The sequence below is a fragment of the Scleropages formosus genome, chromosome 19, assembly GCF_900964775.1.
Source record: "Scleropages formosus chromosome 19, fSclFor1.1, whole genome shotgun sequence".
Taxonomy (NCBI): Eukaryota; Metazoa; Chordata; class Actinopteri; order Osteoglossiformes; family Osteoglossidae; genus Scleropages; species Scleropages formosus.
Genome location: NC_041824.1, coordinates 14,481,352 through 14,553,440, shown reverse-complemented (window position 1 = coordinate 14,553,440; position 72,089 = coordinate 14,481,352). Strand labels below are relative to the sequence as shown.

The window sequence follows — 72,089 nt, the reverse complement described above, 5'->3', positions numbered from 1 at the left end:
ATCACGTTTCTGGCAAAGGCAGCCGGGTGGTGAAACCCATAAAACCTTCAGAATCCAATTTAATTCAAGCAACAGTGTGAAAACTTGTACAAGGAAGCATTACAAAGGATTTAAATCTACTGTGTAATGGCAAGTAACCTGAAGGAATCTGGATCTTTTTGAACTGCAGGCGGAACTGAGGAATGTGTCCGGAGAAAAACAGGATTGATACTGGTGACAAATAAATACGCTTAAGGGACTGGACAGAGAAAAGTATGGAGTGAAACATCTCGGGGTAAAAGTGAGGCACTGAGCTCCAGGTGATGAGCATTGAACTTCTTCCATATGACCGCAGTAAAGAGTTGTGAATTTCCTGGAAAACTGTGTGATATATTTCATTTTTTAATGACATTTGCTGGGTTTTCTATTAGCTCACTTTCGAACACTAAATGCACAATTGCATGAAGTCACTTGTGTGGCGGCGGGCAGCACCACTGATGCTCGCTGCCACTTCAGTGTGGGAAAAGCTGGCACGGTGAGGGTGGGGCGGGAGCTCCATCTTCCTCCTCCAACTGGCAGCGCCAGCATTAATTGAGCATGAAAGGAGCTGCAGTTTGCTGCCGTCGGGTGTGTCTCAAACACCAGAACACTATGTCAGGCTGGTGAGGATTCATTAGTTAACATCTCCCCTCGGACTCTCGGTACCGCCGCTGCTGGCGTGGAACTGCACACAGTAAACAACGGCAAGACTTTATTTGTCAGCTTCACACTGAGAGTCATTAAATTATGCTTGTTTTCGACGGACCAATTGCCCTTTTCATTTCTGTTTAGCCTGCACCCCCATGCCCTGGACTGTGTCCTAATGGGGTGTGTTGAGGACACACGGCCTCATTATAAACCCATTTGACCATTTGGACATGCTTTAAACACTTGGCACGCATCTTTGGTCACAGTTAAACTGGGAAAGTGGCTGCCACATGCGGCCTGTGAGCACTGTGAAGAGTGGAATCTTTATCATCATCCTTGAGAAGCTCTGGGGGAGGAGGGTTACGAGCTCTCTTTGACCCCAGGGGTAAAAGTGCACGAAAGAAGTCATGACTTTCCATCGCTCTTGTAATAACGTTAAACTGGACCACATGTGCTCCTTTGCCTCCTTTCCCTCCGTAACACGTACTTAACAACTCTTCTTATAATATTAAGATGTTGTACAAAAAGACAGCTCACATCATTATTGCACCGATGGCTCTTCAGTTTACACACACAATTGGTACCAATATCTCTTGGAGTGGAACTGGCAGTTCCTTATGATACTATACAATGAATCAAAATCAAAAAACCCTGTATTACGTATTGGTGACTAAAGCCCAATGCCCTTTCAGGCATACTGAATGGAATTGAGGGTAAACCTTGGGAGCTGGAAATTAGAATTGGGAGCTCTGAGTTGGAATATGGAGCCATGAAGATAGGGGACGGAAGCAGGGAGATGGGACTTGGAGCTAGGAATTGGGAGATGAGGCTCCGAGCAGAGAGATAGAGCGAGGAAAATGGCTATGAGGTTAAAAGTTAGCAGTTGGAGTTATGATCCAGTTGTGTGTTGGTTGAGAGAATGCATCCCACCATGCTTTCTCTCCCTGGTCCAATAGCAGCCATAATAAAAAAAGCAAACAGCAGAGCAGAGATGGTAGAAAGTGATGAGGGTTACAAGAAGAGCGCTATGAAAAATTCCTAGATGACCCAATGGTTAGTGCATTTAGAGGAGGAGTTGGACCTTTGCTCCCTGCAGCTGTAGTCTGTCCATCAGAACCTCCCTCTTAGACCCCGCAAACCAAAAGCACACATGCCACACAGAAACACACAAACATACAGAGATATACTTAGACATGCATTCACGCACTCACTCGGACACAAACCCAGATGTGGACATTCAAATACACAAATACCCTGTCTCACATAGACATGAACCCACATGCACGCAAACCCGCCACACACACACATATCGCTACACATACAGAAGAACACACGCGCGCACCCGTATACGGTGCGTACGAGAATACTGGGAAACCCACAAGCCTAAGCGCACGCAGACGAAAACACGCATGCACACATAGTCACGGACACACGGAGCTACGTAAACGTCCCTCTCTTGCAGAAGCAAAGCCCTGAAGAATGTTGCGCTCTTAAGAGAAGGAACAGCTGTATGGATCCGGAGTGGAAAATGGGAGGGAAATAAGAATAAAGCCTGAAAGTGATCGGCTGGGTCAGGAAGTGCTTCGGATGAGAAATGCAGTCCGCACTATGGGGGTGGGGCGTTGGGGGGCCAGGATGAAGGGGGGGAACACCAGGTCATTCAAAAGGAGAGGCCCAGAAGCAGAGCCAGGGCAGCAGGGTAGATAGTATTAGCAGGCCAAAGCAGCGAGGGCGGGGCGGGGATTTACGGAAAGGGAGGCTTTCCCTTAGTGGTCCTCGACCGCTCCGGGAGAACAGCGGAGGATGAATGAACCAGTTCTGAGAGGCAGAAGAGGTCCCACACAGACTTGCGTCCAACAAATAAATCATTCCACCCGTTCAAAGGAGAAGCCGTAGTCGTTTTCCTTGTATACAAACCTAACATTTTGAGTTGCCTTGGAGAAGAAGGGGGTCAGTAAACGATGATACACTCACGTTAGCACAAATGCCCAAAGACTGGTCGATACAGACATTACGAAGCCTTGTGTGTGTCAAGACGTGCCAAAGTAGCGGTGGAGGAGAACACCCTCGGTGTTTCATCTACCGACACTCGAGCGTGCGCAGTATTCCTAGGCGCGATGATGCAACGTGAAGCTCGAGAGTTTTCTTCGCGGCACAGCGAACCTGTAAGAGCAGGTGTGGGGTGACAGCATCAGCGCGCGCATCCGCGCGTCGGAGTGCGAGAAACCCGCCTCGCTCGTGGCAAAGAGGTGCGCGTGAGTTTAAAAAACAAAAAAAAAGAAAACACAGAAAGTCTTTTTTGCTCCCTCTTCACTCTCTCTGCCCGGGTTCAAGGATCACTGTGCGAGGAGAGCGATCCGCGGAGCTTAGCAAAGATACTTCTCACAACAGGCCCTTGCTGCCAAAGACGCCAAACTCCCAGGTTTCGCTTCAGAGGGAAAACAAGAGCCGTTTTTGTGAAGAAGCATAACAGATAATGGGTGGTTTTCGATGTTTGCCTAACTGGATCTCTCAGCCTTCTGTAATTGACACGGCCCTCTGCAAATTACCCCGCTCGGGTCCCGCTCCGCAAACACGAGCTTCGCAACATGAACACGCTCATCGAGCAAAGGCAAGCAAGATGGCTTTGATTAAAAAACCCCAAACGTCCCACAGCTCAGTGGCAACCAACCCCATGACGTGTATTTGGAGCTCAGGGGCAATGAGAGACTCATTTAATGCCATCTCCCTTTTTTTCAGTTTACCTCCAGCCCAAACCCCATGAAGCACACAGCAAGTCAGCAGCCTGGATTTATGGCGCAAGCTCGCATGAGCTCTGCCGAGTCGATCGTACCCCGGGATTATGGAGTCATTACAGCGAAATCATATGTTTAACGATGATCTTATTTTGTAATAACATTTCTGTAACTCTGTTTACAGAGCTGACTCTCCCATCCCACCTTAATAAGCTTTAACTACCAGTTTGGCTCCCGCCCCTGCCCCCCTTCTCGAGCGGAGAGGAACTCAGCCCCGGGGGTGCTGCGGTGGATTGATGGGCGGGGGAGACCTAGTTATCTATGATCAGTGTGGTGGGAGCAGAGAGCACGGGTACGACACACACCTGTGCCCCTGCGAGAAGCCCACACAAACCTCCGCGGCCTCTCGGCATCACTTTCTCACAGCGACGATCTCCCGAGGGGCTTTCTCACCATCTTCTCATCGCGGCCCCCTTTCCGCTCACCTCCGTCCCCTCCCGCCCTGCCCTCCGTTCCGCTTTAACGTGCACGCGTCCTCGCAGGCGTAGTCACGCGCATGCTAAAACACATACGTAGGACCAACACTATTCATTTTTGAGGGATCTGAGGACGGGAGGTAGTGAGGGGGTAATCAAAACAGGAAATGTTCTATGTTGGTTAAACATTCCATTTTTAACTCTCGCAGGCAAACTAAAATAAATAGGGTACTTAAAGCAGCAGAAGGAGCCGGCATGGCAGGAACTCAAAGGCGGAGCGGTCCGGAGCCCCGGCGACTCGTGAATTCATTTCCTCCAAAACAGCTCTGTGACTCACACGCCCTTCGCCGGCTCCAAGCCCTGCCTGCAGTCCCTCGGGGCAGCTGGACAAAGTCTGCGATGCAGCCGAGCTCTCGCCGTCGGGATACGAGCGTGCGGAAGCCTTCCACTCCAACCTATACTTAGTCTTTTCTACATAAAGCTGACATAGTGCGACAACAAACCGTATCGTCTTCTTACACTGCATGGGACAAATTAGACACATGAACGCTCTCCGCTGACAGTAACCGAAACAAACACGCCCAGACACAAACGTACACACGTTCGCGCACACACGCCGCTTAGTCAAAAGCAAAGCGTCTGTCATTTGTTCCTGTCTGTGACCATCGGAGCGTTTGACAGTACACACTCCGCTAGCGAACGGCGGCTGTGGCCAACGTGCCAGAGCAGACAGCAGTGATTTTGACGTACGACCAGGCAACGTGGATCAAAGCCATTCGAGGCGCCTGGGATCGGGATCGGGCTCGCCCCCAGGTGCGGACTTAGCCCGACAGCCGAGCTCCACACCCTCGCCCGGATCGAACGGGTCCCGACTTCCACTACCTCACCTTTTCCAGTGACACAACACCAGCCCCGGAGTCTACAGATGGAGTCGGGGCTCGTGGAAAAAACAACAGCGGAATGACGGGCTGTGGCTGCAGCACCGACTACCCCGAAGGAACCTGGGGGTCACTGGGCTCTGGGGGTCTTTAAGGTCCTCCCTCTCACCGGAAACTCGTTTTCCACCTTAGCACCTACTTCACCCTCCCGCTGAAAGAGCCATTATTCCATGCCGACAGAAATATGGAACCGTATACTGAGTAGTTATCCAGTCCCAGCGGGTTGATGGTACCAAGATGAGCCAGCAATGGAACCAGGAAAGGATCTGATAGGAAACAGCTTTGGCAACAGGGGAGTTGGTCCAGGGGTTCTGACTCCGACTCTGCTCATACGCTGCCTCCAAGCACACCTTGATTCCAAAAAAAAACGCACCCTTCCCTCATACAAGGGGTCTCGTACAACGAAAAACCACAACCACCTTTAAAAATATCAAGTTTTTTTCCATGCAACAAGCTTATTATTCATTACATTGGCATTTCCCCCCCGTAACTCTGTACTTTCTACATCCAAAACAGGTATTTTGTTTAACGCCTAGAATGTGTTACACTCCGCAAAACACGTTGATCCCGTGCTTCTTCGGAAACAAAGCGAACTACTTTATATACTTCCTGTTTCAAACTTCCTACTTCCTGTCACACCGACCGTCTCAGCCAATGACAACACCAATTACTGCCTTTGATGTCCTTTGTTCAGTCAGGTGTCTTAATGTTCGCCTCTTTTTTTCACCCTGAGATCTTGAGCGACGTACGTACTAGTTGATCACATGCCATCGTATGCCGGTTATCTGTTTGTCTCACTAACGTCTGCACACCCCGGCCTGCGGCCGAAACCATTTCACCTGTAATGAACAAATTAAGTCGCTGGCCTATTACTACTTTATTTCCCCTTTGTTTCGGAGGGTTCAGCCTCCGTTGCGGTAAACTCTCTTGGACAATTGCGGTGAGCACGTACTCAATTTTCTAACTTTTGTCACAATTATTAGAAAATATCCCGTTGTTATTATTGTCTTGTACAAAAAATGCCTTTTGTTTCGGGTTAATTTTTTTGTTTCAGGAGTATCGTTAGCCTGGGATACTACCTTTTTTCCCATAAGAAGTGATGGTAATTTGATCCCCCAACAATGGGAAGGAGCCTAATGGGGTGATTTCAGCAGAATTAATGAATCCGTTGGGAGAGGTGAGTAGGGAACTGCCACGCCTTCCATACATGCCCCTGTCACTCCACAAGGTGGCTGCAGAGTTAGGCTGTCGCACTTTTCCAGTGCGTTCGGCATCACTAAGGAATCCGTGCTGCGGAATCCCTGTCCTCGGATGACCCTGGAGCCGTTTGCCGAATTCCCATTATCGGGGCTCAGCTTTCCCCTCCGCGGTTTATCATCCTGGACTCGGTAGCACCGGCCTTTGTTTTGGGACGCTCCAAAAATAGTTCTCCCCGCTCCTGTTTATTGTGCGGCGCGCTGACCCGAGCGCCGTTGTGTGCCGTGACGTGCCGAGTGGGAAAGAGCCCACGCTCTCCACTCTCGGGGAGAGGGTCTCGTGTCCGGCGTGTGTTTGCGTGCATGTTGCACGCGCTCCGCTCCGGAGGCTGTGAGTTTTATCCATGGAGCGAACAGGTCGTGTTCACCACCACGTGCCTTGTGCCTGCTGCATGTGAAATGAGTGCATGTCAACTCTTCTGTGTGATTTCCTATGCTGCTCTTTTTCTGCATGTGGAGAATTAAAGCACACTGTCTCATATGCTGTGAGATCTGGGTCAAGGTTTCTCTGCCGTGCGTGTAAGAAGGGTGTCTTTGGAGTAAACGTCTGGTCACTCGTGGCTGCGGAACACCTTCGCTGGGACTTTATAATAAAGTAAATTCTATAATAAAAGTTCTTATAGAATTGATAAATCTATAATAAATAAAGAATTCTCTGTCAGAATATCTCTTTTTTTTTAATTTCTAACATGGATTAATTTAAAATTACTGAAAAAAATCTGACATTTGCACAACCTCCTAAACAGTCTGATGGTTCACCAGTTCATCCATAAGCATGTGCAAAGTTGGTCATCTTCTGGCCACTTTCAGCTTTACATTTACATTTATTCATGATGCTTTTCTCTAAAGGGACTTTGGCTTGATTTCAGAAGACCGGAGAAAAGAGAGTTGCAATAATCCAGGTGTGAAAGCACAGTAGACTGGGTCAGGAGCTGTGCATAGCTTGTTGTGAGATACTCAATGATCCTACAACTGTTTCGCAGGAGGGATCCGTCAAAGCTTTTCTACAAAGTAAAGTAGGATAAGGTGGTTGATGGAGTCGAATGTTACTGAAAGGTCAAGGACAGCGAGGACCAAGGAAAGGGAGGCCAACTGGAGAGCTTCTGATTCTGTAAGGTGGTCTGTCTCAGAGCAATGGCCAATCTTGAATCCACACTGATATCCATAAAGGAGTTCATTCCATATAAGGAAAAAGATAATAAATATTACAGATTATAAATATTAAATATTAATATCTTTTTCAAAATTTTAACCTGAAAGCTTAATTGGGCCAGCGGGTTGCAGAGAGGATAAAGCCACTTTCTTGCACTTACAGCATTCAGGTTTAAATCCCCCTGCTGCTGTTATGCCCTTGAGCGCAGTACTTACCTTGAATTGCTTGAGTAAAAATTACTCAGCTGTATAAATGAGTAAATGATTGTAGTTTAATATACAAGCCTAACATTGTAAGTGACTCTGGAGAAAAAAGTCAGCTAAATTTAAAAAAAAACCATTAAATAACTGACTGTAATTCTCCAGCAGAAGCTCTAAGCAAATATGAATTCTTTCAGCAAACAATCCGACACGTGTCCTTAAAATTCTGAGACGGACAGTATGAAAAAATGCATTATATTTCCACACTATGCTGTTTGTCCCCTTCAAAATAGTCTCTCGCTTCATCGATGCTCTCTTGTTAGCTTGACTAAAGGTCACTGGAGCAGCTTTAGAAGGGACTTTATGGAATGCTGCTCCGTCACGGCTGTTTTAATGCCCTGAATGTCAGCGTAGCGCTGGCCTTTCATTGCTTCCATTTAAATTGTGGGAATGAAAAAGGTGATAAATATGGGCAATATGCTGCACGGAGCAGTACGGTCACTTAATGTTGTGCCAAAAGATTGTGTGCCAGCCAGTACCCTACCCCGCCATGCAGGAGAAACCACTTGCTGAGTTGACAGCTCGGGGCAATGAGGACAAACGCTCAGGCAAACGCTCGCCATGAAATTGCACCAGTGAAAAAAAATGACCCAGCTGTACAAATCATTGCAAGGAACTTAATGGCCGGTGTCGTAAGTCACTTTACAAAACGGCGTCTGCTAAATTAATAACTAAATAGCTAATTAAATAACTATAAGCCAAAATTACATAAACGGAAGTTACTCACCCAGTAACTTAGATCAACAACTCAAGCTCTTTTTGACTTCATAAACTTATTTGAATACATTTCTTTCTCATTTCCCTCACTTCTCCTACAACTGAATGATTTAGGGTGTCTGTCAAAGCAGGACAGAGCTCAGCAATAAACTGTGATTGATCTAGCCTACACAAGGACGAATAAATTCACAGAACACAGTCGACGGAAAGGAAGTGTGGCTATAGGTTCTGCTATAAAAAAAAAGATGTGATTGAATCCCAGCAGAAGTAGCCAGCTCGCACTGGGTGAAATTGATCATCGTTACAGGTTACAGCATTAAATGTAAAAAAAAAAAAAAAAAAAAAAAAATCTAAAGAAAGTGAAAGTGTGACCGAAACACGAGTACAAATGTGCTCAAGGTAAAATATAAATATAAAGCAAAACTGACAAAAGTCATTCAAAGTTCACATGACATAAGTTCAAGTGATGGCGTAAATGCGACCCGTTGCTACCAACTTCTAATGGCTTACTGGGTCGTAGGTGAATCAGGTTGTCCGTGACACTTGTGGCAGTGAGCCCCACAGCCGTATCGACGTAGGGGTCAGTGTGCATTTTTCTAGCGCCCAAGACATGCCAGAAAAGCCTTATTTCTGTGACATCTACAACACCTCCACACTGGCTTCAAAGAAAAGATCCACCGCTGGAGTCGGCGTGGAGTAACACACATCCCGCCTCCTCCATCCCGCTGCTGCGTAGTCCCGGACGACGGGCCCCGGAGAAAGCTGAATGACACGGTGCGAGAAAGAGTTGGAAAGACGTTAACTACACGGTGGGAGTCGAGACCTTGCTTCCTCCCGGGATGGAGATCTGTGTGCCGGTTCAGCTCAGACCGGGCACGCCCAGGCCTCGGCGAACACGGAGCCCCGTGTGCACGTGCGCGTGCGCGCGCGTACGCGTGTGTACGCGTACGCACGGTGTGGTGTATCGGAGGCTGTGATTGGGAGGCGGCGCAATTGTTTACGTGCTTGGGGACGGAGCGATCTGCTCGGCGGCATTACTCCGTGCCAGAGCGGAGCAGCCGGCGCAGGCCGACAAGGTTTTTCCTATTCCAGGATTCCTATCTCCCCCCACACACTTCCTCAGCTCTAACCGCCAACTGCTCTTCCTTTGGGAGCAGAGAGAAGGAGGAGGGAGACTGGGGGGGGGGGTTGAAGAGGGGATTGTGTAAACAACCAAAATTGATCCATTCAATCCATTACAAACACATTTTTATCAGTTCTCTACTATACCTATTAGCAGTCTAATTGTGATATGACTTTTAACTTCCTGTCCTATTTCTGAATTGAACTAAAGAGTTGGGATGGGGGTGGGGGTTGGGGTTGGGGTGGGGCAGCCTGTCTAACAAACACGCGACTGCATATTGGTATCATGTGGCATGTGGTCCTTCGTGCGAAAGCCCTGCGGAACACGTGAAAACGAAGCAAACTGCGCACATCCGGACGAGTCCAGAGTGAACTTAACTGGGTGTTTCGGGGTGCAAAAGAATGCAAGCTCAGTGAGAACACAATCGAGCCCTGGGGACAAACACTTTATTCAGACGGGCCCCTCGGTGCGGCCCGAAAACAGAGCTCTAATTTTAAACAGAGTCGTATTCTTCGGGGGGGGGCGACGCGCAGCCAGGCGCACGGGAGTCCGGCTTCTCGCTCTGAAATTCTGTCGTCCATCCAGATACAAAAATAAACAAACGCGCAGAAAACCACAAGGTTAAACTGAGCGACTCGCGTTAAAAGTATTTTTAAATCGCTCCGGCCCGATTGCGCTTCGAGCGTCTGTGCCTGAGAGAAAGGGGATTGGAGAGAGGAGGAGGAAGGAGAAGCATATCAGGGACAAGGGGGAATGGGTCAAATAAAGATAAGGAGAATATCAGGAGGAATAAAAAATAAAGAGAAAACCAAACAAACTTTATGACTTTTGACTGGAATTAGAGTTTTAAAAAAATACCTATATATATATATATATTTACCATGAAGTGTACACTGGCCATGTGTAGAAAAACAGACGTCATGACCATAAAGGGATGAGACACAAAACCAAAACCAAAATGAAATGAGCGAAAAAACGAAAATATCACAAAGATGAATGTAACTATAAAAAGCGAGGACCGCAACAAAACAAGCCCGGCCCATCCCGCCGCAACGTAAAGTTCGACCCGGAGCGAGCGGCGACGCGTTCGGCCGGGCCGCTTTCCGACCGCGTGAGCGGCCCGGAGCGCCGTCTGCGAGCGCAGCGAAGCCCACGCGTCTCCAGGTGCCTGTCCTCTTCCCTGGCGTTATGTCACAGCGCTGAGCAGCGGCTCGCTCCCCCCCCACGCTTGCATGTGGTCGCGAGACTCTCCCATATGGCCGCTCTCAGCAGCCCACGGCAATGACTGAGCTCACTCCATTGCCTTTTTTATCCCTTTCACAAACACGCAGTGGAAGTTCTACCCTGGGCAGTGGTTCCCGGAGCAACTCTTGGCCCTGAGGTCAGGATAATTAACCAGCCTCGGGGGGGGGGGGGGGGCTGCTACATCCCTGGTCCTACGGTCGACCTGCTGCGCTAAATTACCGCCACAGGTGGTCCTCGGCATATGACGGGGTTCTAGTGCGACGACCTCGTCGTAAATCGCGAATCCCCTTACGCTGTATTAAATGAACTATAAGGCTGTATAACCCAATTAAGATGCAAAAAATTCTGCAATATGTAACGGCTGTTTTTTCACTAATTTCACACATTATTCATCTTTAAATGATGCTAATTCAGAATAAAAAATATAAATACAGTGCAGTATTATAGTTATATTTTCACGCTGCATTATTATTTTCACCTTCGTTTCCAGTGTTTTCTTTTGCTTTTTCTTTTCTGCACCAACCAAACGCTCAGGCTGTCACTCGCAAGCCATTCTAAAGAAAAAGCTAACCTGAATGAAATCACAGACTAAGCATTCTGCAAATTAAATAATGTTTCTGAAAACAAAACAGTCACTGACAGACACACTGATTGAGTCGATTAGAAACGCAGTGCCTTGCAGCCACAGCCGGCTGATGTTATCGTGGAGAAGATGGAGCGGTCGTCATTAAGCGTTACGACCAAATGTCAAGACCAGAAAAAATAAGATGAGGTTGATTTGACAGCTGCTGTAGATTCGGCTCATCGAAAATCGAATAAGTTTCAGGTCAAGGACAACTTGTAGTTGAAAATAAAATATCTTCCACGATCACATGTATCACACCATATCAGTCATGCATCAAAACATAGGGAACCCTGGGGAACAGCTACTGTTAATAAGGTCATGAAGCTAATGTGATAGGGAATCACAAGCATCAGCTCTAACTAGTCGTTATTCAGATATTATGAGCTGCAGCCAACAAATATTGTGCACTATATTTTGCGTTGGAGGTCAGGTCCGTTGCTGCAGTTCGTGGCGTTTCGGGTAAGTGTAGTGTTGCTACCGCTTTTTCCCGACGTACATTCCTGTCGTGTAGCTGTGCGGATAGACAGACACAATCGGTTGTGTGTCTGTGTAGTCGTGGGTGGTATTTTTATTAATTTGTTTGTTAAATTGTATTTTGTGGTTTGTTAGGGCGCACGTTCACCTAAACAATTCTGCGTCCCATAGTGTGGAGAGGGTGTGACTCCGTCGATCGATTAATCGCTTCTGTTTGGTTGTTTGTTATGGTCGTCATCGTTGGAGTAGTTTTGGGATCAAAGGAGCGGCACTAAGATGGTTTGAGTCCTACCTATCTGACAGATTCTATCAAGTGGTATAGCAGAACTCTTGTTCTTCTCCGCTGCCTCTCTGAACCGGTGTCCCGCAGGGCTCGGTTCTGGGTCCTCTTCTCCTCTCGATCTACACCTTCTCCCTCGGCCCAGTCATAGCGTCCCATGGATTCAAATACCATGCTGATGATACCCAGCTCTTCCTCTCCTTTTCACCTGGAGCATCAGACATCTCCACACACATTGCTGTCTGCCTGTCAGAAATCTCTGCAAGGATGTCTGATCACCACCTCCAACTCAACCTCTCCAAAACAGAGATTCTTCACCTCGCAGTTGGCCTGTCCTCCTGTCATGATCTATCAAACTGAAAAACTCTCTTGTTTTGCCTACCTCCTCGGCTAAGAGTCTGAAAGTGACGATTGACTCAAGTCTGTCTTTTTCTCAGCACATCGAAGCCACAACCCTGTCCTGCAGATACATCCTGCATAATATTCGCAGGATCCGTCCTTACCTCACAACTGACTCTGCCCAACTACTCGTCCAGGCCATGGTGACATCCCGTCTGGATACTGCAACTCTGTCCTGTGTGACCTTCCCGCTACTGCTATCAAACCTCTACAGCTGATACAGAACGCTGCTGCACGAGTTGTGTTTGACTTGCCGAAGCGTTCCCATGTACCTCCTCTACTCATTTCTATGCACTGGCTTCCTATAGCTGCCCGGATCAAATTCAAGACCCCGGTTATTGCCTTCAAATGCATCAATAGAACTGCCCCCAGCTATTTACAAGACTTGATCAACCATTACACCACAACCAGACCTCTGCGTTCCTCTACTTCTGCTCGCTTGGTGATCTCACGCATGAAAAGTAAAGCATGGAGGTTCTCGGTTCTGGCTCCGTTGTGGAGGAATGACCTTCCTCTCTCACTCAGAACTGCTGAAACTCTGTCCACATTGAAGAAGGGTCTGAAAACTCACCTTTTCCGGACTCACTTCGCCCAAGATCTCTCCAGCTCATGTATGGTGTAAATGTTCATGCACCGTAACTTTATGATCATCCCCAGATAACACAGCCGCTGCTCCAGCATTGTATGTGAATGTATGTGTACTTTATTTAAAAAAAAAAAAAAAAAAAAAACTGTAGGAAGATTATCAGGATTCATCTATCCTGCATTTTATGCACTTACTCGAGCGATGAACATCGATGCATCAAGTGGAAACTAACACACTAGGTTTACTTAAGAATGACATGTCTGCAGCCATGTCTCTTTCTCTTAATGTAATGCACAAATTGTACTTTTGCTGAGATGTACGCCGCTTTGGAGAAAAGCGTCTGCTAAATGAATAAATGTAAATAGGAGCGACCATCCCAGTTACAGCTAGTAAAGAAGATTATCCGCAGCAACCTTAATAGATATGTGAACACTGAACTGCTGAATTTAATCCTTCTAGGCCACAAGGTTACCCTGGCAGATGCCTTTCAAAGAAAGTGGAGAAACACACTAATGCCTCCATGTCCTTGTTACACTCCAGCAGCACTATCAAAGTCTAGCTGGGTGCTGAGTGCTGCCCTGGGCTGATGGTCAAGAAGGACCAGGTTATGGAATATAGGACAGGCCCATAAACCATCCCCTGCTCATGGCCAATGTCATACAAGAAACAGGAACCCGAAAGCTGTGCCCTCAGCAAACATAAGGAAGGAAATAATGAACACTAATAATAACTCAAATGTCATTTGGTAATAGGGCCTCGTTTATCTAGACCAAATGTTATTAAGCCACAAGGTAGGTCATTCAAACCAAATCAAAAAAAACTGTTACCATAAACACTGCTGTCTGCGACCTCACGCTATACCTTCGCAGATTTTCCAGGGCAGTATGCAACAAATGCAAGACAGAGAGAGTCAGGGCTCTGAAACAGGATGGTTACATGAGATGTGGGGGTTTGGGCTGGAGATGTTGAAATTGTGGCTTTGAGCATCTCCGCTCACTGATGTGATAAAAGGGTGTTGGTGTGACCACAGGCCTCTGCGTGCCCCCTGCGCAGGTGTACCGTTCCACAGCTGTAAGCCGGCTCGGTGCGGGGAGCCGCTGCGGTTTTTCACAGAATCGAGCTCCTCGCTCCCAGGAACGAAAACAGACCTAACCCCTAACCTCCGGTGACCAGCACGTGTGGGACAAACAGAGACGGTGGGTGCGTCCTGCTGTCTCCCAAGCCCCATTTCTCCGAGCGGGTAAATCCCCTGCAGCGCTGTCTCGGATCAACAGCCCGGAGTACTAATTCCACCTGCAGTTGCACATGGCCCAGTATTGTGGAGAAGCCTCACCAAAAATAACCTGAAGCATCATATAAACGCCCATTGAAATGCCACAAACCACTGACCTTCAGGGCAACTGTGAGCAATTTCTCAGAGTAGGTCGCAGACTGCTCACCTCCCCCACCTTCTGCTGGTAGCCTCACCTGAGCCCAGCCATCTCTGGCTTCTTCTTGTTTTTTCCCTCCTCTTTTCCAGAAGTGATTCCACAAAACAAGGTAGGTGGGCAGCAGGCAGAAGAGAAGCGCACCAAGTTGATGACCCTGATTCTTCTGAAGCATATCTACTTTCCGCCCTCGGGGTTTTTCACCGGGGGTTTCCCAGATTAGACATCTCGCATTCATTAGTCCCCTTGTCGAGAACAAAAACAGAGCCCAGAGCTAAGAACTTCTTCAGAACTAAGAAAGACTTAATAACAGCAGCTGACAGCCACGTCACCCTGGCATCTATTAACGGGATCTTGCAGACGGCCTATTTCTTGCACATTCTAGAAACACGGACATGACTTAACATCTTCTAGTGTAGTCATCATTCAGACTACGAGCCCTGGGAGACCGATGCCGCACTCTCCTTTCCGCAGCTATCCCCAGTGTCTAGTCCGAAGCTGTGACTCCGCCGAGCCCTTCAAATTAAGCATAAACGAAAAGGCCTTTCTCACACACCTTGAACCTGCAGCTCGTGGTATTGGGCCTGTCTTATACGCTCAAAGCCCAGGCTATAGTTCAGAGCGCTAGGCCCGTCTCACACACTCGGATCCAAGGCTCCAGTTCTCAGCACCAGGCCCGGTCTTGGCTGCACACTCTGTGGACGCCCTGCCGCTGGCTCTGCCAGACATATGGAACCAATTACAAGGAGGGAAGAGGAAACATGGAGATGGTAGAGAAAAAAAAAAAAATGACATTACACTAAATTAAGTCCTCTGTTTTTTTAAAGTCTTATTAATAGTAAACACAGACATATATCAAGAAATGTAGCACCACAGATCCTGCAGAGCTAATATAAATAAAACTGAACATTTGTAATGGTGCAGCCAGATGTCAGGCATTAGCAGATGTAAAGCAGCTATCTGAGCGTTTCTGAGCAAAGTCCTCCACACCCATGGAAAGAGAGGAGCGCTGATTTTGTTGAACGCAACGACAAGGTAGCGCACAGTGAGTGCAGCCGCATATTCATCCGGAGAAATGTGTAAAGTGATGGATTATATGCAAACATGCAAAATGACCCAGGCGAGGCCCCGATGTCTCAGGATGCACTGGTGTTCTTACATATTCATGGCTTTTCATATCTTTGTCTGTTCCTAACATCGATGTGTGATCACCTTTAGAATGTGCACATTTAGCTCTCTCCAAAGTCTTTTTCTGCTAGACTTCTTCTAAGAAGCGGCTTTAGGGCACTTTACAGTGTATTTGAACATACAAACCGTCCCGTAAGTTAGGAATCATAGGAGAAATAATAAAATCTCACAATAGAAATGCTTCTGTTTAACAGTGACTCTGATTTCGCACGATGAGAAATATCTGGACTGGTGGACATTACGGACCTGCAGAACTAAAAGAAGAAGTCAATGTTTTCTCTTTGATTCCAGACTTACGGGGCACACCTAACCCTTTATATACAATATGCAACTGCAACGATTAATATGAGCATAAACAACCGAGCTGGACATGTGAGGATGAGTGAGAGAGATGAAACAGAGAAGAGACAATAGTCCAAGGCCAAGTGTGCTGCTCCACTTCAGGCTTCCTGCAGCCTGTCAGCATCACACCTCAAGCATGAGGTTGCTCAGGACAGCATCCAGGCATGAAATGATCAAATCGTCGTTTAGCGAAATGAGTCCAGCAGCATGTCTCAAGCGACCGAGCCAAAAGAGTGGACATCCAAAGGGCGGGTCTCCTCTGGTCTCCTCTTGCCTCCTGCGCCGAGGGCAACGCTAGGGACTCCCTCCCTCTGGAGACAGGGAACCCCTCCCCTTGGCAAGTTGCGCTGCTGGCGGATCCCGAAGCTGGAGACGAGGGCGGGGGCCGGGGGTTTGGTCACGGTCCCGTGTGGGAATATTTAATAACAAACATTAAAAATACCACAGAAATCCTTTACCACGTTCCCACGCTCCGACTACAGCCGGGGCTCCGACAGCGAGTTTATAAATACCAGGCCCTGGACCCACTCCAGAACTCAGCGTGAACAGCACAGGGACGCGCAGCGCAGCGCTACACACACACACACACACACACACACACACACACACACACACAGACAGACTCGCACAGGCTGCACTGATACTGATGACAGTGGTGGATTAAAATGTCCTCACACCCCCAGACCTTCTCCACGAGATGCTCCAGCCTCTGCTCCTGCTCCACCACTGCGGCAATGCTGCTGGACACCACTCCCCACCCTCTTTGGCCATCCCTTAACGGCTCCTACGGGAACACAGCACAGAGACCCCCCGGGGAGTGAGCGTGAGGAACCCATGAAGTCACCAATTAAGTATATAAACATGTTCCGAGACACAAAGCACAATGCACAATGTCCTTTTCTTGCAACATCGGTGTCACCATAATTACACTGAACCCACCCCCGTTCCCCGCGCTCACTTTCACCAGCGAAATCCGTGCTCCTTTGAACTCATCCAGGAGAGTAGAGGAAATTGACTGTGCCCCGTGCATCAAATGCCCACAAATGCCACCTTTCCTCTTTCACCCTCACCGCCAGGAAGCCTCCACACCAAAAAGAGCAGCCGCTGACAGTGTACCTGCAGCTGCGTCCCAATACCGTGTTTCTGTGACTCCTTTTACATTTATCCGTTTAGCTGACAAATGAATGCATTGACACATTACTGCGATTTTTCTACACCTTTTTGGATGATGGATGGACTTCTTGGACAATTTTACTTGATTGCACTTTTGAAATATTGGCATTTTTGCGCCTTGCTTTACATATGTTCATCATCCCTTTGTGTTGTCATGACACAGTGTTACCGCTGTTGCTAAAAATGGACCGTGTTTTGAGATCAACACAATTCTGCACCAGCTACCTTTATCCAGCAGTGAAGATGTGAGCAGCTCCTCAACACAGTTCAGGAACCAGCGGGAAGACAGAGAAGCCCCCTTGAACAAAAGCATATAAATGTGTGCGAAAACCTTTGCTGTAGCCAGTTGCAGGACATTCATTGCATATTTTGGATAGAAATTTCGACTCAAACATTTTCCAGTGCTGCTATGTACAGAACACACTTGAGGATGGAGATAATATTTCATGCATTACACTTCATTTAAGCCAACTGGACAGGGCTACCCAAGGAGCTCTGTCTGCGCTCACGCTACTTGTGCATTAGCCGACCGACCTGACCTTAATGATGGAAACCCGCCACACATATTCACACTAAAATGCCAGGAGGCCTGGGCAGCCTTTTGTACTTGGACCTCCAGAGGTGTATTTTCCTCCTTGTCTCTTGAACTGGGAGTTTATTTTGTTTTCCTTTCCTCAACTGCCAGGTGGTTCACCACCGGTACACTAGCAAACTCTCTCGTGTTATGAATTGTTCTTCTTTTATGCTCACTTTCTCCGTTGGAAAAAGAAAAACTACACGCGCACTCTTGCTCAGCACTTTGTGCCACCTTGCTTCCTGAAACTGAATCGTATGAAATCCATGTGATTTCATGTTTCATGTTCTTCTCTGCAAAGGGAGAAACATTTTGATCCCGAAATGATAAAATTTTGTCTAATACTACAACACTCAGGATCAGCAGGTGCTGTAGCAGTTAGAGCCCATGCCTTGCAACTGTAAAGCTATGGGCTTAAAGTCTTCCTCTTGCTGTAATACCCTCGAGCAACCTATTTACCTCGAATCGCTCCAGTAATAACACCATGGTGTATAAGTGGGTAAATCAGTCATATATAGACAAACTTAACAGGTCCTCTTGAACAAAGGAGGACAAAGTAAATGAACAGACCTCTAAATCTTGGTAAAGTGAGTGCTTTTGGTGTGAAGCTGGTCCTTAACATAACTACACACACACACACGCGCGCATTGACTGAAACTGCTTGTCCCATACGGGTAGCAGCGAGCCGGAGCCTAACCCGGCAACGCAGGGCGCAAGGCTGGAGGGGGAGAGGACACACCCAGGGCGGGACACCGGCCACAAGCCACCCCAAACGAGACTCGAACCCCAGACCCACCAGAGCGTAGGCACAGGACAAACCCGTTGTGCCCCGGCATCCCCTTTAACATAACTATTCCACTGTAATTTCCATGTTCTGTGTCTTAAGGTCCTCCCTGGGCTAACTTATGATTGTCTAGAAGTATCTCAATGACGCACGAGCTTAGCACGACGGTCCAAAAGTGCTCCACGACTATATATGAACTGGGGGTGGGGGGTTGAAAAAGCAAGAGAAAAGGAAGAGGTCAAACGAGAGGGCAGTAGCACAGTAAGCATCAGACAGAGAAAGAGGACGGAGGGAGACAGAAGTGGACTTGAACAGAGCTTATCAACTACCGTCATACATGAGTCCCAAACCCATTCCGCTACAGAATCAAGGTGAGACACTCATGCTGCATGAGAACAGAGGCCACCGGCAGAAGTAAGGACAGATGAGGTGTGGGAGGGGGACATCATTATGCTGAATAGCTTGCACGGCTACAAAAAATAGAGGTTTCCTCAAAGGAAATCTATTGTCCGAAGCGCCTGTCCTTCCGCTATCAGTTTCTCAAGGAGACGCAACCGCTGTCCATGCTGACCTCTCGTGCCGCTTGCGTGAAAGAAGGAAACAGGCAACCGCGTTCGTTTCCGCACTTCGTAGCTCTACGAGGTGCCGGAGAACATTACGCCTCTTTGGAGGGAATAAGGATGTGCAAATGTACTGGCACCGCTTAATAGTGAAGCACTAAAAGAGTGCAGCTGGGACAACAGGGTTTTGTGGTGGTCAGCACACCCTGCAGGCTTTGCGAGCTTAAGATCACAGTGTGATGTTAAGGATCATTAAAATGTAGGGAATCTATGCCAGGGTACACAAGGATGGTCGGCAGAACACCGAGGGAACCGGGGTGGAACTCCGTGTTTCGACTAAACTCAATCCGAACCTTTTTGTGCTCAAGGCCAAATATCACAGACTACGATGTACAAAGGGTATTAATTTCTACCCCGAGTAGCATCAGGGGTCGTAATGTGCAGCTTGGTCGTTGCTGTTCTGTCAGCTTGGTCCGCTTTTTCCGGCGCAGTCAGTGAAACGGAGAAGTCCACAGCAAAGGCGGTTCAGTTCTGCTTATTGCAGCTATGAAAGAAACAGCAGTCTGAATGAACCTCCTCTGGCCCGACCGCAACTGGAGCAATGAGCATCCCCTCCCTGATCAATGACCTCGCCCTGAGACAAAGCCCTAGCCAGCAGATCACCCGCCAGCAAATAATGAAAGCCTTACAGTCCCCTCACGTTTCAGTCATGCATCAATACCGTTACCACATCTCTCTAACCTCCTCACCTCCCCAGCTGTTCCAAAGACTACATTCCCCACACCCTACACACACACACACACACACACACACAAACGCACACGCCACACCCGTGCTTCAGAAGATCTCACTTGGGTCGCATCAGTCTGAGATCTGCCATTCCTGCAGCTTTGCAACATCAGCATTCCAAGCTCATCAAGCTTTTCCTTTCCGCGAGCGTTCCCCATGGCCATCCAAAGCAGGATAACAAGCCCAGCCTCTTAAGGACCATATCCAGTTCAGCCCGACAAAGTGCATAGCTGGAGCATCCTGGCTTCACAGGTTGTACAGTCCCCCCCCACCCCGACTAACAGGTGCTCATAGTACAAGAAGTTACATAACGAGCAAATGTAATTTGTACCTCGATATTTTCACATTAATTTACCAATTAATACAAGAAATGCCTTCTGAGAACAGGAATTCCAAATGCAAGCTTTGGTGACAGCAACACTTGACAAGGTGAGCAGCATTCCTGAGCCATGGTGAGGCGTCTCCTGCACATCTCAGTTGTGCCGTTGCCATGTCCTGGCTCACAGGCATCTATTTATCATGGCATAAAACCATCACCTATCAAAATAATGAGCCCTAAAGCAAAGAAATGCTGTAATGAAAGTGCTGAAAAAATATTGGAAAGGCCAAAAGGCAAGGGGAAGCCTTACCTTTCAGTTGAAAACTTGAAGCGCTCAAAGGTATTGAGGAGACTGAGAGCAACAAAGACATCTGCCAGGTTTGACAATTTGTTAGGCAGTGTTCTTGTATTTTGTATTTGGTTTTGGATGGATGGATGGTCTCCGTCTTTAAAAGGTAAGGCAGGACGTTTGATGGAAAAATATAACCTTTGCGCAGCAGATTACGTTATTTTCCTGATTTAAATTAATGGTCATTAACAGCCCATTTTGCAAGAATCCACCTTCCGAGCAGATCTTCAGGAAGGAATTACGCAAGAGAAGTCTATATATAAACCACTTTCAAAACATGCAGATATAACGCGGCTCTTGTACTTCCGTTTCCTTTCATCCTTTAAGTGAAAATCTTCAATGTCCATTACATCTATGCACCTGAGGTGTGAGGAGGTGTTGAGGGAATCATGAAGGTGCAGTTTAGCTGTGATTTAGTCTCAAGAGCTATGGGAGGTAAGGCTGCAGAGACAAGGACCAGACTGTTGGACTGGCCAACACCTCCATGGGGACCTTCATGCTATGGCACAAAACACACACACACACAGATGGAGTGGGGGGGTAGGTTTTTCCAGGTTGAATCAATGTGATGATGAGTTGTCTCCATTTGCGCCACATTACTATAAACAAAGGGAACTGGAGCAATGAACAAAAACCTGGACTACAGGATCAGATTGCTTCCACTGGACAGCTAGAGGTTCACTGTGAAAGCTTGACTTTTTTTTTTTTTTTTTTTATTTTTTAAACGAAGACCAGTCATTAAAAGCCAATTGTGCAGAGAGCCTCCAGCTCAACTTGACTCCCTCTCTGGTTTAGTGTTTACCTCTTCGCAACCTCACTGTGCCTTCCAGCAAACTCCAGACCCACATCCAGTTAAGATGTTCTCCAGCAGGTCACATGGCGGGACTGCAGTAATGATATCTGGATGACTTTCATCAGAGACGCCAAACGCTCGCCCCAGTGCCTCGTCCGTGAGAAGATCTGCTGAAGCACCGTCCAACCCCAAGCCCGGTTTCATCTGTGAGGAGCACAGAAACAGCAGACTGGCTTGAAAGAGGTGGAAAAGTGATGTAAAGAGTCACATGCGCTGAGGTTAGAAGGAGTCAAAAAGAAGAACACATTTACATTTACCCTTTTAACTACAAAAATTGCATTACACCAACAGGAGAGACTAGGATGTAGAGACTGGTTCTTGAGTTCAGTCAGTTTATCACGTAGCACTATATAAACCAGTATAAATTTCACGAGTAGCTGCATATACATTCTTCCATTATTGAAGAAATTGTTATTAAAAATGACAAAACAAACACATAGACATTTATTGAGCATTTATGAGATCAGGTGAGAAGCACAAACAAGAACACATGGTTAGCTGAGGACAATAGACCTATAGACATTTATTGTAATTAGTCATTATCATAATTATTGCAACAATGTTGCCAAAAGACACTTATTGAATCGATTTCGTTCCAGCACTTCAAGGGAAGACAGCGTTGGGTCGGATTACTACCCTAGGTGCTACAATCCCCTAAAACGCCTCCAGTTCCTGCTCTTCGAGTGACTTTTCAGCGACTCCCTCCAGTTCCCAGAAAATCAGTTAGTAATAGAGAATTCCCAGCAACCCCAGCTCCAGCTCCTACATGCAATTTGTCTGGCTGCTGAGCAACGGTCCAGTTAATCCCCCCCACCCCCCCACCCCATTTCCACCCACCTGTGAGCAAAAAACTTAGAAACCTGTGCAGTGTGGTGAGAATCCCAGGCCAGCGCACGGTGTACAAGCCACTTCCTTTCTTTCTCCATCTCTTTTTCACAGAAGTGTGTTTCTTGAGGAGGTGAGCGGTAAGAAAAAAATAGTATCTCACTCAAAGGGTGGCCTTGGGTCAGAAACCCGTCTCCTGAAGCGGTAGGGCCTCACCTACAGGCCAGATGCTGCTATGACAGCCCAGTGTGAGCACAATGGTGTTCCAGCAGCCCTGTAGCACCGGGGGTGGTGTACCGGTGGACCGTTCATCTGTGCAAAGGGAATTTTAACTCTTGGATCATATATAGTCAAGGAATTAGTGTTCGAAGTCCAGTTTTTTGATTTCTGACAATTATGTTAAATTAGGCAGTTACTCTTCTGCAGATAACTAAGCTGACCTTCTGCTGTCCTTAACACACACACACACACACACATTGACTGAAACCACTTGCCCCGAGCAGGGTCGTGACGAGCTGGAGCCTAACCCGGCAACACACAGGGCTCAGGGGTGGAAGGGGAGGGGAAACACCCAGGACGGGACGCCAGTCCATCACAAGGCACCCCAAGCGGGACTCGAACCCCAGACCCACCAGAGAGCAGGCACAGGCCAAACCCGCTGCACCTCCACACCTCCACTGTCCTTAAAGTGAACATCAGATTGTGAAACTGTCTGTTTGTGTGCAAGTACTGTACATATAGGCATATAGGTGTTCATATATTTATACCACACTGGTTAGAGCTGCCTACTGCTGTAGTACCCTTCAGCGAGGTACTTAGCCTATATTGCTCTGGTAAAATTGCCCAGCTGTATAAATTGGTAATTGTGAGTTGCTCTGGAGAAAAGGGTCAGCTAAATTAATAAATCTACACACATGCTCCTACATTATGTATAATAGAGCTGAAACCTTTGTCCTGTTTAACTTACAGTGTTAATTTTGTATGCTAAACTACGTAACTCGTTGTACTTATACATCGATATGCAGAACTGGGCATTTTACCGGAGTAAATTAAGAAAAAGTACTTTGCTCAAGTGAACTGTTAGGAGCAGGGATTCATAACCAGGGTCTTCGGATTACACGGAAAAGCTGTAACTGCTACGTAACCAACTATTTCATTGAAGAACTTGATGAAAATGATAATAAGAACTGATCTGCCGATCCCCTACAACCTGCACACCACGGCAGTCTGTGGGATCAGTCCACTGCGGCGTCTTTACCAGGACGCTCTGCTGTGAATCCTAACTGTCCTGAACCGTGGACAACCGTGACGCCCCCGGTCACTCATCAGACGACGATCTTGCCCGTAGGATGAATACACCTGGAAGATGCGCAGCTTCCCCGTTGCGCCTTTCAGACGTTCGCGTCGCCCGGATCACCAGCATCGCCCGGGCGCGCGTCCACCCGAGGAGCCGAGCGTCGTTCCTGCGCCGAAGCGTCACCGCACGCTCCACCTTGAAGAGACGGATGCACACCGAGGAGTCTTTTTCCTACTCAGAAACACAGAGGTGCCCTTCTTTATGCTGACAATACACATCTTTCTGCAGATGGATATATATGGCGCCTTTCAGGAATGAAGAAGTATCCTGAGACAGCTGTACAACATTACATAGGGTCACGTGCCATTTCCACTGTATGGTACTAGACCATAGAGTACAAATACAGTGTAATTCCTCACGCCAGGGTGGGCGCAAACATAGTCGCGTACTGTGCAGCGAGTGTCGGGCTGCAGCGCTGCGGGACTAGACGAGTCCACGGTCCCTCGGCGTGGTGCTAATGGGGAGCTGGCAGCACGCAACGCACTATTAGGTTGGTTATTCAGCCTATTGTTGGGAAGAATGACATAGCGGAATAAACACTTGCCGGAAAAACGGACATAAAAATGTGCAGACTTCGTAAGGAAAGTTTCTTGTTGAAAAGATGATTACTGCAAGCTGCGGGGTAAAAGTTTACTGCATTTGCAATCTTGAAGAAACAGACATTGGTTGGAATAAACCAGAGGAATACATATGTATCCACTAAAATATGAATTTTGTTTGTTGAAGAGGGTGGTTACTCTTCCACTAAACTCTCCGAATATTTGAATGCGGAGCTAATTGCGACGAGGTCCCCAGCTCCTAAATCACAGCGCAGGAATTTGAATTTCCCTGCACGTCCATCTCTTCAAAAGTGTAATGTTGTTATAGCTTCTCATAATACTTCTAAGCAATTCCAAATTAAATTGTATGCAAAGCGAAGGAGTGTGTCAATTCATTGGAATCATTCTTGAATTATTTAGCCTGATCACTTTTTTTTTTTTTTTTTTTTTTTTTTAAGGCCACACAAAAACTAACAATTACTCGCATTTCAAAGGCAGGGTACCTGAACAAGCATCTCAGGGGAGAACTTTTGCTACCAGACCAGACCCCAAGGGGCGTGGGTCCCACCTAGAGAAACAAGAGTGTGACACTGTGATTCCTTACCCAGAAGCCCCCAGGATCTCCAAACCACACAGGGCGTCACCTCTTGGATCTTCTACCATGTGCTGTGCGACACTTGATGCCATTCTTTGTCAGATGGCCTTTATGTTGAAACACTGTTATTCAGCGTGTTAAAACATGGCGATAGAGCGGAGGGCAAAAGACTAGAGGATGTACCATCTGTGCAAGTTATATACCCAAATCGTTATATTGACAAATATACATATATAACACACAAAATTAAAATATTCTACTGTTACAAAATGTGACAGAGGATACTGCAGTATGTATACTGTTGCAGCCTCAGGATTTGGGATTAATATGTACATATAATTAATAGAAGAGTTTTTAGTTTTTTTTTCTTCCCCTCTATCAAAAGCAGGGGATCTTAACCTGGGGTCCACGGGCTGATTTCAGGGGGTTTGTGAACTTGGATGAGGAAAGAAAAGAAAAAAAAAAAATCACATCTTTCTTTTCACTAATGTTCAACTGAAATCTAGCATTTTCTTTCAGTCATTAGCTTTTTAAATACTTTGATAACTATTTCAACATAGTTCATTATTCTACAGGGTCCAGAGGTTTCACCGGAATGCCAAAGGGGTCCATGGCCTAAAAAAAAAGTTAAGAACCACTCATCTAAAGCCAAAACACTCTAGTCTGATCATATACACGATAGGTTATAGGTGAATTTCCATTGTTAGGAGGTCCAATTACCATTCTAGATTTTCATGCAGAAAAAATTACTTCCCAGGCAAAAAAATGCCATATGAAATTAATTAAAATACCAGAATAAAATGCATAGTAATGAAAACACAAACATATTAAACAGTATTTGTAAAAAGATCCAAGTTCACAAGATCGCCGTGTGCCTTTCACTGTGCTAAGCACACCTACACCGTGACGTCAGAGGAACTGTAGAGGGCTAGCAGGTGGCACAGTGGTTACAGCTACAACCTTCCGTTTACAGTTTACAGGTCGCAGGATGAAATCTCTCTTTTGGTGCACTGCTGTTGTTCCCTTGAATAACTGCTCCAGTAAAAATTACCCTGCTGGGTAATTGTAAGTTGCTCGAGATAAAAGCAACAATAATAGATGTATGGAATCTATTCACTGGTGATACCAGATTTACATTAAACAGTGGCTGAGCTTATTGATGTGACTTCCATGTTGTCTTGTGTGAAGTAAAAGTTTCTGAACAGTTAAATAATTTGTAGTTTTCTTACCTTGTATTTTGCCTTGTTTTTATTCCACATTTACAGGTGGTCCCCGACTTACGATGGGGTTAACGTTCCGATAAACCCATCATAAATCGAATACACCTAACCTACCGAACATCATAGCCTAGCATACGTGCGATGGTCATCTTCCCACTAGTAGCAGTAGAGACAGATGGGTATTTCTGTGACATTATGGATGCACAAATCACAAGTGCGTGACAGACTGGGAAATGCGGATTGCTGTCGCTGATCAGCATCACAAGAGACCGCATTATCGGCTTCCCGGACGGGGGGGGAATCTAAATTCAAAGTACGGTTCCTGAATGTCTACCACCAGCTCACTATAATAAAGTCGAAAAAATCATAAGTCCAACCATTGTAAACCGGGGCGCACCTGTATTTTGTTGTTCTGCTGAATCACTGCTCCCTGAACTGATAACCTCTGATGGCAGATGTCAAGAGTCACCAGTTTACTGCGTGTGTGTGCAGTTGTAGTGTGTTGAGCCTTCCTCAACACTGTACAAAGGACACGTCTAGCACCTTTATAAAGAAGACCTTTTCACAAATAATCATTTTTAATTATACAGGACTCCATTATCTGATGGTTCAGGACATACCATTCTAATCATACTAATAAAAACTATTCAAATATTGCAACAACATGTACAGCGGTTTATTTAACATTTCACATTCTATTCATAGACACAATCAATTTACAAGTGATCAATTTTCATAATAAAAACAGGAAAACAGAAGAACCATAACTGAACAGAGAGGACTGCAACAATATTGTCAATTACTGTGAATACAATAAAGACAAAAAAAAAAACAAAAAAAAACAAGACCAAGAGTAATAACAATGGGCTTACAGAGACAACATGCAGAAGCCAGCACTGAATTAAAAATGAGGTCCATAATTTAGATACTTATCAGCATCTCCAGAACACAAACCCTCTCTGTGTCAAAACAAACCAAGTGTGAACAAGTGAATTTGCACGCTGTACATATGAGCTGCCAGGCACGGGCCCTACAGACTGGGCATTTTCTTTTATTGTTTGTGTTTGTGTGTGTGTTTGTGTGTGTGTGAAACTCGCGGCAGGCATCCCTGGAGAAGGCCTCTTCTGTCACAAGTATTTCAGTTAAGAGCCATTTTAGGCTCACAACAATCCCCGGTTGAGCAAGTCAGATTGTTACATTTTATTTTTTCCACTTTTTTCTTTGTTAAGGCATTTGCTTTTGATAATAGTCCACGTCTGGCCGACCTTTTCCGCTACATTCTGTACAAATGTCCATATCTTCTTGGCCCCAGTTTGAAACTGCAGCACTCAGATCACGTATCTGTCTGCAGCCTATTAAAAGGGTTTTTAGATATGCAACGGCAACTTAGTGATACACCAATGTCAAATCCCAGCATTTTCCAAAAATAAGGCTCCAGTTTTGAGGCACACAGGAGAACTTAAGCTACCAAATGTATTTAATATGTGTATGCAAAATAAACCCCTCCCACTTAACTGCAAGTCTCCTTTCTGCACACTAATACAGGTGTGGGGACAGTTATTCTTATCAAAAATACATTCTGGACAAAAGACAGCATAAAACATCTGCTGGTGGTTGAGTACAGGACCCCTGCATGAGTATGTGTTTCTGTACATCTGTTTGCATGTTCTTGCGTCTTTATAATCTTATGGACTGATAAAGAAACTGAGCTGTTTATAAAATCCGTAACAATGGTTTTTACGTACCAGGACATTATACACCTTTGCCCCACTAATTCTTCCAAGGGATCTCCGCTCTCCAAACCCACTTCTGACCACAGAGCGGTAAACCCACATTGAGAAGATCGACAAATGTTTATTTAAAAAAAAAAATAAAAAATTCCTTGCACTCTGAGGAATGTGATCTGGAACACACCCTCAAACCTGACCTCTCCTAGCTGGAATGCACACATCAGTAAGCCATATGTCTCACTTAGGCTTAGCAAAGAACACACAAGTGGTTCAGAATACCGAGATCCGGTCGTGAATATGATTCGCACGCGGAGGAGAGCATTTAAATTTGTTATTTCTACACTCACATGTGACTTCACACAAACATACACAACTTAAGATAGCAACTAAAGGGGACCACATGAATTTAGCGATTACCCATTGCTACATCAGCAAAGGGAGTGGGCAGCTTGGCTCGCTGGTCACTGACGACATCCATCTAAGACCCGCACCTCTATTTAACACAAAGTTTAAAGGTAGCTGTTCAGTGTTCTGTCATGACACTAAGACTTCTGATCTGCTGGCCACACTATGTCTAGTCTTTGAGATGCCTTGAGGTAATCATCCAGAATGTGAACGGAACAAAATAAATATTTTTTTATTATCGTAATAGATGCACACATGCAAAAAAAACGAGCACAGATCACAGAGGTAGTTCATTTAAAGTTCCAAAGTCTCTGCTGATCTTCTGTTTAAAACCAGTCTGTGACTGAAACACTGCAGCCAGCACTGGAACAGAAAAAAAAATCAACTGGAACAAAACACAAAGTGTACACTCAAACAGGGGCATTTCCTTGCTGTGGGGTTCCTATATTACAAACAAAGAATAAAAATCTGATTTTTTATTTTTTTATTTTTTTTTTTTTAAACTAGCTGCTTAGTTCCTGTACAAGTGAGGTGGTGACCAGTTGCTTCGTAAGTTTGAAGACAACCACACGGAAAAACCACAGGGCAGCTCAGATACTCGTCATGCTCTTTTAAGCAGCATGACTGAGCAGCAAAAGGCTGTACTTGTGCCCAAAAAGGCTGGTGGTTCAAATCCAAATTCAAGCCAGTTTAACCAGAACTGTACTAGCAAACATATTGAGCTATGTTATATTCATGAAAAAGAAAAAAACATCTGTAATAACTTTAAAGATGTATTTCTGTGAGCCACTTTGGATTACAGCCCTAGATAGGTAAATGAACACACTTGACCAGTAACTGTTGGCCACAACCAAGATCAGAGCTCCACTTTGGCACTTGGAGAGCTACAAAAAGAGCTCAGGATACCAGTTGTGGAAAGAGCAGGAAGAGCCACTGCTGGTTTTCCATTTTGCTAATCATGTACTGGCTGTTACTCTGCGTTCTCAAGAGCTTTTTGGTGCCACACTGTACATATGCGCACACACACGGGTGGGGGGTGGGGTTACCACATGCAGTTTCCATGTAAATCTGCACATATGCGCACACAGAGACTTTGATCTTCCACCCTGTGAAATGACTGCAACCAGCAGCACCACCTTGATGTTCACTGTACCAGTCCTCTGCGGGAAGCCTCACTGGTTACAAACGTAGTATTTCAGTTTTTTTTCCCACAGCATTCCCTGGTGAGCTTCATCAGTACGACACCCACACCGACACACAAAGATCAGGGCCACCGGGATGGAAAAACTCATTTAATGAGAAAGGGATTTATGGGACTGGCCAGTAGCACAACTGCGGTAGGCTGTCCTGTAGGACCTAGGACCACCGCAGTCTTCATTACATTAACACACACTGCTGTGACAAGGACAATCAACTAATCTGGTGACTTTTCATTTTGTCTCTGAGACAATACTACCAAGAAAGTACAGCGTGATTCTTTAATCTTCCATACGTACGTGTTTATGGCTTTCAGTACACAGCAGCAACAAGTTTAGTGTAAATTCCTCTCCTGTTTTCCAGTATAAACACACATTTAAAACATTTCTATGCACCCCACTGCTCTCGTCAGTTACAGAACCTCAAGAATAAACCATTCAAAACTATGCATTCACACCAAAAGGCATAGCCTGAAATACTCGAATAAGAAATGTTATAGCAAAAAGAGAAACTAAAAATATAATTGTTCATATATTTGCATATATTTTCAGAGCATATTAACATTTAATTACTTCAGTAATAGCTACTTTGCCATGGATATATACAAAAAAAGTGGTATTTACACAAAGTAAGCACAAGAGGGCAGGACTAACCAACACGAGGCAGAAAGGCTCGTTTCAAAACAAGTCCTCCGGCTCCGAAATTGATTAACACTGGAGTCTCACTAGGACAAGATTTAGAAAAATGTTCAACGCATCAGAGCAAAGCTGGCCTTCAAAACACTGTTGCACTGACAGAAAACACTGAATATTTTACGGGAAATAAGAAGGTACACTGGCAAAGCAGAACAGCACTGCTTTGGGTGCTCAAAGCATTATTATCGGTCTGAATTATTTAAGCTTACATAATGGACTGATACAATTTGCCTGTGATAAATTGCTCATTTATACTGAAACATAAGTGCATTATAGCAGCTGCATTCCTGTCCATGTCAAGCCCATGCTCCAGCTCAGTCAGTTGCTTTGCTGCCATGCACTTGTGTGTACTGTGAGAAACACCGTGCTGCCACCCTGTTCACACTGCCCCCCCAAAAGTCAGTCCTGACCACATCAGAACTCCTTGGTTGTAAGTCACAGCCTGGCATGAAGACGGCGCCTTCTGAAAAACACCAGAGCAACTGCACCAGTCACACCCGCGGGCTGGATCTCTTCCGACACAAACAGCCACCACACGGCTGGGACAGACCAGCTCCTCTGTCAGCCCATGCAATGCTGGCCAGTGTTCATTAAATATCCTCATATACAAACATCAAAAATAGAAGGCCACTCAGAACCCTATTTATAGCCAGCCGCACGTGCATTTATGCCAGCTCGCTCTGGGTCCTGCTCATAAATGCATCTCTTGTGAAGCACGCAAACACAAACGGACAGGGTAGGGTACGCTGAAAAACCCCACTATTGAGAGGGGACCAACTACTTCTTTATCTAAAACCCTTTCTTAAATATAAGTAGCAGTGTGGTATGTCATATGCGTGTATATATACTAAATATATACAAATAAAATATCTATATAAACTTTCAGCATTCCCTTTTCTTTGTATTTAATAATTCTGAAGCTTCTAAAACCCTAGCCTGACCTCTCGATCTACCTGGTCCCAAACATCTGTCCCTATCCTTACCCCCTCTGTTGAGACCTCTGAGGCCAGGGGTAGGACCACACCACTACAACACCACTCCGTCAGGCCTCCAACCCTTTCTAACCACAGGGTGCTAGGAGACCTCGCTGCCAAACACCTCCAGCACCAGTGGCGTGAGCTGCATGCTGTGCTCAGGCTGGAAGGACAGCGAGCGGTACTGCTTGGAGTGCTCCTCATTCAGGCTGCGCAGATCTGCTAGCTTTTGGATCATCTTGGCGTAGAGCAGCCGGCCACCTGGGTGGTGCACCCTGATATAGGCTTGCAACACCTCCGACATGCGGTCCTGCAAGGACTCCACGCGGGCATGGTCTTGCACTCCCGGTCGGTCTGTGTTTGAGGAGAGGAGGCAAGAATGTGCGAATGAAGAAGCAGGTCATATGGACAGACAGTGCGAGCAGCCCTAAGCAGGCAGGACGTAGCTTCGTACCAGGAGACAGGAGGCAGATAGCCATTAGTAGCACATGTTCCTCCTCATGGAGGTTCAGCTTCTTTAGTCCCACCTGGAACTTGACCAGTGGCTCCAACAGCTCAAGGGTGTGTCCAGCTATGGGAAAAGGGGGTTGCAGGGAGTCAGCAGGTGCAGGTGAGCAAAGAGGGTGAGCATAGGGGGCAGCAGGCATTTCCACATCCAGCCTCACCTTTGGTAACATCATTGATGCAGTATTTGAAGTCGGGAGCCCCACAACTCCAGGACATGTCCTCCAGGCTGAAAGACTGGTTGGAGCGTAACATGATGACTTCAATGGCACTGGACTTGAGCAGCGCAATCTGGTCCTCTGCGGTCAGATCTCTGTGGCACAGACAGAACATTAAAGGTTTGCCTCAACCCTTGCAACACAACACTCTGAAGCGTTATAGGCTTGCTGACTGCTACTGTGGCCGGCAGCAGGCTTCAGAAAATGCAAGGCATCTATCCCGACAATAAATCAGAATTTGGGGAGGGGGGGGACGACGACACACACGGACGGACACCCAAAAAAAAAAAAAAAAAAAGGTCACAGCCTTGGGTTTCTGGTTTGAAAAAGGAAGGGGGAAAACCCTAAGCCAAAATTAACTCTGCTTTTAACCTAGCCACAGTCCACACAGTAATAAAGAGAAATGGCTAACTATGAGTCCTGACCATGATTTACTGTGTGTACATAAATAAAATAAATAGAAATAAATTAAAAATAGACAGTTCCAGAATTAGTGGGCAGAGAAAGTCAACGAGTCTGGCAAGTTCAGCAAAAGGTACCTTCTGGCACTATTTTGATCTGTGTGTAGTGGCGGGCGGGGGTCGCTTGTTGCAGGCGGCAAATGAAACAAAGAACCATGTAAACAGGTTGATTGCATCAGCACCACTCATCTGAGCACTCTGGGGGAGTTGGATGGACAAGATGTGCCGACAGCTTAGAGCCATGTACTGTTTCCTGGACAACAAGAGTTCTGCAAATACATTCTGAATTCCTATTATAGAAAAGTGATGTTGCCAGTTCAATCCTCGTTGCATCAACTACCTTTTTGGATCGGATATCCAAAGAGCAGTGGAGAAAAAGCAGGAAAAAAGTAATAATGGCATTCACATTGCGCCAAAACGGAAAGAACCGTGTATCCACATTGAAAACTTTGTCATTTCAAAATTCTCTGCATTTTGTCTTGCCTTTTCGTAACAATTTATCCAGAAACACTAGGTCTAACCAAATGACAGATGAAGTAAATTTACATGACCCCTGTGAAGAATTTCAACCTAAATGAAAAAAATAACATACACCTACGCCCATACTGTAGAAGCACTTCATGTACTGCTGCATTATAAAAAAAAGTTCATTTTATAGATGTTTCTTTAGAACTGATTAAAAATAAATACATACAATGTCAGTCTAACAGTTCTCTTTAAACAATAGCCAACATATTCACCATGTGAGCCATACACCATTGGCCCAGTGCTGACTCCTCCCACCCACACAGGTATGGACAGACACAAACACAGACACTGAAAGCAGAGCCCAGGCTCTCACCTAAACCCTGGTATCATCTTGGCAAAGCCAATAACCTTCTGGATGCTGTAGCTGACTAAGTCAGCTAGATGTGGCAGCATGGAAAGGCGTGAACTACTATCCTCGCTGGACTCGGGGCTACCACTGCTGTCTTGATACATCATCAGGAGGCTGCTGAAATTTAGCTTTGTGTCAACAGACTCTGTAAAACAAAGGACAGAACATTAGAGGAACATCACCTCCAGAGAAGAAACTGTGATAAAGTACAAACAAGCTGGAATTATTTTTAAAAAATAAATAAATAAATAAATAAATAAATAAAAAAAAGGATTTTTCATGGAAAAATAGATGGCTCTTTTTCAAAAGATTTTATTCATAGGCTTCCCTCTCACAATAAGGAAAAAAAATGTGTTCTTGACTCACAAAAGATTATCCCATTTTTTCCCCCAAATAAGTAAACATTCAGAAATCTCACTCATGCAACCTATTCTAAACACCTTTAAATCTAAACTTGGGACCCACATGTTCAAAATCTCATGTAATACATTCACATTTGCACACTCTTTTTTCTAACCCCATTCCCTTTTTCATCATTCATCTTGCTATTGTTTCTTTTTATTTTGTTGTTCTTAGGTGGTATTGTGGGTGGCACAATTTGGACCGAAGTCTGTTCTAAACTCGACTTGTTAAAAAATCCAAAGTCACTTTTACCTCGAAAACAACCAATAAAAGCTGATGTTGCTCATTTTATTCAAAAGTTAGATCCTATTCAAAAAAATCAATTGAATCTAGAACAAACAATGAAGCAAACTTGCAACCTTTGGGTCCAAAGGCAGCAGCTCTAACGACTACTCTACTAGCTGTCCCTAATAAAATCTTAATTTTGATATACCTAAATTGATTTATATATTATACTTAAAAATCTTGAATATAATAAGTACTCAAGGAAATATGAATGCATGCTACATTTTACAATCACTGAAAATAAAAATACTGTTCCAGATCTTAATAGACTCTTATTCAGTGCCAATTCTGGACCAATTTACTCCATAAAAATGTACTGTATTCCTGATCTTGTTACTGATCACAAAACACGAACACCAGACAGGAGCTATAAATGTGAAAGTGAATTTAATGAATGTAGTTGTCATATATGCTTCAGTGTGCTCTGCTGCCAGCAAACAGCTGGGAGCAGAAAAACAGATCACTTTCTCTCTGCATAAATGCAGGCATTTTAGAGAACAGGTAAGTGCAGGAGGTGTAACTCAGAGGAGGCAGCATAATTCAAGGTACACATTCATCTGAAATCTATAAATCACAAAACAACATTTGTAACCTTTAAATACTAAGCACACCTCACCTGAACGCTGATCCATCCCTTAGTTACCTACCAACAGTACTGCTGTGAGAAATTCCCATCTACAGTCTTATGTAGAACTGCAGAAAGATCCCTGTAAGTCCTCAATGGTGCCTCTTGCCCACCTAACTTTAAAACTCACTAGCACTGCATTAATTTGTGTGCCATGGTTGCCAGCTAATTACTGGATTAATTACAAAAATCTTACTAATGAATGAACATCCCCAAAATCTTGAACCGTAACAGTCCACCATATGGATAAGCCCCTCTCAGACATGAGACTATTCAGACTCACCAGTAGGTGGTGCCCTAGTGAATGTGTCTTCACCCACTGAGTTCATATGTTCTAAGTCAAAACCTAAAACATAAACAGGCCTTCACTAATTGTTAATTAGCTTTTAAAACTTTATGTGTTGGAATGTTATGCTTGAGGGTTTTTAACTGCCTTTTCAGTCTGCCTACCCTATCTGCAACTTTGCTGTGGGCTGATTTTGTTGTTTGCTGTGTCCTTGGGTTTCTAAGAAGGCCCATCTAATATTATAACAGTAATAACAGCAGCAAGTGCTGTAACTGAACACAAATGCAAGCGCAAATTGCAGGGCGTATGACCATGACACGAAGGCCAAGACTCACCTGGCGAGTGGCTGAAGGAGTCGGAAGAGGCATCTGACAGTGAGTGGAGAGAGGCAGCACGGCTGGCACTGCGTGTTACCGGTCCATCTCGCACCGGGGGCTGCATTACCAACATGCAAACAAACACATTACAAACACACAGGGACACAAATAAAAAAAGAGAGCAAAAAAATGGTTGGTCAGATTGGTCACCATGACAATTTGGTTCTAAATCCCCCAACATCAATTTCAAAAGTCATTAAGTGTGCCAATTTGAATTCATCATTTCAATTCAACAGAAAAACATGTAACACGTGACATTTACGTATTTAATCAAGGAGAGCACGCTATTACTGAGATCTGAACCAGCACTGGTACAGACCCGGAATCGGGTGAAGTCAGAGTAGGAGTCATCGTAGGTCTTATGATGAGCTTCCACGAGGGTGGCAATGACCTGGCTCTGCTCTTCACTTAGCCTGGGCCGCTGTGCCTCCCTCAACGCCTCTTCCTCTTTACGTTTCATGATCAGCTCCTTCTTCCTCTGTACCTCCTCATCTGTCAAAATGACTGACAGAAAAATGAAGGACGGGGGGGTTGTTTAATGACTGTGTGGGTCAAGACAATTTCTTGATTCTTTCGTAAGCAGTTTTCCCACAAGCAGCTGTTTATCGCTAGAGGTAAACCTCAATACGCCACATAGCAACAGTGACACCTGAACTCTCGGAAAGAGATGATGTCTATGCATTTGGTCCTACTGGAAAATGGGATTGTCATCCTCTTTGTTTCATCAGTGCTGCCCTTCAGTCTCAAAATCACAAAATTGACGGTCAGCGAATTCATACCCAGATTCTTGGAGTAGTAGCTAAAATTAGGGCTGTACATTGCACTACAATCTAGACCCATGGGCCCCAATAGATTTTGCGTGTAGACGGAATGGGGGAAGAAAAAAGTTTGAAGGAGGATAACGGACGGTACTGTTCACGGCCTTTTTGTTCCTCAATTTACAGATGCCAACCCCTAACCCTGTAAACAACAGAAGTCCCCACAGCATCTTCAGGGGCTGCCAACTGGGCTGCCTTGCATTTTTTACATAGCTTGTGCCAGTGTGAAGCTAGAATCCAAATCTCCCACTGCTGCTTACTGATTGGATGATTCTAGACACACCTCTGACCTCTGGGTGATACTCTCCCCACCAGTGACCCAGCAAAGACAAAGAGACCCTTTTCCCATGTTTGCCTTCCTCTCCCCCAGTTACTTTCTTTACTGGGTGCCAGTGTGAGTAGTGATAGCACTTTGCCTTTCTCGTGCTCCACCTCCACTCTAGAATAAAATCTGGGTCAGGTTTCCGATTTTGTGGGAGACTTGATACGATTCCTGCCCTATTATTCCCTCTTCTTGACCATCACTCCACCTTTCTTTCCCTACTCATTACTGTTGTGCATTGCAAAAAAAAATCTGCCTTCTTACTGCTTCTTTGTTCATGTCTGGTTGCACTGCCACTTTTCATAAAATGATGAGGGAGTCATGAAGTGTTTTACTGTGAGAAAGAGAGCCAACTTACAGCCTATGATAAAGATGAGAAAATGACTATTACTTGCAGTATATAAAAGCTTTTGCATCACAGCAGCACTAGTTAGCAAATGCAGGAAGTGTTATCAATGATATCACCTTTTTATGCACAGTGCAAAGATATGCAATTCTTCAACTTGCTGTCAGCAAAATTCAGAAAGAACGAGTTGGGTGAGGACACACAATTAGCATATGTTCTGAGAGTCAAAGGGAAACAGAGCTGACTAAAAGGAACTCACACTCCTTCATCATGCCGATGTCTACGCAGCGCTTGAGCCGGCAGGCCTGACAGTGCCGTCGGTTGTCCTTGGTGATAGTGCAGCTGCCGTTGAAGGGGCACGTGAAGCTGGCCTTGCGCTTCATGCTGCGCCTACACAGCGCACAATGTACAGAACAGGAGGAAAGAGACAGTTTTAAAGAGGTCAAACTCAAATACATTATTTAACAGGCAGGATGCATCTGCTCAAGCAGAGAAACTTTGCAACCTCACACTTTCACCAATTTACACAGCTGGACTTTTTACAGGGGCAACAGACTATCTAGGTTAAGTGTCCTGCTAAAGGGTGGAAGAAGAGTTGATCCCTGGAGTAGCTCCGTCACAGTTTCAGTGACCAAAAGTCCAGATTCTCCACAACATCTGCTGTCTATCCCCCCCCCCCTCAGGAACATGGAACCGTACATCCTATTACTTCAGATAAACATCAATGTTCAAATAAACCTCTATTCCAGTTCACTCAGTCAAGAGATACCCAGATGGACTGTAGCCAGTCTGGGCAAAAGGAGAGAAGGAACAAAAAGCTTTCAACATCAGAATGTATCTCACAATGCAGCATCCTGCACAAAAGTAAATTAAACAAACCACCAATGTCCTCCCTCTTCAAGCTGGGTGAAAACAAGTAAAAAGTAACATTTCCTTTGTAGCTATGCCAGCTATGAGCACTCTTTACACAAAGACCTGCACAAGGTCAGTATTCACCTGAACAACACACACACACACACACACACACACACACACACACACAGGTGCGAGATGCCCGCTTCCTTAAATACCTGGAATACTGGAGGGAATGGCTGACAGAGGGCAAAGTTTTATGAGGTATGCAGGGAGTCAGAGATTGTGATCAAAAAAAAAAAAAAAAAAAAAAAAAAGCTCCACTCGTTTTCAGCTCTATCTGCAAAACTTTCACACAGAAACACGGCAAAAACGTGTCTTTCAGGAATCCAACACTTGCTATCTGATCACAGCAGACATGTCACAGGGCTGTTGTGTAGGTCCTGCATCCTATGAAATGTTTGGTAGATTGTGACCATATTCTGCGGACCCTTAAGTTTTTACTGTCATCACAGATACTATAAAGGTATTAAATTTACATTTATCTGACACTTTTCTAGAAAGCAACATGCAATTATTTACCCATTGATGCAGCTTCACAATTTTTACTGGAGCAATTTAGGGTAAGTATCCTGCTCAAGGGTACAACAGCTGAAGGTGGGAATGAAACCTGTGATCTCTGAGTCCAAAGGCAGCAGCTCAAACCACTACACTACCAGCTGTATTACAAATCGCACGCACGCACGCACGCACTATGAACAACAGCTGACTATATCGGTCATTTATCATCCCCTTCACAGCCACCACCAATCTTGCCCACCTGAAGAAGCCCTTGCAGCCCTCACAGGTCATGGCATTGAAGTGGAAGCCAGTGGCCTTGTCGCCACAGACCCCGCAGATACGTGGCACATTGCGGTCAAACTCATCCGGCCCTGCTGCTGAGGTGCTCACTGCTGTGGTCTCCATCACTGCGGGAGGTTGTGAAGAGACAGGCCATTAGAAAGCAAGCCATTAAAACAAGCAAACTGACCGCAGATATCTCTTCCTTCCTACGTGGTTGTGGAAGCAGTAGGCAAACATGTGACTGCCTTTCAGTATTTTCATACCATGGGAGTTTACAAAGATCTGTACACTGGTGTCATTCGCAAGTCCCCAGTTGAAGAGGCTCATACCTAGCACAGAGGTAATTTTGGTTGTAATAACCCAAATTGGTTACATTTTCGCCAAACCAAAACAACAAAAAATGTCACTGATGTGAACGAAGCATCACAAACATTACAATCTGGAGCTAAATGCGGTTATCAATCAGTACTCCAAAGTATCCATATACCAATTATTCTAAAGCATTATGATTATTTTTACTTCAATATAGATTTGTTTTTTGGATAATGTATGAACTACTCTTGCAGTGTTTTTGGAATGCATAAAGTGTTACCTTATTGTTTTAAATGTACGGTATTGAAAACCATACTTTTAAATTAAAATACTAAACCAAAATAAAGATTTTAAACTGAACAATATGTAAGTTTGTATCAAGCTATTCAGAACACTTCCGTAGCCCCATGTTCCAATCATCAACTGATTTATGCTCTGACTGGTGCCTAATGCCAATGAGTCCTCCTCCTCATATTATTATTATTATTATTATTATTATTATTATTTAAATCGGCATTTTTAAAAGGCCATTTCAAATAAGAAAAAACAATGTCTTTTGTAATACTGGATTTCAAATTCAAATGAGAAAATATTGTGAGACCAGAGGCATTAGGCTAGTCTGCACTCATATGTTGGAGGTTAAATAAAGTCCTATTGAGACATAGCGTCAAATATGAAGCATCCTATCTGTGAAACATTTTGCATCGGGGCTTCTTAAATTGGGGACTCCCTGTATTAAAATACTGAAAGGATAACAATCAAAAAAAGCAGTGAAAGAATATTCTAGCCCAATTTATGGAATACAAAAGGATAACGTTTAGTCCGGACCAGCGTTAATTAAAACATGTCAGTAAGTAGAAGGGCAAGAAACACACAGGTCCGCTGTCCAACACCGAGATGTTCACCCCCGGTCATGCACTTGTGCCCCTGGCTAGCATGACTCCCCTTTCAGAACAGCAGTGTATGAGCCTCAAGCCCACTAATGGTTGAGTCTGTGAGGAGTGTATTAGGAAAAATTTATGATTAATCATGTTACACTGCTACTTTATATTTTTTAAATCACTTTAAGTCTCAAAATTAGCTTCATATCAACATGATGGTTCAGCTTCATGTAGCTCATGTGTACATAAGACTACCTTAAACCTGCAACCATTCAGCACACTTCCTTCATTACTTGCAGCCCAAATACTCTATGAACCAGAAGTATGAGAGTGGCGATTCCAAGTGGTTTATTACAGAGTCTTTCCAGGGGGTTTGACAGGAAGCCTAAATATAAGCCCGTGGCTCCGTCACTGTGCTCTCTGCTGACTCTCCCAATACAGAATTCCAAGAACTATCCAATCTGTTCCTTCTCGGAGGGTAAATGTGCATTTCACTGATGTAAGCCCATACTTTCACTGTGCTTACTTGTTCTTCTACAACAATACTAATCCCCATCCTTAGAGAACATGTCCATGTATGCTTCTGGCAACAAGCAGCACAAAGACAGTATTCCTGAAACACATGGTGGAGTTGGAGAGACAGATACCAGAGGACCTGGAAAGCCCATTAATCCATGAACCTTCCACAGCTGGTGCCAGTGGGATTCGGTGGCGATGTGGGAACCAAACAATATTTGGAAATCATAACTGCAACATTTTGCAACAAACTGAATAATTTAAAATGTGATAATGGGTTTATTTATCATGCTGCTTCCAGGAAAATGGAGAGGAGAGGTGGTACTGTTACGCCCACATGCTGACCGCTGAAAAACAACAACCTCTCCTTCATTAAAATCAATGATAAGTGAACCTGTCGAGGCCACAGCAGAAGAATGATGCTGGGGGCCCTTCTCCTAGCCACAGCCGCGCTGTTTTTGTACTCACTGAACATAATGGACATTTAAAAACCTCATGTGTAAACACACACAACTACAGAATGATTGGGAATGACCTAGAGTATAGAACAGACCCACTGCATCCATGAATGGTACTTAAGTCAACGACCAACTAGTTGCTTGCGCATGTGTGCGAGCACACATACATACACTTTCTGAACCTTCAACGTTTTCCATTAAAAAGTTGACACAGGTATTGTGTCATCGCATAAAAATAGACTCCAGCAACACGTATATAAACTTCGTCAACACTGAGAATACTCACCTTTTTGTATATTTTTGAATTCTAACATTTGACCTTATTCACACCTTCACAACACGTGGAAAACTCCCCACTTAGGTTCCCACCTGTAATACTACAAAAGGCAAGTGGTGAAAACCCAGATGAACATCACTAGATCATCACTGTCTTTCTTTATCTTTCTTCCACCTTTTTCTCTCCCAGTACCACCATACTCACTTTGACTTACCTACAAGCACAACGTGCTCAGGCAGCCTGTGACTTGGCGATAAAGTCATGGAGCTTGAACAGACAAGCCTGCGCGTTTGTATCCATGCTAGCTACCAAAAGGGATCCGTAACCAGAAGATGAAATCATTAGAGACAATTGAAGCCAGGCTGTTTTGCCCACAAAGACTGCACTGGGAACTAATGGTGATGGTTGCTGCTTTTCATGCACGATTTAACCAGATGCCTGACCACGCAAGCACCCTCTTAGTTACACAAGCCACCTGCCGTAACAATACAGTCACTTAGAGGCAGAAGCAGGGATGCCATGTATGTACATGTTCTGAGGTACAGAAAGCAAAAGCACACATTCCCTCCATGGTGGTGTTTAAGGAGGCAAGGGCTGTTTGTGTTGGTGAGACCAGAGCCAAGGACAAGCAGGGACCAGTTACTCCCATCACTCCCTACAGTTCTCTCTCTCCAGCTCCCGTGTTTGGGTTGAAGTCACAACTTTCCAAATAGGTGGGCTGTCCTTTCCATTGACTCTGCCCCAGGAAAGTGCCCACCAAACCCAAGTTTTGGAGGAGAGGTGCCTAATTTTATGGCCAGCCTGGGACTTGTCCTGTGAACTTTGTACCTCATTCCTGTCCCAGCAGAAAACAAACAGGCAGCTAACACAACTGGCAGTGGGACAAATGGGGGGGGGAGAGAGAGAGAGTTTACAGATTACTGTGGCATGGGGAGCAACCATACAATGACTCACAAAATGGAGGAAACCAGGACATAAACACAGGGGGACAAGTGCACATCAGGACCAAGAAAATGAATTCCACTTTAAACAGATTACAGACCACCACCGTCCACAACACACAGACAGCTGACTGGTCAAAAAAAAAAAAAAAAAAAAAGCAGAGGTGCTGCTATCTGGCGCAATCATAGGCATTGCCTTTTTTCCTCAACCACTCTTAACAGTCTTCTTCAACCGTGAATCTGCACCCCCCACCTCACAAACACACACAGTACAGTGGTAAAACCCACCTGTGATGTCAGTGACTGTAGGCATACAGCCATTTCCACAGCCATTCTAGAGGAGACCTTTGAGAATGTTTAACCATGTTCTTCCTATCTGGGGAAATATGGGCAGTTCAGTCTCTGCGAGTAAACAGTCCTTTATCAGTCTCTGCACTGAGGGGGCGAGAACAAGGGGGTGACAATGCTTAAAGCATCCTCATCTGATTGGTCTGGAGGTTATACTACGCACCAGGTGGTGGCACTTGTAAGAGGCTTGGGCCCCTTCGGCATGGAACACCAACAGCCCTGGCTGGACAGGAAAAAATCCATAGGTCATGGCTGAGATCACCAAGAGAATTTAAATAAAATAAATAAATAAATGAATGAATGAATGAATGAAAAAAATACTACTAGCAGTTAGGTGCACACGGTAGGAAAAAATGGCTGGTGCCCTCTGAACCAGGATTCCATGGACTTACTGCATCTACAACAACACAGGTGTGGCACAAAGTTGTCAATAAATTTCATCATGAACACACACAGGCCATAAGGGACTTCAATCAAGGCGTCACCCTAACCTTGGCTCAGCCTAAAGTTCAGTCCTACCAATCACTCCAGGACAATGAATCAGCAAAGCAGGCCAAAAACAGACACTGGCATGACAGCAAAGTTCACAGCCTTGTACTGCATCTCAAGGCATTTTATCAGTATGGAACACAGTACCGGTATTTAGTCCTTTTTTCCTCTCTTTAAGTGTCAATCAACTCCACAGAGACGGAGACAATAAAAACTATACAGACATTACAGGGACTAAACGGATCCATACAGGGACACAGCAGGGTGCTTTACAATGCAATGTGTTATGAGTGCAAGCCTGCTGTGTAATGGATTCTCTGCCCACTGGGTACAAAGTAATATTATACCTTTTAGCTGAGTTCAGGTTGGTCCCAAGTGCTACACAAAAATGAACCCCTTGATGCTCAAACTCTTAATCATGTCAGAAAGAACTGATCTGGGTCCAGAGTGGTGCAGGTCAACCGAAGAAGTCTACCGACCTGGAAGTGTAACCACTACCTTCCTCTTCCTGACAGAGGACTTTCAATTTGGCTTAAAGTCAAAGGAAGTGACATGCCAAATGGCAAGATACACGAAAATCATTAACATACCGTAGTATGTATGTAACATAATAGTAGTAGTAACATAACTTAAAAATTCAAATCTATGGAATCAAGGACACAAGTTTACATTCCAAGAGGTTGGCTGAAAGTCAGCCCTAGATAAAATTTGACCACCCTTAGTAGTTAGGCACAGCAGGTATCAGATGGCAGACAGATATAAGATAATTTTACATCTTTCTCCTTTTGTTTTCCTCTGCAGATGTGTGTATGTGGGGCTCTGTGACGAAAGCACTGGAGCCCATTTCCTCAGCCTGTGGGATAAGGGCTAATAGAGGCCCCAGTGGATCAGCATTGCCTTGACAACGCCAGCTCACCTCTAGGTGAAAACAGTGCATCTCCCGCAGGAGCGACACACTTCACAGAAAAATTTATTTCTTGCATTCTGTTTTTTATTTCTTTTACATGGACTATGGTAACATAGTTCACCTATGAACACCCCTCACTCTAACAGCTGACATTACTTGCTATATGATGGAACGCCCAAGACAGAACTGCACCACACTGTTCACACCTACTATAAAGGACAGCATCAATTTGTGACCATTTATTTAAGTAGATACAGTTTTCATCTTACAAAGCCACTTCACAGACCGAGAATGTTAATATTGGGGTGGATGAAGCTAATCTCACACACACACACACACACACACACACACACACACACACACACACACACACACACATTTTCTGAACCACTCGTCCCATACAGGGTCGCAGGAAGCCGAAGCCTACCCGGCAACTCAGGGCATAAGGCCGGAGGAGGAGGGGACACACCCAGGACAGGACGCCAGTCCGCCACAAGGCACCCTAAGCGGGACTCGAACCCCAGACCCACCGGAGAGCAGGACCCGGTCCAACCCACTGCACCACCACGCCCCCTGAAGCTAATCAGACGTGCACATTAACCCAGACCCAGTGAGCTTAGGAGAAGTGTAAAAAGCTAACAGTCACACTTCAACCACTTATTTTTTAATACATCGGCTATACGATAAATGTAAGGTCTGCAACCAAAAAAAGTTGCCATTAATTTAGTGTAGAAGTATGAAGTAACATGATGTGTAAAAAAAACTAGACAAAGTCAAGAGCACAAGACAATGGGAAAAAGACACCATACTGGCATGCAGTGTATAATATGAAGTTATTTCTTTTAACTTAATGGACTTACTACTGACAAAACACAACATGCAAATCAATCCAAGCTACAAAGAGACTAAAAGCCAAAGATTGATTTAACCTGTTTTTATCAAAATTTATTATGTCAAAATGTTAAATACTCGGACAAATATATGCACATTGAAAATGGTTATTGTAGTAGAGAACACAAATGATTTTGCATTTCCTACTAGCTCACAAGTTATTCACAAAACTGAGAAATTAAAAATGCAAAAATTTTCTGTTTTGCAGTTAGATTCTCAGGTAATTTCTCAATCTTCCAACAAATGCCACTATAACTCAGAAGTTTTGACATTCAACTTTAGGTATCAGCAATTTCAATAAGTACATATTACAGGTCTAAAACTATACAAAGCAGCATCTCTTTCAAAAAAAAGTCCAGCATGGGTAACTGGTACCGCGTCCTCAGGCCCTTAGAGTGACACACTCCAAACACCCCCCTGTGAGAAGCATCCTTGCTTGCACTGATTCATGTTTCTACAACTTGATGCAGTGCTAACAGCCAATGGTTGTTTCCCAGAGTTCCGAGCCCTGGAGGGCACTGCAAAGGGCCCACGCTGCCTGTGACACATCTTTCCTCTGCTTGCTTCTGTGGCCTTGGCATTTCATTTTCCTTTTCTAAAGCAAAGAAGCTTGACAACTGATGTGAGCACACACTGTAGTCATTTACCACACTGCAGTCATCTCAATCAATTGTCAGTTCTATGTAATGCTCAGTGTATCTCCTACTATGGAAATCAGTTAACCTTTTCAGCTGTAGCCTTCAGTGCCTTATTCAAATTCCTATCTGATAAATGCTCCTGGCATTGAATAAAAAGCTAACAAAGAAGAAATGGCAAAGTCACTGATTTCAATAAAGTACTTTGTAATTGTCTTTATTTCCTGAATGGAACTGATTTAAATACCTCTAGTTCTGAGAAAATGCAACACACTTGTCCGGTAGAAAAATCGGAAGCGTTTAAAGGAATAAATTAGGTTTGTTCTTTAACGGAATCTTTTCTTCAAAGCAATATACAACCGAGATCATACAAAATTAATATCTAGTGTTTATGATACCTGATCAAAAAAAAAAAAAAAAAAAAAAATCACTAAACCATTCTCATTAATGAGATTCACACTGTATCATTCCACTGTATTTTGCAAAGAAGACAACCAGTGAGGAGCCTGGTGGGTCATTGCAGCAAACTAGCAGCAGTTATTAAGTGTGTGAAAATACTTCGCTAAAGATGAAGCCTGTGCTACCGTTGCTTGCAAAAAATGCAAGTCCATCCTGAAGTACAACAAAAGTACAAGTGCAATGCAAACAAAGGCATCCGCTAACACTAGCGGAACAATGATTCAAATCCTCTTGACAGCAGTCAATTAGCAGCTTCACCACATGCCCTGCTGTAACAAAGAAAAGATGGCTGCAAGTCACCAATTTGCTGGTGAATTTCATTGTCAAAGATATTAGACCTCCAGCTGCAGTACATAGATCGTGTGTGAGTTTTGTTTTCCTCCTCAAGTTGGTCCATGTACGATGCCGTCATACGTTTTTTGTTTTAATACTAAAGGGAGAAAAATAGCTTTTTATTGTCTCTGAGCGCACACACACAAATGAACTTGGTTATTAATTTTCTCTTTTTGTTTAATCAGGGCGTAGAGCAGGAGGGGGACACACCCAGGACAGGACGCCAGTCCGTCGCAAGGCACCCCGAGCAGGATTCAAACCCCAGACCCGCCACAGAGCAGGCCCTAGCCAAGCCTGCTGTACCACTGCACCCCCTGTGTAGAAATCAAAATCTCTCAAGATCAAATACAATGAATGCCCTAAAGTACACAATATTTCCAATCTAATGGCATAGTGGCACAGTGAGTAGTGCTGCTGTTTCACAGCACCTCAGGGGTGGCACAAGAGGACATGGGTTCAATCCCCACTCAGTCCATGTGAAGTTTGTATGTTCTCTGTGTGGGTTTCTACTGGGTGCTGCAGTTTCCTCCCACTCTCCAAAGACATGTTGTTTGGGTTCCCCTGTAGTATATGAGAGTGATTGTGTTCTGCTGATCTATGGATGAGTGATGCAGTGTAAGTCACCTTGGTGAATAAGGTGTGTGGGCTGATAACTACATAGAGCTTGTGGGAATTCGCTTTGGAGAAAAGCGTCAGCTAAACAAATAAATGTAAACTAGCACTTCGGTGCTTTTAACACCTGTGTTTAATAATTAGTAGTAAGATTCTTAAGAAGTAGCACCTCAAAAATACTGCCGATTTTATCAGTGAACATGTCATCATCCCTTACTGTCACTCTCTTGCTGCTTTTGAAAAGCAGCTAGTGATCCATATTAACTTATGATCAATAACTCAGAGCGAAACCAGCATGTTAGATGAAGCCACTGATGGATTATGTGCGGATTCAATTTGTTTACATGCGGTTTGTTCAAGAATACCACAAAACAAAAGAACTCAAAAGTCAAAAAACAAGACAGCAACAAACTATGAGGTATATTTTAAATTGAGCAAAAAATGGTTTTCAAACAGTTAATTCATAATTTGTTTTTTCATTTTAAAAACAAAAAAAAAAAAAAAAATTGAGGCATCGTAATTCGCATTTTGTTTTTCAATTTCGAATCAAAAAAAAAAAAAAAAACAAATGAACGCAACTTACACGGACCCAAGTTTTATACTGTTATTTATTTTGCATCAGTCATTTTTCTTTTGGACTTAAATGGGAGTTGTAGCATAAGCATACAAGTGTTATTGTTGCTGCCGAGCTGCAATCTTTTATATATATATTATGAGCTACCTTGTCAGCATACACATTCAGTTTGAGAATACAGATTGTCGGTTGTTGCAAAGCATTCCCTTCTCCTGTATTTTTATCCATGACATCATCAGCGATTAGTCAACGTCGACTCGACTTTCATCACATAACTGTCGACTTTTAAAAATCCGAAGTCATGCAACCCCTATTACACAGTGTCAAATACTCTCGCAAAGGGCCTCTCACTCTTGACACATGCATAGGCCTTCCAAGGTCACCAGAGAAAATGGCCATCTTCTCCCTCACTGTCTGCAATCTGCTTAAAACGAGAATGACACCGTGGACTGTCCATCTGCTCTCATCCAAAAGTGAGACAGTTTCCTTTGCTCAGTCTCATGTTCAGCGCAGTATTAACTGTGGTAACATTGATGGGCCTGCATTCATGCATGTATGCTCATCGCTACCCTAATACATGAACATTATGTTTATCATAGAAGCTAAAACAAATGCTAAGTGACTTCATTTTTAAGTTGCAAGTAACTGATAACAATCTTGACTCAAACTCTAACATCTGAAATTAGAGCTGTGGAGCTGTCCAGGCTGCTGTCATTTACATTTATTCATTCAGCAGTTGCTTTTCTACAAAGTAATATACAACTCTAACAAAAGTATATTTTACCAACACAGGAGAGAAACACAGATGAAGTTTTACGCAATTTTAGAAGTACGGCCAATTAGTCCAAAACCATGTACTTTCTATGAGACACAAGTCATTTTGGAGAAAAGCATCTGCTAAATGAATAAATGTAAACGACAGCTTTTGTCAGCATACATGACATGTTGCTGTATGCAGAGTTGATGACAATTCTCACCACCTCATGTCACATTATGCTCATGAACTTCAGTAACAAACCAATTCTCGGTGCCAATTATTTCTAAAACAAGGAGCCCAGACAGGTACTTAATCATTTCCTTACAGTACATAATTATACCAGTTCAAGTACTTCCCAGTTAATACAAAGAAGATGAAAATATGTAAGCGTAGTGGTATTTGACATAATAAAACATAACACATACCAAAAAGTCACCATTACTGATGTCCTCTACTTTTTATCTAGTGTTTGTGTCAGATGGTTAGAAAGCAGTTCTTCACTGAGGGCAGAAATCGAGAAAAACAGTTTCATGGTCCACTGTACAAGGGAAGAAAAACAGTGGGGGGGGGTTAGAAGCAGGGCCATGTCTTGATAACTGGGACAACATAGTCAGAAATCAGGAAGCAATCAACACATACCAACAACAGGGACACAAAGGACAAATGGAACAAAGGTGTGTCAGGACTGTGTAAATTGATCATTCATGAAATGTAGTGCTTGAACACTCAAATTGTTTGCACTTGCTGAGCCAAGTCTGCAATCAGGATGGATTTCAGAGTACATTCAGACATTTTGTGGTATTTGACAGGCCAATACAAAAACTGAAAACCGATATCCTGTCAATATGCTTTTACAACATCATCTCTAGTTCAGATCTTACTGTGCATTAAGCAACAATCCATTAACCATCAAATAAAAAATGCAATGTGGTCAAATTCTTAACATTCCAGTTTTATTACAAATGTGTTAAATCTCACTTCATTTTTCCCCCTATTAGAAAAATTATAAAGACTATTTAAGCTTAATGCTTAACAACAGAAAAAACATGTAGCTTTTAGACTCAAGGTTATCAAGACTTATCTGACTCCCAAAGCTTTAACCATTACCTCCTAACGCCATCAGCTTTATTTGCGGAGGAGAATACAGTAAGTTTTAATATCTTTGATCTGTTCAACAGCAAATGATTTTGCTTCATAACCAACTGCAGTCAGTCCAATAAACACAGTTGGACGTAACTGTTAATCACAGTCTAGCATCATTTATTCATTACAGCTGATGTTTTTCTCCCAAGCAAATTTCAAAGACAAACTTATATACAGTATTAAGCTACTTACAACTATTTGGGTCATTTTAACTGGGAAAATTCATAATTCCCATTTTTGAAGGTACTACTACAGGAAGGTACCTAGTGTAACCACTATTCTATCTACTGCCACAAGACTAGTGTTGCATGAGAATAATAGAAAATTAGTATCTCTGCACTAACAATAAATCATCACAAAAGAAAGAACAGACCAGCGTTATGGATCAACAAGCCCTGCCCTTTGACAAATGGCAGACTTCTAAAATTTTATTATAGGAGGAATAACAGTTTAATTAGTCTTAAGAAAAGATTTTACTTACACTATGACTGTGCTATGGTTGCCATCTCTGATGTCATTTTTCTTTTGGTTTATGTTTATAGGAACAGATGGTAGCCGTAGTGGTTAGAGCTACTGCCTTCGGACCCAAAGGTCACAGGTTCGATTCCCACTTCCAGTTGTAGGACCCACGAGCGATGTACTTACCCCATTACCCCAAATTGCTCCAGTAAAAATTACCCAGCTGTACAAATTTGTAAAGAAATTCTAAGTACCTTAACATTATAAGTCGCTTTGGAGAAAAGCATCAGCTAAATGAATATATGTAATGTTGCAAAAAAGGCAAAGCTAGTTAATTAATTGTGACCAAAAATAGTCACATGATTACAGTGCACACAAAGTGCCTTTCAAAGTTGAGGGTGTTTTATTTAATGTTGCTTTTTTATTTGATATATTTTAATGAGTCAGATAGTCTTGATACTCAAAACCCACTGGTATTATGGTTTTAATCAAGACAGTTATCACTTTACTACAACGTAAGACCAAGTCAATTAAGTTAGTTTTTAACTACAGTGACAAACAACTTGCTCATGTAACAGGGCAACTGTGAGCATGCATGCATGCCACTCAATTTTACTGCAGTTAACACTCCACTGAACACGAGACTGAGTAAAGAGCACTGGTGGCAGCTTCCGAGTGAAGCTTTTATGTTTGACCCCACAGCAGGGGATTAGGTGGAAATGGACCCACAGAGGCTAGTGAAGCAACTAATCAGTTGTCAGGAGGGTGTTCTGATCAGTGGCCTTCCTGTACAGGACATTCCCAAAATGATACAACGACTCGATGGCACACAGAGTTCTCTGCTGGCCACCCACAGGGACATTCTGCCCCAGGTAATGTCCTGTGTGCAATTCTAGGATCACCCGCTTTCACCTTCTTTGGCAGCACACTGAGTTTCCTTACTCCAAATCTCAGCTGGTCCTGCAAGTGCTGGTGGAAGAACAACTGTGAAACCTGATGTTTGCATGCTGATGGCAACTGAGGCCGGTAATAATGGAGAAGAACTATTACAATGATGAAAATAATGACAACACTGACTCCTATCTGGGCAGCTGAGCAAGCTAGTGCAGTGCTGCACTGCCCAAGCAGTAGCCTCAGGGGTTGGGGATGTTAGCAAACCAGGCCCTCATACTACTTCCATTCTTTAAGCTATTGCAAGACCTTCCTGTACTCAGACCAAGCACACTGCAGAAGCAGATAAAGGCCATCATGTTACCTACACATTACTGCTGTAAGCTCCAGTACATCACACACAAAATGTCTTAAGCCAGATGAAAATGGGAAAAATCAGCCCAGGTCAGCAGCCGGTACCTAGATATTTGCTACCAACATCTCAAACTTGAACTCATCAGGCATACAAACTACACACAAATTCAACAAAAAACAAATTATTAGCAAGTGGTTTTATGGGGCTGATATCTCCTTCAGCATTTAAATATTCATTACTACTACACTACAAAGTGCTTCACAACAAATGAAGCCGAATTCCCTATTTATAGCCTGATGTGCTTCAGTAGTTTAAGCAACAGTATTTAAGGTAACAGGCATCAGGCAGTCAAAAAGATTTCCAAGAACAAGGCATGTTACTGCACTGCTCTTTAGCATCTCGAATTGGCTATTAAAACTTTATCTGATCTGGGTTTCAACATTGCAAACTAATAGGTGTATTTAAAGCAGTCAGCTGTAGCCCAGCCATCAGATTAAATTGGGGCAAGAAACTGAGACCCCCCCCATTTCACAGGAGATTTTTTTAAAGCACAAAATGGTTAGGAATGCCTCACGAGGAAAAGAGGTTCACATTGTTTGAGCCAACACATCTAAATCAGATCAACAGATGCAAAAATGAAAGATGCACAAATCAAAGACCTCGGCCACACTATGCCACAGACAAGAGTGACAAGAAAGAAAAAAGATGCAGTGTTCAGGGGAAAAAAATTTTAAAAAAATTCCCCTTCAGTCTTCCCATCCCAACAGTACATCAAGTCAATTTCAGTAAAGCCTCCTGCTACTACTGCTGAAGTTCCCCTTTAGCCCACAACTCTGGTGTCAATTAAAGCTGTTTTTTTTTTTTTATTATTTTTAAAAAAAGGGAAAAACAACAGCCTCATATGCTAGGAAACCAGTGACTCATCCTCTCCTCTGCTAAATCATAGAAACCACTACAGCAACCACAGAAATCTTGTTTTAGGATCTGTCAAGCTTGAGTCTCCCAGTTAAGAGAGGGAATGATGACACGTTCATGCGCTGCACACCAGCAGGCCAGATCAGGGTGACAAAAATCAGTGACATCACAGCTGTGTCTTCTGACAAACAGGCCAGGAAAGGTGGTGAGCAGTCTGCAGAGTGAAGAAAGCCAGACTGGTCAGCCAATTAACTATGGATATAGCTGGCATTTGCCCCAGCTGCTGCCTCTGTTGCACATGTGCAAGAATACCTACGTCATGCGACCACCATCGGCAATGTTGGGGAATGGTCCAAGGTGGCAAACTTTATTTAAAAAAAAAAAAAAAATGTCCACGTGAAGATGAAAATACGTCAGCTGCTAAGCAAAGACTGTTGTGAGAAGATGATAGTGTATCATTCATGAAACACCTGCCGGTGTGTAATCAGATAACATGTCTGCCAGGCCAAATCCATTTACATTGTGCCAGATGCATTTGGATGTGCAAAACACTGACATGAAAACCAAGATGTCTGTTAGACAAGCTCTACAGTGACGAATGTTACCTCAGGTAACAGTTAATTTATGGTAAACTCCAGCAACTAGGTCATATGACAAGTTCCTTGTTTAATGCAACAAGAGAACTGATGCAAAATATTATGAAAAGGAAACACCAAGGAAATGTTTCCAAACATAAGCTCAGTACAATTACTTAATTCACATCAGCACTGTAGTGGAATATATCACCATTCTCATATGATACAACATACAAAGGCCAAGCATAAAATCACACCCCCTACAGGTTTAACAAATTATTCTGTAATTAAACTACTTACATCCAACTGAGATGAAGAAAGAATAAATGAAAACGCAGGCATTAAACAGAAATTCTGATTAAGAACAACAAGAAAAATGAGCTCCACACAAAGAGCGTGGCGATGCGCTTTGACTTCCGTAGACAAGCTCCTGCTCGCGCTCTTTGGAAATCAATGGCTACGCTGTATCTGTGGTAGGGTCATTTAAAGTCCTAGAGACCACCATTACCTAAACCTTGAAGTGGAACAAGCACATCACCTCTATTATCAGAAAGACCAGCTGAGGCTGTTCTTCCTACACCAACTCGAAGTTCAATATCTCAGAAAGCATCCTGATCAACTTTTACACATCCACCACTGAGTGTTTTGACCACCTCCATCACCATCTGGGAATGTCAGCTGCCATCAATAAAACACGATTTAGCACCAGGGTGAAGAGGAGAGCTTGCAAGATTGTTCTAGATCACAACAACCATTCCACTGATGATGCCATTGCCTTTACCCTACACACCGCTCTCTGCCACCTGGATAAAAAGAACACATATGTGAGAATGCTGTTTGTGGACTACAGTTCAGCATTCAATACCATTGTGCTCTCCAACCTTGACTTGAAACTCCGGGCTCTGGGCATGAACAGCTCCCTTTGCAGTTGGATCCTGGACTTCCTGTCAGGCAGATGCCAGGTGGTCAGAATTGGCAGCAGTATCTCCTCCCTGTTGACCCTCAACACTGAAACCCCCGCAGGTCTGTTCTCAGCCCTCTCCTGTTTTCCTTATACATCTATGGCTGAGTGGCCACACTCAGCTTCAATGTCATCAAATTTGTAGCTGACAACAGTGGTAGGTCTGATCGCTGATAACAATGAGACGGCTTAGAGAGAAGAGGTGCACACTCTAACACACTGGTGCTAGGAAAACAACTTCTCGCTCAACAGCCATATGAGCCCCAAAATCCTCAAATCATTCTACACCTGCACCGTGAAGAGCATCCTGACTGACTGCATCACCGCCTGGTATGGGGACAGCACCACCCTCAACCGCAAAGCTCTGCAGAGTGGTGTGTACAGCCCAGCACCATGTCAGAGGTGGGCTTCCCTCCCTCCAGAACATCTACACCCGTCGGTATGTGAGGAAAGCAAGAAGCATCAGAGATTCCAGCTACCTGAGCCATGGACTACTCTCGCTTCTACCATCAGGCAGACAGTATCGGAGCATCAGATCCCACACCAGCAGACTGCGAGACAGATTCTTCTTGCAGGCCATCAGACTGGTGAACTCTAAATGCCACCACACGCACAACCCACTCTACCTTCCATGTGTATTGCATCTGCACATCTTTGAGTCCTACATGTATATTGTAGTATGTGAACATTACATATTGTTCAGGTGTTTATTGTGTTTTATTTTTGTAGTCTGTGTATTTGTAACTTATGGTGAACAGCTATGGAAAGCGCACCAAAGGTCTTCACCACTTGGGGTTATGGTGAAGTGACAATAAAGTGATTTTATTTAGATACCAGCAGTCACCCCTTCACTAAACTGCCATCTCAGAAGCAGTATAAATGCACCGTTCCTTAGATTTAACATCATCTCTGGAGCTTCTTTTCTGAAGCTATCCAGCTCCTCAAAACCACTCATGTTCCCTCCCCTCAACTAACCATTTCTGCTCATATCCTATCCTAAGTCTTATTCGTCTTCGAACTACACCTCTTAATTGCACCCCTGTGTGCACACTAAGCATTTCCACACTGCTGCCCATTGCATTGGGTATTATTTGCAGTCCCGTTGTCTTATTTATTACTTGCACATGGTGACTGCATTTTGTTTTTGTCTTATATTTCATGTTTGGCACCAAACCACAACCAATTCCTGCATGTTACATACTGGAAATAAACAGTTCTGAAAAAACTGCAAGTAACATAGTAGGTTAATAAATCTGACGTAAAAGATCAGCAGCTTTCAACGTTTAATAACTCTGGAGTAAGTTTCCTTTTGGTTACAAAAATGTGATTAGCTGACCAGCAGTATTAAGACCAAAGATTAAGACTAGCCCACTGACAACCATCAGCACCCCTGGCAAAGAATTTCGAGTAAAAAGGACATGGAAAGGGACCCATGGGCACATGTTTTCTCAGCCTTCCAAGGGGAAGAGCTGAAGAAGCTAAACGTTTTTTGATGTGGGGCCAGCAGAGCTATCACAGGTAGTCCCTAGGCAACAGGAAGAGAAAAATCACAAGCAGAAGACAAGTGAGAAAGCTTTTAAAAAAAAAAAAAAAAACCCCACCACCCTCTCTATACCTCCCTATACCTACCAGATTCACAAACTACTAGAAAACTGACATCTGTCCAAGAAATACATGAGGGAAAAGACAGCTACCCTCTGTCAACATAGCTATGAATGCCTGAGAACTAGCATCAGGTGCTGAAGCTATGCAACATGGTCTGCTCCAAATCAGAAACAATCCTGCATCCAAAAAAAACTGTAAATGAAAAAACATTTTGAAAACTATGGTCTAAACACAGCACAAAAATAACAAAAAGTTTTACTGAACTGAATTTATGTGAACTGGGTTAAATAAGAAATATAAGATTCAGAGAGGACAGAAAGAGTGAAAAAGGACTAGGGAAGACAGAAAGGAGGGGGGGTGTACAGGAAGAGGGTTTTATACCCCCTTCTCATTCCCAGAAAAGGTGGTGGTGGAAGCAGTAGCAGCAGCGGGGGAGCTCTTGAGAGGCCTCTTTGAATAGACAAGCAGAAAGATACAAAATACAACATGAACAGCCCATCCTTGCACAGTCACAGATGAACACTCCGGGTGCAGTGGCCCAGATACAACTCCTCCACTTCTCAGTCCCCATTGGCCTCCTAGGGGAATGAACATCCACAATGAGCTAAAGAGAAGTTCACATTAATGCATTTCTTCTGTGTTCTTTTAACTCTGAATGATTTGGCCACATGGGGGGTAATCTGAGAAAGACAACTCACAATACACTGATACAGTGGTCAGCTAAAAATGGGCTCATACAATCAAATGTGAGATTGCTGACCTCGTATGATAAAGCAAACAACTGGTTAAACACAAAGAAGTGCAATCCCATGATGGCTGGGTAAATGCTTGTGAGAAGAGAACTTCCACAGGATATCCCCTTCTCGCCTGGTTGTGGTTCAGGCTGGCAGAAGTCAAGGCAGTCATGTGACTACTGCCTATACTGTTAACTTGTAGCTTCTACATGACCAGATCAACTGGAACAGCAGCATGAAGCACACACCACATGGGTCTGAAACCCTGGTAGATTTGAGTATAATTACAGAACAGTAAAATAACCATTCTTTGTCCAAATTGCTCATAAGATCATTTAATCTTGAATTACAAACATATGGAAACAATCAGTCCAGTTCAAAAAAAAAAAAAAAACCTTCAGGGTTACTGGAATACTGAGATTGCTAAAAAACACAACTCAAAGATTTTTCATAATATGTAAGCGTATTCCAGAAAATGTAGTGACACAATGGTGTTCTGGGATCAGTGGGATTTTTACATTCATTGCACTACTGCTGTAATGCACAATCGTTTGTGGCTGAGTTTCCAGATTTAGTTTCTGTTCTATGATACTGAAGTGGGTAATAATGACACAGCTATGCAACAGCACATTGGTTTATCAAATGGTAACAGCAGCAAATTCCAGAGCCCCCAAGTGACACAATGTGCAACTTGGTGTTAAATGGAGGATAAAAGGCTAGAAGTCTTGTTCCAGAGCCTTCGACCACGACGAGGGCGGATCTCAAAACTTCCAACTAACTCAGTCAACCCAAGCATCTCTCAAGTAAATTGCAATGTATGACCTTAAGGAAAAACCTCATCCCAAGGGCGTTCTTCTCCAAACTGTCCTCTCGCATGCAATGAGACACACCCTTATGGGAGATGCCTGAGGTGCTCAATTCAACCCCAATTTTTCCTTTTTGCTCACAAGCCAGCATGGGCTTCAAACAGTTGAGGTCCACCAAATATGTAGGGTTTCAGCCTACCTCAGCTTTTAATTGACTAATTGAAACCGTGTCATTGCAATACAAAGTGCCTCTGCACCGAGGTAAAATAATTATTATCCTTAAGTCAGACATGAGAACCCTGGGTCCTAGCAACCTTGGTCTAAATAACCGATTACACCACTGCTGTGTCAGCATGATGCATCCTGTGAATAGTGATGCGTCACTGTGTCAGAAGCCATCTGCATGGATCAGCACAAGTCTCCGAAAGGGTGTAGCTGCAAGTTGATCTGTGGGTTGTGCTACAGACGGCCATAAGTCCATGTTACAGCAATGCTTCACTTTCCCTTTAAAAGCAAATGCAATGTGAATACATATTCACGTATCATCAAAAATCCAGTTTTCTCTAAAAGCAGATAGTCACTGTGGCCTATCACCTAAGCACTGACTGTGAAAACTAGCCAGCCCATTCCCTTCTCACTCAAACAGGTAGCAAAACCCAAGTACATTTCTTAAAATAATGACAAGTGTACTCTGGAACAGAAACTGTAAACAAACTTAGCAATACAGCAGCTCATGTAACACCATGCTAGACTTTGTACCAGGTGAACTGTTGAGGGTCACAGAAACAAATGCAAAACAAATAAAAGCAGGGAATACAAAAATGAACAAAGTCCACAATGACAATTCGGCCAAGTGAATGAATACCTTGAAATGAGAGGCGCCTTTACAATTCACATTAACTGTAGCTCATGTTGAGCCTGGCTAACAATTAACTGTACTTAAGACTGTTTTTAAAGTTTCCATAAGCAACTATCCACTGATAAAGAATTCACTTTTTACACCAGGTCACCCACTTCCTGCCTTATCTCTGCTATCTCAATTGCAGTGGGAACATCATGACAGCACACAAATGAGTGAAGTGGAGCCCACCTTTATAAGGTTGTTTATAAGGGCACTCCTAAATGGTCCAATGCCTGAACCCTGCACTGCACAAGAGATCACAGTGGGTTATGCAACACCTCCACGGCTCTCCACTTCCATATCTCTCAACGAGGGCTCCCCGTGGCAAGGCAATGGGCCACCTGACAACATGCCCCACATGTAGCACAGGGACCACAGCACTACACAATGTACACAACAAGCTTTTCCCCCAACACTGCACACAGCACTTACACAACTATAAAATGTACTTATAATTTAGCTTGTCATTAAAACTGCTCAAGTATTATCCATATAATTGAACTAATAGATAAGGTATTTAAAAACTAAGTTTACATACATGGCACACACTGTCAGGAAATGTGGCTGGAAATGGCATGCACACATGAAAGGTATACCATTACAGCCAAATCATTTCAGTATGTAAGACTAAGGAAAAAAGATCTTTGTCAGCAAGACCCCCTCCTAAACTGTAACTGCACTATGTGAGATTTAATGCCAGGTCTGCATTAAAGAACCCATGGCCTGCAGCAGGAGGCTTTCTTACACCTCTTGTTCACCAAAAGCCACCTATAACTAGTAATCTCCATAAAGCCGGAATTTATTTATCATTCAGGCTGAACTCTAAGGCTGTACACAATTTTAAAAATGATGAGACTGATGTTATCATACTTTACACATCACAAAAACATTGGATTCTCATCAAGTGACAATAATACTTAAATTTAGATGGGTGGGGGGAGGAAGAGAATGAGCAGCAATCAAGCGGACTCAATCACAGTGACGCACACAAATTTCAAAACTAAGGACACACATGGAGGGAAGAACATTCTGGAGGAAATCTGTATGTGGTCACCTAGAACCAAAACTGACTCAACACCACTTAATGCTATTCTGACTTTGTGGGGGGTTCTTCCATGATGCATATACACAGAGATATAAGTAGTACTTGTATACAAGGCCACATAATAGTGACAATTATTATTATTATGTAAGAAAACAGAACAAGTTCAAATCAATTTTATGTGCTAACACTTTGCATGGGAGCAAATCAACTTCCAATTATTGCCAGACTACTAAATACACCCCAGCCACTTGCTAAAAATGTAATTAAAAATTATATAATCACTAGTCACAAGGTATTAAAATTATTATTGTATTAATTTAGTAACTTATTTAATTTCACTAATTAAAGACATTGTTCTTGGTGAGGCACTTCATACATTTAAAGTATTTGAGGTTTGGTAAATCTCAGCCACAGATGTTTCTAGGGGTCATACATTTTAGACTTTTTAAAAATTAAAAAAAAAAAAAAGCTCAAGTTTCTCCTAGGCAATATACAACGTTTTATTTGTTGATTCTTACTATTACTTCCTCTTTCTATTACTAACTTATTCTTAGTGTGACAGCTCTGGGGAAGTACCTTACTGAGGATCCTATGCTATGGCAGGAGTGGGCGTGGGATTCGAAACAACAACCTCCTGGTAAAAGCCCACGTCCGAAACGCGTACGGCTTTCATTAACCAAAATGTGTATGTAGTGGATTGCAGACCTTCAAGGTGAGGAGGACTCAAGTTTTAGGAGATTAGCAGAGTATTTAGTAAGCAGCGACCCCGGACAACAAGTGAAAAATCTGAAGAAAACAGAAGCAAACACTACGTCGAGTCTATTCGGACCATGATTAGAAAAACCAGTATGGTGCTGTAACAAACTAAATACATTCAGTATCAGTCGAGCTGAAGAACTCATGTGTTTTAAACAGAAAATCTTCACTCTGAAGACGTAAAACAACATGATGCTTCCCCTACCTGATAAACCATCACCGTTCGGACAGGACAGGAGAGAAGACAGAGAGGAGACCGGACAACCGCACCGCTCAGCTCAGCTCAGCTCTTGAGCGCTGCACGGGCCCGATCCGCTGCGCTGGGCGCTGTGGTGTAGAGCAGTTCACACACACACACACACACACACACACACACACACACACACAGTTGAGTTAGTTAGTGCACTTCGTCAAGTCAGCGCAGTTTTTACCGAGAACTGAGCGCTGTACTTTCCCGTAAACTTCGCGGCATCTGATCTGCCAACAAAGTAGCGTTCGGCCATTATTCCGAAGACGGCGAAGTTGCTCCGTCAGAAGCTGCCACCACCAGCAGTAGGCGAAGCCCGTCCACGCACTGAGGCCGAAATGTGTTAACGGACAAGTGGACTGAGTAGAGAGGGGTGCGCGCGCCCCCTGCCCCGGCTGGCCAATTCATAACGCGTTATCACATCTGTGGGAAAAGTCACCAACTCGCGCTCAGGGCCGCGCTGTGTCTGGCGAAGCCTCGGACACCGAACGACACGTCCGTCAGCGACCCCGAGACTCCCTCCAGCACGTAGGTACCCCGCAGGCTAGCGGCGCTAACCAGCCGCGTTTACCGGCCAAATTAAGTTTGTGATATCGTTAAGTGGTACGAACAAAAACGAGTCACGGTTTTCACACTTCTTTCTAGACTGCAGTACAGCTGCTTTTCCTTCCGGTCGGTCGGTCGCTCCGCAAGCAAAGAAAGACGTTACAAGTTTCCTCAGGAGCCTCCTGAAGAGGCATGGCTCGCGCTCACTAGCCCAGAGTGCCCGCGCACTACGGCTTTAATGTAAGAGTTTAAACGCATGCGTACGACATTAGCTGCGAAATCCTGAGGCATTAAATGAAAACTCCTCATCCACACAAAAACACTAACATAAAAAAAAAAAACTACAACAGAACTCACACTAGTCCTGATGAAATCCTTTTTTTTTTTTTTTTTTATTTATTTATTCTTTTTCCCGACCAACCCCCTAAATTGTCAAACATCGCTTCTGCCTCACCCCGCCCCAGACATTGGCTTATACACAGATTTCGCGTTGCGACGTGGTGCAACAACCAATGACAGCGGGGCTGTCAGAGTGTCCTCCGTTGTCATTGGTCTAGCTGTCTGACAGTGGCGCTCTCTTTGGTCAAACCGATTGCCTGTTCGAAACTTCGAGACAACGCCCCCTCTGAAATAGGGGTGTGTCATGACGTCACGTTTAACTATGTAAGAGGTAAACAAGTTGCTCCGCGGGAAGTTGAAAATTAAAATATGACTGGAAAGCGATTAATGATTACTGTTTGTGGATACACACTTGGGGAAAAAAAAAGCAAATGACGCATACACTATAAAATGACATTTCGATTAAAGTTGGTCACACTCACCTTAAATTTATTTCCCCTCAGGCCGCTGTCGCAATATCAATAATTATGCGTCAGAATTAAAAACAAAAATTCAACAGCAACATGGAATTACGTGAGTTTGAGTCTTAAATATGTATTATTTAAACTTATTTAAAATATTTAATTTTTGTTTCTGGTCGAGAAAGAAAGCGGGTATGTCGTGCAGAGGCACTCAGCTATGCAGTTACTGACATGGCAGCAAAATACTGTACATCAGCATAGTTTACTTATTTAAACTACGGAGGGAGGCTAGTACGAGTAACAGTAAGAATAAGGGTTAGGCTGCCAGATATAGGGATGAAACCGTGCAATTTACACAAGACACACACGCCGACGTTGACGAAAATACACAGAAAACATGATGAAGGCAAAAAGCAACACACAAACACACACACACACACACACACACACACAGAAGCTCTCCAGACGAACGGATGTCATGTGTATGAAGCCCAGCGCTTTTCCTTGCAGCGTCGCGCCCAGCGGCGGGTTCGAGGAGTTCGAGCGCGCGGAGATGAGAGGAAGCTCGTGACTGTCAAAGCGACGCTGCGGTGCGCAGGCCGGGTCGTTCTGTTCGCCCTTGCGTGCTGTTTAGACAACACAGCACGTGGCTTTGTGCAAATGCATGAAATAACAATGGCATGTTATTACTTTACCGTGTAGACGGTAAACGCAGGTGAATTTACTTCGATCGAAAACTCCGCTGTTGCTAAGACAACAAGTGAAGTGATTTATGGAGAGCCCAAACGAAGGAAAGGTGAACTTTCTGAGGAAATCAGGCCTAAAAAAAAGGTGGAATTAGGTTTTCTAGTGTGATTTTTAAGTTCATTGATTGTGAGGTACACTTAACGCAGTCTCCTTCCCCCATTTTCGTTCAGTTTCTGCTCTTTACATTTTTACCCTCTGTGTGTAGACTTGTGGAAATCTGGCACTGGGTCTGTCTGATACTGCTTATTCCAAGCAGGGTCGCGGTGAACCGGAGCCTAACCCGGCAACACGGGACGTGGGGCTTGGGGGGGCGGGGACACACCCAGGACGGGACGCCAGTCCACCGCAAGGGACCCCAACCAGGACTCGGACCCCAGACCACCAGACAGTACCACCGCCCCCCCCCCCAAGCTCTGTTACTAACTTTTCATTTCCAGACTTCAGATAATCAAGAGTGATGTGCCGATGCTTGTAGCAGGGTACTTTACTGTGTATCACTTCAGGGTACCTTGATCAGAGGTACAGGAGGAGTGGGTTTCAAACCTGCAACATTCAGACTTCAAGGTAGCAATTCTAAATTCAGCATTACCAGTTGCTTTAGTCAGTGCATTGTTTTGTTTTGTTTTTTTTTTTTCCCTGCTTATGTCACTCGGTAAAATGTGACATTCGTCGCTTAACGACGAGGTTACGTTCTGAGAAACGCGTCGTTAGGCGATCGTGTCGTTGCGCGAACGTCATATAGTTGTATTTTATACAAACTTAGATGGTATATTAGCCTCGATCCAGTCAGTCAGAGACGCGGTAAACGCGAGATTTGTGACGCTAACGCCGGCGTGACCTACCGAGCATAAACTATAAAAGAGTACACTGTAAAATAAGGATAAAAAGAACAGTAGCCTGTAGAGTAAATATAAACCAGTGACACAGACAAGAAGACTCTGTGACAGAGGTGTTATCATTACCAAGTTACTTGGCAAGTATTATACTGTACATAATTGTATGACATGATCATGATGTGCTACATTTACGACTGGCAGCGCGAACACGTGTGTAACGCGTTGCGCTATGACGCCGCTAGTCCATAAGTCTTATGATAAAGACGTTTTCAGATCCATTATTATAATCTAATGGGACCACCGTCGCGTCGTGTCTGCAGTCAGTCGTAGGGCGCATGACTGTACTTAACACGTGTTTGGTTATATATATATATATATATATATATATATATGCGTATATGTAAGTACATGCATTCTACGTGCTGTACGTTGTATGCTGCTGCACCTAAAGTCAATTTCCCTGTGGCATTAATAAAGTTTCTTTCATAGATTCATTCATTAATCTATTCAAATTGCTTTCCGAGACATGAACTCTGTGCCTTACATGCACAATGATGGGTGTTCTGGACTCGAAAGTGTCATATTTATTTTAATTTGTTTTCCTTTCTTTGATGTTTGTTCCTTTCATGTTCGACAAAGATAGCAGAAAAACACACACACACACACACACACACACACACACACAATGTCTACAGCTTCTTGTCCCAAGCAGGGTTGCGGTGATCTGGAACCTAACCCAGCAACACAGGGCATAGGGCTGAAGGGGGAGGGGACACACCCAGGATGGGACACCAGTCTATCACAAGGCACCCCAGGTGGGGCTCAAACCCCAGACCCACCAGAGAGCAAGATCCAGCCAAGCTCGCTGCGCTACTGCATCCCCCACTAGAAAAAAAAAAAAAAAACAAAAAGATTTAATAAAAGGCCGGTGATACTTTATGGAGTTGTATTAATGTTGTTAGCGTCTTGTACGGTGGCAAATAAGCTTTCTTCTCCCCAACATTCATACTCACTCGAAGTCCCTATTCACATTCAGGAGAAACTCTACACCCTAGACGTGCCGTAGCGTATCGCCGCGCTTAACCGCTGTCAAATGTCAGAGGTGCGTCTGTCGCGTAACCTCGCTGTAGAATACAGGACAGGAAAGGAAGGATGCTTAATTTACCTTCTTCTCTCAGTTTTTCCTCATCTGCTGGTTCTTTCCATAAATACATAACTGGAGAATTGCACACGTCCACAGTTAGTCTGCGTCATGGCGCGCCTCCAGCAGGAAGTCGGCGAGGCGCAGGGTGCCCACGCCTCCAGCACGTCTTAGAAACCGCCTTCTTTATTTACACAATGCCAGCGAGGAGCGCTAGCGGCCGTTTGGCGTTCCGGCGGCCGACAGAGCTGTGGGTGTTGCTTCTACGGCAGCAGGCCGGGATGCCTCAGCTAGCTCAGACCCCACATCCTCCACATGACTGGACCTAAAAAGCACCTCGCCGCTGCAGAACTCAAAGTCACGGTTTGTACAAGGCATTTGCATCTCGGTTATAGCGCTGAGCTCAGGAAGTGTGACTTTACAGGCTGCACCACCCAGGAGCCAGACATAAAAATTCTCTGTTGCACAGCAACCTGGAAGGTGGGGGCACCGAAGCTTAGGGATGGGAGTTTTTGCGTGCCGCAGCCTGCAGTGTTTACTTCGCCGCCGTCACTACGCTCACCACAGAAACAGCACAAATCTCACATTGCTTCCTCCCCACCAGCCTAACCCCCCACCTCCGCTCCCGACCGACCACATCCAGCTGGAAAAGCAAATAAGAGTCATTGCTCTGCTCTTTCCAATAGTGCTCCTCTACTTTGACATAACATTTAAATCCCTTCGTATGACATATATGATGTGTGTGGTAACTGTTACGATTCTGTTGATTTTAATTAATCGGGGACTCTTGCATTCAAATAATTCCCATTTTGTTTTCACATTTGAATGAATGAACGATACATTCGCTGCACAACAGTTTTAAAAATACCAAAGAACTAATACACAATATAATGTGCTATAATAAACTGTACCCCCCCCCACTCCTATCATGGGTAATGTGTTAATGCTCCAGCATGGAAGCTGTCTACATTCATTCATTTAGCTGATACTTTTCTCCAAAGTGCCTCACAATGTTAAGGTTACAATTATTTCCCTGCTTATACAGCTGGGTTATTTTACTGGAGCAATGCTCAAGGGTACTACAGACAGCAGTGGCAACTTTGGATCCAAAGAGAGGGTACCTGCTAGTGTACTGGTTAGTGCTCCTACCTTTGGACCCCAAGGTTGCAGGTTTGAGCCTTACCTTTTGCTATAGTACCCTGGAGCAAGGTACTTACCCTAAAATTGCTCAGCTGTATAAATGGGTGAACAAGTGTAACCTTGACATTGTAAGTTGCTTTGGAGAAAAGCGTTAGCTAAATACGCAAATGTAGTCACTCTCTTTAGGTACTGAGCTACTGGATTAGCTAAAATATACTCCTTCTTACACGCACTGGGCTCTAAACACAGGTTGTTCCGTGCCTGTACTCCCAGTACGTAATTTAGTGGTAATGTAATTGTTAGACTGAGTTACAAATCACCAATACTCCCACTGCAGGGTCTGTGCTATAAATAACGTAAAAATTGTTTGTACTTTAAATTCCACAGCCGATGCGTACTACTCCTTATATCATTGGGATATCTTCGCTGGACTGCTGCATTTTGTGTTTTTCTCTAATTTTAATACGCGCTGGAACACATCTTCAAGACAAGTAACACTTTGGATCATCAGTGCATCAGAGCTTTAATGTCAGGGTAATTATGATTATCAGGTATGAGGTTGGTCATTGCGAGTTTTCTAAATATAAAATTGTCCAGTTGTATTTTCTCTGATGTGTAAAATAAGCCAAAGTGGCACCGACTTCTGAAACAGGAAACTTGCCGTAGACACCCACTGATGTCTGAACAGTCGTGCTCTGTCAAGGAATATTTAAATAAAAGCGCTCTTCCTTTGTCACAATAACGTGGGCTATGTGTGCTCTGTGGTAAGCAAAATGGCTGCAATAAATTATCTGATGGTTTTAGAATTTAATTTCCAGTGTGTTTTGTTGCCCACTTCTACTCTTTGGCCCTCTTTCAGACGTCGTGAGGTTTCCGGTACCGCGAGGCCTCGTTCCTCCTCGTCCTATCAACTGCGACGAATAAATCGCTCGCGCTCCCGTCCGCAGCCTTCCCCACAAATAACTTCATCTGTCTGAATCCCACCACCCAGTGCAATGCCGTGCTTGCCCAGCTCCAATATGCCATCTTTGGCACAGAAAATAGATCAATGTGAGTGAAAGAACAGGACGTGTTGCTGTGCACCGGATGATTAGGAGGATGTACTCTTACGGGGTGTTGTTCGATTGGTACTAAGAGGGGGGTAATGTGATGCGCGGCTCTGGCCCGTCTCCATCCACCCCTGAATCAGAGATCTGATTATTCCAGCTCCTGTGCTTTCCAGGGGAAATTTTCCACCAGGGCCTGCTGGAAATGCTGCTTTCGTGGTAAACATCTAGACTTTCACCAACCGTGTGGACAACAACAACAGCAACCATAGGCGACACAGGTGGGACAGTGCATCACGCAGCACGTCCAGAGCAGCTGTATAATTTCCATAGATTTCCAGGGCTCTGATACAAACTCATTCCGATGAAGGTACGGGATATTAAACGGGTATCTAATTGGTCCCGGAGTTAATTTGGGTTTATTTGACCAAGAGTGATTCGGAAATCGGGAGCAGGTGAGCTTTGGTTTTATCGCTCATTAGGCCCGCAATCAATGTCAAGTGTTACACAAGAGTGGAAAAACAGCACCGTCACTCCAGCCCCCACACTCCCACTTCTATACCGGTTCCTCACGCGATAAGCAAAGGGCGGAGGGCATGTAGGCAGCGCGCTAAAGTTCACCGCGGAACATCCGTACATGTACGTTAAGCCAGCACTCTATTGGATCAAAGCGCATGGTGAGCATGCCGTCGCTTTGGGCAAATTCGGGGAGAAATACCAGCGACGGGTTCACTTGTGTCCCACAGCAGGTGATTATTAAGCGGGTCTCACACCAGCTAGAAAAGCAGCGAAATTTCCAGCGGCGGAATGCAAATCCGCTTTCTTAACCCTCCGCTTCTGCACACGGTTTAACTTGCGCAACAAGTCCGAGAGGTATAATTTACCAAAAAAAAAAATTGCTTTGTCGACTTATGCTTTTGCTTCTCGAAAGGGCAAAAAAATAACTCGCAATACTGGGATCTTATGTATTTTAAGCACGTTGAAAAGTGCTGGCTTAACTCGGTGGATTTCGAAACAGAGGTTTGAAGGTGCTGGTGCCAGTTCTAAACTAATCGTGAACTCCAGTCCCCTCCTCCCTGCTTGGTTCTGCGCCCCTAACTGGAAGCGTTGCGCGTTTTAGTGCCGCTCTGAGGACAAGGAGATCCTGAGGCTAGACCACCATCACATCTCTTGCCAACCCGCTGTTCCTGAAGTGCTGTTTGATAGCCTTCGTAGAGAATCCTAATTGTGCCCCTGTGAGAGCTGCTTCGGCAACCAGGGCTGCTATTGAGGAGAAGCAGGTGGCTCGATATTTTGATGGTGGGATGCTGGTTTTAAAAAGCAAAGAGAATTGTCGGCATCACAGAGCCCCCCTGCCAGACCGGGTCACAACCTCAGCAGTATCCTGGTCTTGTGAGATGGCCGGGAGATGTCGATGTCGATGCCGAGCGCGTCGGCCGAGGGACTTGTGATTTCAGCAGGAGACCGAGTCCGTCCTGGTCAGAAAACAGAACCTGGCACCGTGGCTCGTTCGGCCCCGTTGCCAGGACTAAACTTAGCAAATTATACACTTCCCTGCCAGACATTTCTGGGCTCCGCCGCTCTGCTGGGGAAGACCAGAAATGGAGGAAAACAAGAGTAGTCTAATCGCTCAACTTTTTGCTTTGTTAATTTTCTTTTTTTAACGCGTGCCCGATTACAAGGATATTTGCGGGGCGCTTCAGCGGAAGGTTAACGTTTTCTTTTTGTCTGAGTGTGCTGTCATCGTCGAGCTGATGCGATAAGCGGGAGCTGCGAAATGCTCCGTGGACCGGAACACAAATGACCCTCAGCGAGATCCCAAAAGCAATAAGTATTCGACGGCAGGGTGCTTCGTTCCCACGTGCGCTGTCAGCGTCCTCCTGCGGGGCGATGCTCCGGGTCCGCTGGGGACCGGCCGTCCCCATTTCCAGCCAAACGGCTGCTGACAGCCTTTTCCAACTCCCGATTCTCACCTGCCCACCTGCGCTCTTCCCTCTCCGCACCCCGGATGTGTGCTCCGCTTTTAATATCAACCTCAGTTTTTTTTTTAATTCTTTTTTTTTTAACGGCATACACAACTGCCCCATGTCCCATCTCATCTGGATTTTCTTGCTCTAAGCGAAGGGGTCGGAAAGGAAAGCAGGGGCCGTGCAAGCGCAGGGATCAAATGGCTGAAAATTCGTCAATGGCATCCCCTTCCGTTCCAGGAAAACATGCTAGGAACAAAGCCAGTTACGCATGATGCGGAGGGGGCCGAACGCCTCAGCGTGAACCTCCTGCACCCTGCGCTGCAACGGTTTACCTCCCCGAAGAGCATTCCGCGTCAGTGTTAAATCGGTCCCTTTTCGTCCGCGACCCATTAATTTGGGTGCGACGCGGCTCAGTTTGCTGTTCCACGTGTGTCTCTCGCGACGGTTGCCTGCAGCTCTCCACGCCCTGCTGGCCTCCGAAAGAGGCCCCTGAAGGAGAAGCAGACTCGTTCACGAAACCCGGACCCGCCCCGCTTCTCCCCAAGGACCCTCGTGCTCTTGACCCAGCTTAAAATTGCTGAGATTCTTTGTCCCCAAACTGCGGCTTGAAAACCCGCAACGCATCCTATTTTCTCGGTTTGTTTGCCTGAGGAGTGTCCGGGGTGTATTTCCGAGGCCAATGAGGAGGGAATGAAGAGAGCGTTTTGGCAGAAGATGTAAGTTGGAGGTTAATGAGAAACGACAGCCGGACGCCCAAATCTACCAGAATGCGCTAGACTTTCCCAGATTTAAGTAAATGCAACATGGTCTTTTCGGCGTCGCTACGATGGTTAGTTAGTTTGTAGTCAAAACACGTTCTTCGTACAGCAGGTGGGCACAGTAACCAAAAAAACCACATGAAAAGGAGTTTTATTCTGAGGTAACTAAATCACAGTTACAAACACAGCTGTAAAGGCGAGTCATGTTATGTCTATTGTCAATTAGCAGTGTGTGTGTGAGTGTGTGTGTGTGCGCGTGTCGCTATACAACAGCTCGGACAATTAGCACTTTGAGATGCTAAAGTAACATGAGGCAACTAAAAGAGTTCCAAGAGGCCAAACAGTTGGTGCCCAACTTGCAGCTGCATCAGTCTCAAAATCTGCAAACTTATTCGACGTGTCATGGGAACAATCTAAAAAACAATGACAACATGTAGCAATCATGGACAAACTGCATCGGTAAAGAGGAGCAGTGGTCACCAGTCGAATGACACAAAAGTACAGCCTCAAAAATTACCAAAGAACTGAATCAGCACCACTGGAGCCCAGTCTCAAGAAAAACTACATTGTGAGTTACACAAAGAGCAATTTACAGCAGGGCTGCCATTGGGAAACTGCTTGCATCCAAAGCCAATGCACAAAGACTCATAACCCGGTGAAAGGAGTGTGACACCTGGACCCCTGAGCAATGGAAGAAGTAGTTTGGTCTGATTAATCATCTCTTACCCTACTTCCTACATCTGGGTGGCTTTACTTTTGGAGAAAGCAAGGCGATACCCTCAATCCACAATGTCTGTTATGAACTGTCAAACGTGGTGGGGGATTAGTAACGGAATGGGCAGCCATCTCACGGGAGCCATTAGGTCCGATGATCGCTTCGCGCGGTCGTACAACGGACAAGGAATACGAAGCCATTTTACAGGACTGGGTGCACCCTATGGTACAGGCACGGTTCTGTCACGATGCTCCTGAATTCTAAGATGATCATGACCCCATGAAAACCAGGATGAAGCGAAACACTTTCCATGACCCCACAATTACGATATCTAAACATCATTGAATCTTTCTGTAGATTCCACCCCTTAATCCCTCGAAGAACTGGAGGCTTGTCTTTTTCAAGAATGGTGCAATATCCCATTACACACAGTTCAGGAGTTGTACGACAGAACTGTAAGAAGGACTGAAGCTGTACTGAAGACAAAGGCCATCCTCATTGTTAGATCCTTGATATTAATATATTGTTAGGTGTTTTCTGTTATTTTGTAACCCTTCCATAGATGGACCTCGACTGAAATTTGTACTGCTCACTGCAATAATGAGTGTGGGTTGACTATTCTCCTTCATATTTTACTTTTACATTCAACATCAACTAGTCCCTTTTAGGGGGTACTGTGGTGTGGTGGCTTTGGCCTGGTCCTGCTCTCCGGTGGGTCTGGGGTTCAAGTCCCTCTTGGGGTGCCTTGCGATGGACTGGCGTCCCATCCTGGGTGTGTCCCCTCCCTTCCAGCCCTCCATCCTGTGTTGCCGGGTTAGGCTCAGGTTCACCGCAACCCTGCTTGAGATAAGCTGCGTGTGTAGTACCTTTTATTCCTACTGTATTCTGCTGAAGTTCTGCACATTATTCTTGTGAACGGTGAGTTTTCACGAGACATCTCATCTCTCCTCCTCATGCAGCACGAGCCCGGCTTCAGGGATTCCTGGTAGCCCATGTGATTCTGCACGATTTTGCACGGTGTGATTAGCAAGTGGCACTGGAGGCACCAGTTAACAGAGATTATGGCCATGTTCTTAAATCAAATTAAATGATTTGGGATTAGTGCCGGTCAGAATCTGGCAGGAAAGCTACTCTCCACACTCCGCATCTATTTGATTTCTAAATAGCTTTTTATGCTATTTAAAATGTTTCCGCTGAAAACATGCACAAGACTTCTGATTCCCTTTTAGGTGGATGAGAAAAAACAAAATTTTACCCCACAAATTGAGCAGAGCAATTTGAAGAATGGTTAAAAATTTCCCAAATAGCAGCATTAGGGTAATGAGCAGGAGGTACATCGGTGCTCACAGGTGCGACAGAGTCAGAAACACGCCTCTGTCGTGGATGTTGACGCAAGCCAAGAGGTCAAAGTTCAGACAGAGATGCAGGGATGTCCACCCTAAGCAGCAGAGTCAGGGTGCGACAGGAAGGCCGTTCTAACGCAGCTTCGCCTCGGGCTCCAACGTTCGAGTCTCTGCCTTAGCTTAGTGTCCTCAGTAGGATTACAACTAAAATCACTCATTTCCTTCATGCTTAGAATCTGCTGATAAAGGTCAAATGTCTTGGGTTTTGCTGCAGTATAAACACCAAAGGCTGTTTCATCAGTGTAGAATATATATTCCAGTTGAGTTTATTGTATTCCAATTGATGTGTGCTGATTTAAAAAAAAAATCAAAATCAAATACATTGGACTTTACTGTGAGCTATAGCCATTGTCTCATTTTTGAAATTATTATCACTGTCACCCTGAACAATCGGTTACCGATAATCGGTGACTGAGCTGGTAATAATAATAATAGTAATAATAATAATAATAATAATAATAATAAATGCAAGTATTCGAAAGTCATGTGACTAAGATCAGACTTAAGAGTACTCCTGTTCATTCATTAGCTCTCTACCTCCCCCTTCTGGGATTTATACCACCATCTTTATAATTAAATAATAATGCAGTCAACAGAGTTTAAATTGTCAACTAAATAAAAGCTAATATCAAGCGTCACCGTGACACAGCGGTGCCTGTTTTTGTACCAAACCCAAAGTGAAATGGCTTTGCGAGTTTGTACCTGCTCCACCACCACCAGGTGACGAAGAACCACGGAACCATATGGTTTGCGAAGCACATGTGCGTTCAGCGGAGTATGAGACGGACAGCCACCATAAGTGTCAAACGCTTTCATACATTATGGATGTAAATCGCAGTGCCACTCCACAGTCGCGCAAGCCAGTTGGTGTCTTCTGAATAATTCAACAAGCTTTTATTAAATCTTCATACCCAGTTTCCAAGGAAAGAACGCAGGCATGTCTGAAAAATTCATAGATTAGTTTGCCAAAGCCTAAAGGATAGGGTCCCTATCCTTGAAATACACAATTTCCCATTTTTTTTTTAAAGCACATCTTACTTTAAACTCACTGAGGTCTTAACATCAATTACTGAGCACATCTTCCACATTCTTGTGGGATTTCTGCATGTGTTGTTTTTAATTACGAACAACAGGCCTCGCTTCCCCTGAGTTCACATGAGTCATTTTTTAAAAGGCTGTAATAAAAAGGCATGAAAAGAATTAAAAATAACCGAAATTGCAAACATTTGCCGTTGTAACCTCTCCCACGACTGTGCTCGGAGGGCTCTTCTCCTTGGACAGACGATGCAGGGAAATTTTATTAAAACGTGGAAGAAGCTGCTACTGTACTTATATACTGTATATGCTGACTGTGAGATCTTCAGCTTGGTGTAGTACCACACTCATTGGTAATACCCTATATGGGTACGGTTAAATACCCTTCTATACAAAGGGGTAAATAACTTGATGTCATTTCACGTACAAAACGAGCACCGCAAATCATCTTGGACAGAACTGTCTGCTAAATAAATGTTAATAGGAGTCCCAGTGACCACACGATGGTGCCTGTGGTCCATCCTCCAGCTCTCTGAACTCGAAACACATCCTAAAAACAGTCAGGCAAGCAGCCTGCGCGCTCCCGTTACTGTTCACTTCCTACTCATTATGTGACCGAATAATGAATAATAAGACACGTCCGCATTATAATAAACCGGTCAGTAAGCAAAAGCCCAAAGTCAATATTTAAATGACTCATTTAAAGTGCATAAATACATCAATAAAAGATACACACAGTCGCATTTTGTGTTTAACATACCAGACACAGGGCGTAGGATCATGAGCAACATTTTGGATGGTGGTGGTATCAGTTGACTATATTTATATGTATTTTCATACTGAGGTGTGTGTACCTGTATAGTTACTATGTTACAGTGTTATTGTGAGCTGTGCGACACAGTGAGTGTCATTGTGCTGCTATTTTCTGTAGTTCATTGCTCTTCCGAGGGATCCTATCTAGGTTGCCAGTGGCATTGCAGTCGGAATGAGGTCGCTGCGCATATTCGTCGGATGTATGTCTTTGACCCCCTGCAGTGGGGCAGCTCCCATGATGCACTGGTCAGCAGGTCTTGCGGTGTAACGGCTACCGCTTAGGACTTTGAATCCGGTGATCCGCGCTCAAAT

The 72,089-nt window shown here is 44.4% G+C and overlaps 1 protein-coding gene across 3 annotated transcripts; it reads right to left on the bottom strand.

The window, feature by feature from the left end:
- Nucleotides 1-28,449: 28,449 nt before the first annotated feature.
- Nucleotides 28,450-63,016, bottom strand: LOC108939286 (vitamin D3 receptor A). 3 transcript variants are annotated; one of them, XM_018760477.2, is made up of 10 exons: nt 62,922-63,016; nt 58,786-58,907; nt 38,022-38,169; nt 36,609-36,739; nt 35,183-35,367; nt 34,822-34,921; nt 32,853-33,033; nt 31,494-31,645; nt 31,283-31,399; nt 28,450-31,182 (listed from the first exon to the last, which is right to left on the bottom strand). In XM_018760477.2, exons 3-10 carry the CDS (start codon nt 38,165-38,167, stop codon nt 30,929-30,931), a joined length of 1,266 nt encoding a protein of 421 aa, XP_018615993.1. In that variant the 5' UTR covers nt 38,168-38,169; nt 58,786-58,907; nt 62,922-63,016; the 3' UTR covers nt 28,450-30,928. The 3 variants fall into 3 exon arrangements, with proteins under 3 accessions (XP_018615993.1, XP_018615991.1, XP_018615994.1); XM_018760475.2 differs by lacking the exon at nt 62,922-63,016 and adding an exon at nt 59,731-60,616; XM_018760478.2 differs by lacking the exons at nt 38,022-38,169; nt 62,922-63,016 and adding an exon at nt 59,731-60,617.
- Between the last annotated feature and the right edge of the window lie 9,073 nt (nt 63,017-72,089).

What these genes read in the sequence shown, in the direction of transcription:
- LOC108939286 (XM_018760477.2), bottom strand. Translation starts at nt 38,167, where the DNA reads ATGGAGACCACAGCAGTGAGCACCTCAGCAGCAGGGCCGGATGAGTTT. An exon ending in AAGATGATACCAGGGTTTAG is followed by an intron (nt 31,646 to 32,852) that starts GTGAGAGCCTGG and finishes TCTGTGCCACAG; the next exon opens with AGATCTGACCGCAGAGGACC. An exon ending in CATCAATGATGTTACCAAAG is followed by an intron (nt 31,400 to 31,493) that starts GTGAGGCTGGAT and finishes CTTTTCCCATAG; the next exon opens with CTGGACACACCCTTGAGCTG.